Genomic DNA, 72,089 nt, shown 5'->3' with positions numbered 1-72,089 from the left:
TTCCATTCACAGATTCTTTTGATCGTGGCATCAGTAGTTGGTATTATTGTATACCGACTTTCGGTTTTCTTGGTATTTTCTGCAACGTTGCCACGGAACATCAATGGAACAGAGGCAATCCAGAAGTACTTGACGCCGCAAACGGCTACCACAGTTACAGCATCCATTCTTAGCTTCATAATCATCATGCTTCTTAACATGCTGTACGAGAGAGTAGCAATTATGATCACAGACTTTGGTAAGCTTGCCAATGTTGTACTGGTCTGGTTTCTTTTTCATTATTCATTTCCTGTTTCTGTTTTAAGATCAGAGGCAATTGTTCATTTTATTCAGTAAGTTTCCCAAAACCATTTTGTAACTCTGATGTTGCAGAGTGTACTAAAGTAATAATGCAGCTGCAGTTTCTGGTATAAAATAGGTTAACTATTTTTATATAATATTTTGCACGTTTTGGGGTTTTTTGTTTTGTAAATTAGGAAAACTCACTGTCAGGCTGATTCAGAATACTGATTTATTAAAGCCCTATATAGTTGGAAGTGCTTAAAAATATTTAAGGGTACACACTACAAAGATTTCCCTTGGACATCAGTATAAGCGATTCCTACTAACGCATACAATAGGGCTGTTACTGATCCTTGTATGAAGTAGAGGGCATAGTGCTCCGTCCAACACCACCCATTAACCAACCACCCACCACTTACCCAATAATACGCGGACAACAGAGTTATGGATGAAAACAGGCCACAGCTTTTATTACATAACACACAAACCATACTGTGTTAGCCTATATTTTGGAGAAAAACATATTTATAAACAACATTATCCATAAATAACATACACAAACAGCCAAGAGCTAACACAGAATAAATTAACTCCGTCCTTGCCGGCCCGGCTTCACTGCTTAAAACCACCAAGGTACTCACCTCCCCCCTCGTCCAACATCACCAAACAGCTCCCTGCGCTGCCATCTACCAGTGCTGACCACCAGCCGACTATAAGCTCGGTGGGCACGACCAAGGTCATAGACCTTACCACAAGAGGTTAGGGGAGGATTGAGACCCGCCTTCCGTCCTTACACCACCTTCCATATCCAGCCACACCAATTCCTGACCGGCAAGGACACGACACCCGCCTGCTGTGACAAAGAAAGAAAATGAGACAAAGAAAATGACAAAATACAAATACATTAGTGACAGCTAGCCGGCTATTAAAATGGCAATGACCCTGGACCTATAGGACACCCCTATATACACTCTGACATGCACGCCCCCACGCCAAACACCCACCAATCACTACTCACCAACCCCCACTCATACATGTGCCCTGTACATTAAGCTACGCTAATTCCCAGGGGCCTGTTCCTGAAACTGGATGTAACTTCACATTCTGGAATCACCTTTAAATGGTACGATGCATTGATTTCACAGCTGTCTCATAGAATGATGTTCCAAATAAAATACGATGTCCAGTAGCAAAATTCCCTTTCCTCCATAAAAAAAAATAAAGTATAACCAGAATGTAAAATGCAAAGGGAGTGGGCAGTTAGACTTCTGTTTCCAGCTATTACATAGTGGTTGCATAAAATTGCTTACATAAAAAGCCATTAGTAACCCTCTTGTCATTTTAAGAATGCAGTTGTGCTTAATCTAATGATAGCTTCAGTCATTCAACTCTGAACTACGCTTTTGTTTTTAGAATTACCACGGACAAAGACGGAGTATGAAAACAGTCTAACCACAAAGATGTTTCTGTTCCAGTTTGTCAACTACTATTCCTCTTGCTTCTACATTGCTTTTTTCAAGGGGAAATTTGTAGGCTACCCTGGAGACCCAGTTTATTGGTTTGGAAGATATCGTAATGAGGAGGTAAGTTGTCCGGTCTTGTTTATTTTTTTTTTTCTAAATCCTGAGATGTTAAACATCTAACATGTCTGTCACATTTTTAGTGTGATCCAGGCGGTTGCCTCCTGGAGCTTACAACACAACTCACCATCATAATGGGAGGCAAAGCCATCTGGAATAACATACAGGAAATACTTCTTCCGTAAGTCTGTAAAATAAAAATGCATTGGGAGATCTCCATGTATGCTTATGGTTAATTCATCAAACGTACTGGTATTATTAGAAGAAGCTAGAGGTCACCAGTACCTCTATAATTAAGACCTTTTATCTATTCATCCAAACTGAATAATTTCAAAGCATATACACTTCAAGTGTAATTAATGATAAGCGCTATGGTGAAATGAGGCTTTTTTTAGGCCAAAAAGCATGGTCGTGCTGATGGTGTTATCATGATGGACTTGCTTTAAATTTTCTTCCTGGCTATTTTTGGTACTGCAAATATTATACAAGCAGCCAACAGCAGAGCTCATTTTTCATTTTTTTTAATTAAAGATGTTTAATCCTTAATTACATGTTTGCCAACATATATTATGGATTCATACGTGTCAGCAGCAAAATGCATGGAATGTGCTAATGTTTTGACACTTTCACATTTTTACAGCTGGGTTAAGAATATTATTAGTCGATGTCGCTCACCAGGGACGGACAGCACTTGCAGCCCATTGGGAAGCTTGGATTATTTTATGAATACCTTGAGATGGGTGTGCATATTTAGTTTATTCATATTTTCTATGTAACATTGTGATAAAAGAAAAAAACTAAGGTTGATAGTTATCTTGTAGACAGCTTAGTATACCCAATTGGGACAGTCCCCATATGTTCCTTGGGAGATAACAAAATAATGAATGTAGTGGGTGCCAGGGATAGGTAGGGATTCTAAGTAAAATATTTCACTGTACTAAATGATATATATATCTCTACCTAACCCTGATGCCAACACACACTACATTCATATATTCTGAGTCTGATTAGAAAAAACAATTTTCCTATTTAGACCAATTTAGTTGCCCATATGCCAATATAATTTGGATAAATTGGATAATTTGCATTTTTCAGAAACTCCTGATATAACTTTTATACTTGGAGACATAGCTTTTTATTTTTTTTATTTTTTAAATCTGTATATTTTATTCTGTCCCCTTAAACTGCACAGATTAATATTTATTGAATTAAATTCCAGTTGGGCAAACACCGTTTATATTGTTAAAAAGGCTGAAAGTTTTGATAGGAGTAAATGACATTATATTCATGCAGACTTTTACATGGTTGATGTGTTTCAAGCAAGGTGACATCTCTATATTGTGATGTTTTCTTTTTGACAGTTATTCAGTTTGGATTTGTTACCTTGTTCGTTGCTTCATTTCCACTTGCACCACTCTTGGCACTTGTTAATAACCTATTGGAAATCCGAGTCGATGCGTGGAAAATCACCACCCAATGTAGACGAATGGTATCAGAAAAAGCACAGGATATTGGAGCATGGCAACCAATCATGCAAGGAATAGCGCTTTTGGCCGTGGTGACAAATGTAGGTGATTTTTACCCATGTTATTTTACTTTTGCGATTTATTATCATTAAACTCTTAAACTTTAAGTTCAAATGGTTCCTTATAACGAGTTAACATAAAATCATTATCCAAAGTAAACACATGCCTGTTCATGGCTACAAATACATATGTATGCTTATATAATTGTATATAATGTAAAGAGCAATACAATGATATATTGTTCTGGCCGTCCGATTTTCATGTTGTCATCTAATATTTAGGGAGAGTGGCAGTAGAAATGCAAGAAACAAATAATGCTAAGTTACTGACTTTAATATCTCAAAGCAATGTCTCTACTATTTACTGCCTTTTGTAAATATTAAGCAAAATCGACTAAGCACATCTGTAGGCCCCGGGTTGCTGATCATACTAAAAGCAGCGCTATTCGTATACGTGTGAAAAATGGTTAGCTGTAATTCAAAAACAAGAGTTGTTCTGTGCAAAGTACTGTAGTGGAAGCCGCAGAATCTGCAGTGCTCGGCTAATGATGAGTAATGGCACTGTCATACCAGTATTGACCAGGCTTTTATTTTTGCCTTGATAAAATAGATCAGCCTGTTCGTGACCCCAGGGGTGTATTGTAACAAATATTTTGGATCCCTATACTACAGCTCATCCACTTGCATTAATAATGTTTTTAATATGGCTTAATGGCATTATCTAGCAGTTTGCGGTAGTAAGCAGGGAAGCATGGCATTCCGTGGCACAGATCTCCTTTTTGTTCTTTGCACAGTCAGTTAGTGTGTGTGCATCTTCAGGGCACGGGGTTATAAAACATTTTACTAGTGCTCTGATTCTCCAGCAATGTAGGTAGAGGGATCAGTACAAGATGTGTGCTGATGGAAAGCAAGCTCCCTCAGTAAACTACAAGCTAAATAGATTACAGAGGCTGTAAAACAGATGGATCCTTGGGACTGCTGTTAGCTTCTGTTGTCCATATTGTTATGCCACTGTTTGGTGCTATGTCAGGCATTTCATAATAATCTCATTTACCCACATTCTTTGTAAATGTTGATGCAAAGTATGTTCATCGTAATAATCAAAATGCTATTCAGTTTTGGTTAGTGGTCCACAATGGTTAAGGTTAACCTGCAACAGTTACTTAATATGGGTGCCCAAGAAACTGCAGTGACGGTTTTACCTTCCGTGCTGTCATCAGCCCGACCTAGAGCAAAGCCGCTAGTGCCTCTTGTCTACATCTCCACCGCATTGAAAGGTGTATGGAGGCTGTGCTCAATAATGGGCCGTCCAGGTAGATCAATGGTCTGCACTGTTACCGAGCCATTGAGCAGCGGGATACCGGGCCTTATCTCCCAAGAGGACCATTTGCCCCTTCCTTGCCCCTGACTGATGCCCCCCCCTCCCCTGAGCTTTCAGGACAAGATCTAGGCCTAGTTGCCAGGATACATCACTAAGTGTCTGGAATTAACCCAGTATAATTATATAATATATATCAATGGCTGATTAAAAGTGCTGTTCCACAGCATTGATTTTATCCAGTATGTTCAGAAAACAAACCATGGCAGATCTCCCATTTTGTTTTTATCGCTAAAAGCTTAATCACATAATACCAACATAAACTTTTTAAGAAGCTTTTTCAGTTTCTGTGGCAGCAACCTATCAGTGTCTACTTTTGTATTATGACATGCATCCCTACCACAAGAGATGGAAGTAGCAAAATTTAATTGATTAAAAAGAATTTCAGGGAAGGGTTTGAGCATTATAATATGAGTGATGTTTATAATGCTGTATTTAGTTACACAATTGTAGATTTCAGCCATTTATATAAAAATTTAAAGATGATTAGATATTTTGTAAAGCTACAACTGCATTTTGTGTGGATGATCTAAATGTCATGTCTTTTATCGTAGGCTATGATCATTGCATTTACATCTGATATGATTCCTCGTTTGGTGTATTATTGGTCTTTCTCTGTGCCTCCTTATGGAGATCACAGTTCATACACAATGGAAGGATATATAAATAATACACTCTCAGTCTTCAACATAGCTGATTTCAAGAATGAGAGCAAACCTGTTCCGCTGCCTTGGTTTGGCGACAGAACAACATGCAGGCAAGTACTGAATTGACTCTATGCGCCTCCATCCCAACTCTTTGGATTTGCTAACAAAGGGTGTCTAGTAACATGTTTTAAAATATCTTATGTTTGTAAATGATGTGTATAATTTGTTCTTATTAATGTAGTACTTTGCTTTAATCTTTTATACAGTGCCGTGAAAAATGTATTTGCCCTTCATTTTTGTCAAATGTGACATGAGCTCCTGTGTTCTTTTTGGTCAGCAGTGGTTTTTGCCTTGTGACTCTCCCATGGATGCCATTTTTCACACCTTTTAATCAATCTTTCTTGTTGTGGTATCGCGACCTTAACTGAAGCAATTGAGGCCTGCAGTCCTTTACATGTTAGTCTGGGTCCTTTGGTGACCTCCTGGATGAGTCTTCACTCTTGGAGGGATTTTGGTAGGGCAGCTACTCTTGTGAAGGTTCTCCACTGTTCCAAGTTTTCTCCGTCTGCTGGTGTCTCAGAGCCTTAAAAATCTGGTACATAAAATCTCAGCAACAATAGAAGAAATCAGGAAAGGGGCAAATACTTTTTCACCGCACTGTACGCCTGTTTTGTAAAATGACATAGCTCAAACTATTCTGATGAAAATTACCATATGTAGCAAAAAAAGCTTTGCCATTGTTATCTGATTGAAATGTACATTAATAAGAGGTAAAATAATGCTGCAATATCCAAAATTGTTTTAATTGCAAGATGATTAGCCTTCAGATTACTCTGAACTCTATTGAACATAGAACCATGGCTACAGTTGCTTTTGCTGATTTCAGCATGGTCATACCAGGTTCACCATGTTTAAGGACAACCTGGCAAGGGTTGCAGTTGAAGTATATCACCATGCTTCCTTTCCTCAGCATACATTACACCCTAGAGCAGGCATGTCCAAACTTTTTTTTCGAAGAGTGCCAGATTTCATGAAGTGAACATGTGCGAGGGCCGACCATTTTGCCTGACATTCTTTGAACCATTAAAATTAAATGCAAATTAACTATTTTATGCAAAGTTTATTGAAAACGGCATATTTTTCATTTTGTGACTTGGATGACAAATCTAAATAGGTGTTAAATCACTCTGCCTTTAATATAAAAAAAACAGATCTATATTTGGGCAACTTATTTGTGGGGCCTTATCAGTCCGGAACGCGGGCCACAATTGGCCCTCGGGCCGGACTTTGGACATGCCTGCCCTAGAGTAAATGGACATTATTAAACTTGTGGGGGACATAAGTCTACATAATGCTAGGTGACCACCCAAGATATGGTGACCTAGTACACTTCCTTTTAGAAAATGAGCCCTGCTTACAATTCATATGTTATTTTTCTTTTCCAGATACCGTGATTTCAGATACCCTCCTGGCCACGAACATCAGTATGAGCACAGCATATATTACTGGCACGTTATTGCTGCCAAACTCTCATTCATCATTGTAATGGAGGTAATAAAATGTCCCAACTATGTAGTCCAGGATTTCATGCATGTTAAGGAGCTATTGATTATCAAAACCTGTTTTAAGGAGGGGCATGGAACAGCAGCTTTTCATTTTTATTTTGTTTCCATTCTCACCTCTTTAGTTTAAAGACCCTATCTTTTATAATAGAAATACAAATGGAGATGTCATAACTTCCTGTAGGATTATTGCATTTTAGAAACAGGTCTTTTTATTAAGTATTTTCCTTTTTTTTTCTTCTCCCCACAGCATATTGTCTATTTTGTGAAGTTCATTATATCATACATTATCCCTGACATTTCCAATGAGACCAGAGACAAAATCAAGAGAGAAAAATACCTCACACAGAAGCTGTTACACGAGAGACATTTGAAGATTGTGAAGAAACAGATGGGAAATTTAGCTGACAGGATTTTAAAAGACGGAGGAACTTCCATATTAAGTAAACTGGAGTAGACCTTCAATGGACGTGTCCCTTAGAACTGTGAAACAGTCTAAGATTGTAAAGTCCCCCACAGTGCAAAGCACTGTATCTTAAGTCCCATGAAGTGAACATGGACAAGGGAAAAAAGTGGCCATTTTGTCCCTACAGGAAGGACTTTTTTGTGTTCAAAATCAGAATCTGAAAAATTGCTCCTTGCACAAACAGCAGTTAATTATGCAATAATGTCCTGTGCCTTTCAATCCATATAGGAATATGCCATAACTTAATTTAATGCAATTATTTCCTGCCTTGTGCCAAATATAAAAACTTTTTATGTAAAATGGTAAATATCTTTTATTTTTTATGTGTTTGTACAGTTATGCCTGATCATCTGACAATATATTTTACATATGGTAATTTTTTTAAAAAACAATCTAGAAGAATGTTGAACTTCTAGCTGTTGAGTTTTATAATCTTTTGTCTTTGGCGCTGACAACTCTATATGAAGGGTCTGTGTTCCAGTTGAATTATTCAATAAACTGTTAAGTAGAGGTGAAATGAAACATTTAATCTTACTGAATTATGCATTGCAAAGGGCTTAACTTTATGAGTTTCTCCTACAGAAGGGTTGAAGGGAAAAAACACTTTCTAATAAATAATGTTGTGGACTGCAGGGGAGGCGTGCTCCAAGACGCCTGAATTGACTTGAAATCAAAAGGATTAAACATTGCACTGAGGGCCATTCCATTTATTGATCTTGCTGCGTATTTTGAATTTGCTGAAGTTTAAAATTCTCTATAATCGCTTTTTTTTTTTTTAAATCGCATTTTATTTACATTTTATTAAAATAACATTTTTAAAGAGATGGACAACATGCCCCTAACACCTACTCTAAAAAAGTTAATTGAATAAGAATATTAAAGTACTCAGCTTAATATGCATTCTTCCAAAATGAAAAAAGTACTTACCTGACCTAGATGTTGCAGCCCTGCTGCAGCAACTGCTCTCCTCCTCCATGATCTGACATTTGTTGCCACTGATTGGCTAAAATCAAATCTCTTTGCATATACCACATATTTCCTATTTGTGTGTTTTGGTTTTTTTGCCGTATGCACAATATTTTTTTGTGTGTTTACCTGACATCATCTTAAGCTGCTATTTTACATGTTTTAACATTGTATCACTTACCCAGAAAATACAAAATATGAAGAAAATTAGATGAGCAATTATAACATAAAGCACCCCCACAGCAGCTAGTGTAAAAGCTATTAAAATATGTTTAAAACCGATGAAAAATGTGCAATGTGCAAAACATGGTATTGAAGTTTAGGCTGGTTCTAAAGCTTTAAAGTTATACTGTCCTTGGTCTCATTACATTCAGGAGCAGTAAAACTTGTCTGCTGGAATCGAGCTTTGTATTCACCCATCCAGATACTGCCATCTAAAGTATTTTCTTGTCTAAATTTGCCAAATTTCCATATACCAAAGAAAAGACGTTTTATTTGTGAAACCAGTTAAATGATAAAACAGAACTGCTGTCGGGGCAATCCGTCCAATACCTTTTCATGAAGCATATATTCTAATGATTGATTTTATCAGAAGGATTAGCTTTGTAATGAGGCTGGTTTCTTGCAAATGGATGCATACCTTATATAAAATAGAGACAAATAATGATACAGGTAATCTATTAATATTTATCGAGCGGTCTTCTAATTTTCCATGTACTGAACTGAAATCAGTTATAATTGTGACTTGCTTAAAGAGAAAAATACCATGTTGATTTTTTTTAATGACCAACAGAACTCAAAAAGGATAATTTGTTTGACTTATATTGAATGCTTAATGCTTGTTTGACTTTATATTGAATTATATACATTAGTTCACTAGGATACAGGAGGGTTTACCCTAAAAGTTTGTGAAACCAGCTTTTATGTTATGGATTGGCACTACGGCTGCTGTAGAATGTACATCACATGATTTAATAACCGCATGTGAGTCCTATTTTGGTTCCAAGCCTTTATATCTCCCCTTTCTACTACCCTCTTTTTTTTTTTTTTTTTTTTTTTATTATTATATATAATACCTTAGAATGCACAGTACACAGCATTAACTTTTCTTGACTGCACCTCCCATGAGGTTGATCCAGCATCTACAATGATATTTAGCCAGATGTATTACTAGCTCAGCTTTGAGGGAATTGAAGTTATAGACCTGAGTTGTGATGGACTTCACTACACATTTTCTTTTTTGTTGTTGACTGCAGCTTCCATGATATATATAACGAGTCTTTACTGGATGAACACCGGAGGCATTGTTGACTAGGGTAGTTGTGGCTAATTTTTACCACCCCAGCTATTGCGAACTAAAGTCCCTATGTTGTTCAGGTACATGCTGGTCTGTTGATCATCATATGTATATAAAAAAGTCAAATAAGCATATAAATGTTTTTTTTTTCCTTTTGTCGTGCTGGTCATTTTGCTTTTTTTTTATTTATTTTTTTATTTTTTTTATTTTTCAGTTATCTGTTTAAGGGGACAGAAGTTTCCAATAGCACTAACTATAGTCCCTTTGAGTCCTGTGAATTTTTGCTTTTAAAATATTTTGTTTTGATTTATTAAATATTCATATAGCATTTCAGTGTCGTGAAGCAAAAACATTTCTCAGTTTATTTTAGTTTATTTACTGCAAAATGAACTGCACGTTATCACCCAAAGAGATAACATTTGCTTATCTTAACAAGAAATATAACATTCACCATGGCCAGACTTAAACTGGTAGAATGATTAAAATAAAGTGATTGCCACATTTAACCTGTTTTGTTTTTTAAATTGTAATTGCACATATAAGATCAAGCAATGAAAAACAGTCTATTTTTGTAGCAAATATGCATACGCCTATTTTAAGTTGCACTCATTTGAATCTTTAATTATAGAGGCCAGTTTGGCTTTATAGAAATATGAGAATTCAGTTAATCAAAGTCCTTCCCAGTTCTAAATTACACATTCTCTTTCCTATGTAATTACACACTTTTAAATCTGATTTCTGCCGCACAAAGTACAGTATATGACCTCACATTCTCACTGGAAAAAACCATACTATTAGGATAGGCATTGGCAGGTGGAGAATGAATTATGGTGCACTTAAAAATGTATACTTGTATATATTTTACTTTAACAAGATTTACAATTTTTTTGATGCTTTAAGACAATGTTATAAAAGGTTGGAAAAATATAAATATTAATGCAAAGCAAACTGCAGGTTGTGAGGTTATGAGCGGAATGCAGTACTTATTTAATCAAATAATTGAATGCCTTGCGATCAATAAATGTCATCTTTAAAGTTTCTGTAATGTGTATTTGATATATGCAGTGTCAAATGATAAACACAAATATATATATAATAATAATATGGGAAATGCAAGCATTATTGAAAATTCATTTAGGTTTTGATACAAGGTTTTTAGGTTTTAAGCTACAAATCAGCCAGCGCAAATTTTAATTACAAAAGTATGTTCCGTTCCACAAAGCTAACTTTTGGCATTCAATAGTCTTTCTATGTCACTAAAAATGGTGTTCCTTTCAATGTGCTGGAAATCATATTCGAGCTTCTACAAACTATTTTGAGTGTTTGTGGCTCTGTAAGCTTTTTTAAAAACTTATAGAAATCACCATTGAATGTTGTAATGTATTTCCACCCTTGATATGGGAATCATCTTATTATGGCATGTACTGTTATTTGCTATTTTATTATGTTGCCCTTTTGGATGCCATTAAAATGACAAGCTGAGCTGGGTCATGTGCACAGGTGTAGGGTGAAATGTTTGTAGGCTGTACCATTTTATCGTTGACTTTTGGAATTGTGCGTGTCGGCTGTTGGGAACTAGGAGGACTAAAGAGCTTGCCAAAACTGGAATACATTGGTACTTTTCTTTTGTAAGTCCAGATAGAGCAGACTTTTTACAGTTTTGAGGTTTCTATAGCAGTTGCACAATGCGTGTTTACCATCAATAACAGAAGACGTTTTGACATTTATGGAGATGTCACTGAAGGTACTGTTTGAATAGGTGCACAGATCAGGCCGGTTTTTAAATAGCCATGGTGGGGTGGGGTCAGGTCAGAGATCCTATATCCATACCCTTTCATGCGATTTAGGCTTTAAGATTGTTATAGGTAAGCCACTAAACCATAATCACTCTCACAGGTTTGACCTGGAGCCTCTGGGGGAAGCCCTGTTCCTCCTGGAAAGGGAGCCCTTCCGCTCCATTCTCACTAAATGCCACTTGCTCAGAAGAAGGAGAGCTCCAGTAGGCATTCGTATTGCTTATGGTATGTTTTACAAAATGTAAGATGTTCCTAATGCATGTATGTATATCAGATAACTTTGGAAAAGCAATATATATCGTTTAGCATTGCAGGGTGCAAAATCTGCCAGAAATAAATGTATTTATTCTATATGAAGTAAAGTTGTGAACGGCATTTTGTGACAGCTTGCATTAGTGTGACCACATCTGCCTTTTTTCCAGGATGCATATACACTTCACATGTTGCTGATGTGGGATCCTGCAGTTTGTTGGATATATAAGTGCACAGAAATGGAATTGATTACTTAGTTATAAATTAGACACGGCGGGAGAGCACTCTAGATAAACGGCACATGGGGTCATCCTAGGAGGCATACATCTTTGTATAACTGTTTTGTTACCACGATGTGTACATCTTATACTAAGAGAAAATTCTGAAGGTTATGTTATAATGTCTTTATATGTATCCATTGTTAATGTTCATAATGTCCATAATCAGAGATTTTTTTTGCACATTTTGCAATAAAATGTTTTATATTACATTATTTCTTCTAGCATCATTACTTCGTGATTACCAGTTTTAAAGTTTAAGTAGCAGTAATATTTTGGCACATAGATAAATGGTTTAAATGCTATTGAAAACTATAAACGTTGGCAATGTACAACATTCAACACATTTCTGCTGACTGGCCCATTCCACTAGTTGCTGTAAAAATATTATATTTAAAACCAAGCACACTGTTCACTAATACCCAGTGAGCGTTTGCGTAGTAAGTATCCTCTTGAACGCTCACTGCATTGCTGGACTGGAGTTTAGCACCGCTGCTCTACATTGATCATTTTGATCAATTATCATTTTTAATCACTTGTAAATACAGTAAGTAAATGTAAATATGCATGGAATAGACCTAAGGACTGAATAGTTATCTGCTCTCAAATTCTGTGTCTGTCTCTTTCTGTCTTTTTGTTTGCATTTTACTTTTTGACAACTTTTATTTTCTTTGCAGAAAAAAATGTACATTGTAAGACACTCAAAGAAGCCCCGATACACATTCAGCGACATACCCTATCACTTATTAGGATCAGTGCCTTGTTGGTATGAGGCCTCTCAAAGAGCGGTGATGACCAGTTGAGGCGCTATTGAGAACACAATTTAACATCCCATCGCAAACGCTGACCCATAACAGATATGTCTGCCACCAAAACCAAACCTATAATGAGCTTTAACAAACTATAAAATCTAGATTGGTCGTGTGTGAATATTGGGGTGCTATGTCAAAGTGCAGTGCTTAATCCCCCAGGTGCAATTTAGGTGTCTTAAGCTTTTCCCAAGCACCAGTTGCGAACCATACCATTCTGTATGCTGGAAAATTATCTTTACAAAATAATGACTGACAGAGTGCACCCAGCCCCATGGTAAACAGAAAACGCAGCTTGCCCTTAAACAGAGCTATTGTGGGGCCGTCCGGATGGTTTTCCGCGTGACCGTCGTTATCTACTCCACACTAGTACCGGCTCTCCCAGGGATCTTGTTTAACCCTAAAACTGCCATCTGGGGTAAGATGCAGATCACAAATGCATGCCCTTTTAAGATATATTTTAAGCCTCTTCCAGAATTAACTAAACTGCACGACCATAGACCATGCACAACATCACCTCAAGCTGACCCCATTTTGCGCACTTGCTATCTGGTTGAACACCCTATTTATAGAGACTCATTGGGGAGAGCAATGGTGCGCAATTTTAGATGTCATTTCTGCATGCGACCGTCAGTAACATCTGTTAGTCCTCAAAAAAGCTTTCCGTATAACCTCTGGTTCTATGTTGGTAAATGTGCAGGCCCCGGTAGTTCAAGAGGATCTAACAGAGCTTATTAAGCATGTGGCCAGTGTGTGGGGTAGCCTGGATACATTTATCTAAATCTTATTCCAATCAGCTGGTGTAAAATGATGTATTACTGACCTTACGCATCTCTTCTCAAAAAATGCGAGCAGGTATACCATGCTGGAATTATGGGTTGTGGGAAAAAAGTAGATAATATCTCCTGGACATCATGATTGGAAGGGAGTCCAGGCCATTTGCTTTGAGCTGTGTTCTAGTGTTACAGTATAGGCTCCTTATTAAGCCCAAAAACTTAGCCCCAAAGAATCTATTTCAGTATTCGAATCAAGTGCTGTAAGGACTTCTGCCTGTTTCTGGCCCATACGTTTATGTGCAGGGCTACCTGCACCCCCAGCACCAAGTGTTTGCCCTTCAAATCCTGGTTGATGCGGGGTCAGCCATCTGTGAAGCCTATTTGCCATTATTTTAGTTTAACATCTTGGTTTTGTTTCTTGAAATACCCAACATACATATAGTACATTTTACTGTGTACTATAGTTTATCTTTTCACGATCTGCTAAACAATTGCATTTTTTTTTTTTTGCGTTTATTTTTATCTTTAGTCAAATGGATATTATTTTTACACTGCTAAGGAAACGCCAGGCGATAAATAGCTGCACAATTTGCTTCAATACAATCCATTTAAAATGGTGTAACTGAAATGTTTTGCACTCAGCCACTAGGTGGAGCAAAATGACATATAAATATGTCCAAAGTCTAACAGGCTTTTTTTTTTTTTTACACACATAAAGAATATTTATTGCCAAATAAATAACCATTATTCTCAGAAAAAATGTTTCCTAAGAAATGATTTTAAACAAAAAACAAATACTCATTGTCCAATAATATAGCTAACCCCAGTGATATACATATAAGACAGGCTTATGTTAATTTATATGCCATTACACAGGCTTACTTTAGTATTCTGATCTGAAATATGTAGTATATGGGAAGAAAATGGCACATCAACTAAAAAAGTAGAAAATACATATTTTGTCTTCAGGTTGTGCTGATATTCAAAATCAGTATATTATTAATGTTGACATGGCCAAGCATTAGGAGCTGTCCAACAGCTGTGGTTCCTGGTAACTACCCATGAAAACAAAGTCTCAGATGTGTCTACCATGCTTTCACACCATGGCTAAGATGTAGCAGAAAGTACTAAACATATAGGAAGAGGTTTGCTATGTGATAAAGCACACTTTCTTGCCTAAAATAAATATTCCATGTGGTTTGTGATTTATTTTCTCCCATTTGTTCATTCCTTCAATTATGAGAAAGACTATAACATGTTCCCTATATAAATTAATCCGATGTATTAAATGCATTTCTAAATCCAGCAGCAACCAAATTAAGTGTCCATTCAGTCATCCCACTGGTTCATTTACTCACTCACCAATAAACTTATTGTTAATTATTATTTTGAAAGAAAACATTTTTGTCTTTGCATGGGTAAATATCAAATATCCAAGTTAGAGTTTTATTTTTGTATTTGTTTTTGCTTTGCTTCCTAGTTATTTATTGGGAGAAAATATACTGGCCCATAAATGTCAGGGAACAGGCATGGCAACTAGTGCTATGGTGCAAGTACATTTGTAAATGTGTGGAAAAGACTAGCTAAGGCCTAGGCAACAGGGATGTGGACTGGAGACTAGGCATGTTTTAGAATTGTGACTACTCGTAGGAGACACACGGGGCTTGATTTAATGAGCCGTCTAAAATCCAGACTAATGAAAAATAAAATAAACACTACAACCATACTTACTCCTAAGGAATTCTACTCCTGGGTCACATAGCTAACTAATAAGCGCTAACTGCTCCACCTCGCAGACACATGTTTAGCGAACATAACACTTAAGTTTCTTATAGCAAATGGTATTGTCAATTTAAGATCACATCTGTCTAAAAAGATCAAAGCAAACCTCTGGGCATCCAATTGTGATCAAAGTTATTGAGTAATTAGGTTCAATATGTGTAAACCACATATAAAAATGTCTCCAGATACAAACTAAAAATGATACAACAATTACATATATATTTAGAACCCAAAATATATATAACAATCATATTTGTTACAACTGTTTTGTACACTTGTGTGAGTTGTAGTTTAAATGTGTTTATACATGACTGCATTAAAAGGGTCTCTTAAGTAAAAAGCAGACATTAAGTTTAAAAAACATAATTTAATATATTTCACAATGCAACCTGGGTGCCTAGTGTTGGAAATGCAGTTTGGAAAGCTAATATTCATTTGGTTTGGTTTTGTACTTAGTAGTTTATATAGGTCTGGGTCACTCTAAATGTAATTTATTTTGAACATTAAATTAATTGAGCATTGCGAAGGTTAGAAAAGATTATTTAAAAAGTTTTGTTTTTGTAAATAAAATAAATCTTGGCTATGCTTGTACTACATACAATACATGAATCTATATTTGATTGGCACATATTAAATCTTGCCTAGCAAAAAAGGGTACATTTGTCTATATATAAAAGTGTCCTTAAGACTCTATGCTTGCATTTTGTGAGGTTGCTTTAGCATTTAACTCACCTCGAGTCTCCAGGTAGAGCACTAATTTTCTGTGTCTCTAAATTAATTTATTCTTCTTTCTCTGGGCACCAGGCCCGGACTGGGACAAAAAATAGGCCCGGGCATTTAAGACTGAGCAGTTTAGACCTACAAATATCTAAAATTTACTTTCTGTCCATCTAGAAAATCTGAGAAGTATCAATTTAAGATGTGCTAACATTATGCACATCCCATTGAATCACTTAGGTGAGGTTGTTTCAATTGATTTCTGGGTAGCTTTTTTAATACTTAATTTAACAAGTGCTAAGATTACCTTAGAACACCAAATAGGCATTTCATACTTCTGTTACAGCCAATTGATGTTTACACGAGCCCACTGTCTCTTGGCTGGTGCCCAAGTTGTGCCCCATTTAAGTACATATTCAATTCGTTAAACACAGTTCTGTATGTTATTTTACAAGATCTGAATTATCATCCGCAGTATATTTATTAATCAACTTGATTGGAAGAATGCATTCATTCTGTGGTTACTTTGGATTTTTCTTCATATATATATATTTATATACTTACAAGTAGAAAATAATTTTAAAAAATTGATCTGTCACCTTCGCTCAAAATTGCCAGCATCAAAAAAAAAAAAAACGTGAAATAGTTTACATAACTAGTTTTCTGATAGAACGTACAGTTTCAGTTATAGTTTTAAGAAAACAAGGTGTATCTCCTGAAATTCATGTCACACACTGTAGGGGGCAGCTTGTCAGCAGGTGCACAGTGATTGGCTGAGACAGCATGTGTATCAGCCAATTAGCTGAAAGTAGACACCAACTGAGTAGCGAGTACAGAGCTATCTTTAATGCTAAGCAAGAGAAGCAGATGCCCTGTGCCCAGGCTTACCTTGGAGAACCACAGCAGTTGTCCTTCAGTCCCTATGAACAGATGTGGTGTAATTTTCGCCCTGACACAAGCACAACATCAGCGTACGCATAGAAATATTAACTATATTTGCATAGCGTGACTGATTAGTCTGCAGCTGAGAGGTAGTTAGAAAAATTACGCTGGCTAATATGTCAAGTGTATCAATTTTCACCATTTTCACAATGGAAATTATTTGAATCTAATCAATGTGTTCTTGAAACATCTGCTTTTAAGTTGATCATCCCACATCTGGAGCAGAAATAATGCAACACGTTATAGGCTGGATCAGCCACAGTTCTTGGTGAAAAACTTTAATATCGTTATTGAACTTTCCATCCAGTTGTATTATACTGTCTCCAATACACTGTGGACCATTGAGAACTGCCAAGAGAACATTTTTGATTCAGAGCCTCCATACATATGTATCAGTGATTTAAAGTCTCAGAACGGCGAATTGGAGTATTTTCTGGAGCAGTAAAGGAGAGACTGTTATATCTCTCATGTATAATATACCACATTTTATTTCAGGAAATACTGTGATATGTCATCCGACACATAATCATGGTTGGTGCCATAGAAACTGAAGTGGCTTCTTAAAAGTTTTGTCTTTGCGTGATTAAACCTTCAGAGAAAAGAATTAAAAAATTTCATAAGGAGTATTTGCCTAACAGGCTGATGTGCTCAATAAACATTTTGTCTAATTGAAACAGTACCAAATTTATTTTTAAGCGTGTGAAATGTGACATTATTTTGCAACAATTTAATTTCCTTCTTCTTGTACTCAAATAATAAACAGACACAATCTAAACATATCTCCTACACTGCAAATATCTGTCCATATTGTAATACTAAGAACGTTACAGCATCATAAGCAGTATTGCCTCTCCTTTTCCGACTTCCCTATTTGACTGTGGTGGACAGCATGTGACTGCTCCAAAATAAACACTGAGGTCTTTTCATAATTCAAATTTGGGTTATTCAGTAGGTTGCCTTTTGTTCATATACGTGAAGCTTTCTATAGTCATTGTTCTCCAGCCCTCAATAAAATGGGAAACATTGTGTTGTATTTGCAAGTCTTATCAAGTCCCTGATTCTCTAATATATTTACACAAAAAATGTTTACAATACAAAGTGCACTTTGACCTTTATCTTTGTCAGAGGTTATGTAGGCATTATTAACCTACTGACTGCCAGATGGGTTACATAGACCCCAATTAATAAAAGTGAAAACTGAACGCTCAAATGTTAATATTTTCCAATAAATTGTCAATTCACCCCTTTTGAGGCTATGTACTTAAGCTTTTGCACCATGACATGGCAGCTGTATAGCTGCCCCGGACCAGCGAAAAGGTCCTTACAAAATAATTACTGAAAAAGGATCAAATTATTTCTCCCCGCCAGCAGGCAGTCCACATTTATACGTGGCAGTGGTGCTAGTTTAACTGTACCTATTTAAGACTTGTATGACATTTCTCAACATTATGCATTGGAGCAGTCACGTTGTGTTGACCAGTTTTGCCTAACTTAACCTGCTTGGAACACATTTTCATTTGGTACTTTACTTTAATGGAAACCTGAATTTTGATGAATAAATTACCTGGGTAACTCCTGCCCAGTATAGTACCACTCTTAACTTTTACTGAGCACCAGTAATTGGTTGAGACAGGTGAACACATTACACCAATATAGACATTAACCAAAGTGTACAAGTCTTAACTAGACAAACATGAAGCTGACCCCTAGACAACTAAATGCAGCACCTTGGGATATAAGGAATAATACATAATAAATTGGAGTTGTAGTTTCTCCAATGATTTTCTATCCAAGTTCAGAGAATGAGAATGAGCGGGGCCTGGTCATTGAGGACCATTATGACCTCTTCTGTGCATCCCCCACTTGGGGAGGCTTACTTTGCACCCCTGGCAGCAGGGGCGTAACTAGAAACCTCAGGGCCCCGGTGCGAGAATCTGTTAAGGCCCCCCCCAACCCATCTATCCCTTTCTCACTATCTCCCCTCTCCCTCCCTACCCCCCTTCTCACGATCTACCCTCTCCCTCCCTACCCCCCTTCTCACGATCTACCCTCGTTTTCAGCAACCGCTCGGCACCCCTTGGGCCCCCCTGAGTGGCAGAACTCCAGGGCCCGGTCGCGGCACCAGAACTCCTTCCCCAAATTGAGGACATTTTCTGGGATGCAGACATCACCCCCATCCAACCCTTCCAATACACCATATTTGAGAACAGGTAGATATCTTCAGGTGTTCTATATAAAAGGTGAAATCAATTGCCAGCCTTGTGAATACTAGAGAGTGAAAATGTCCTTCCTGACTTATAGTCTTTTACAGTGGACAGCTTAAAAAGTGCTTGTTTTTTTGCAAACTTAAGCTAAATTCCAGCTATTGATATGGATCCAATAACATTATTTCCACAAATGGTTTGTAGTCGGCATAATATAAGGTCCCACTGCTTACTTCTGTCATTTCACGGAGGTATGACCTGTGCAGGATCACCATCTTGTCCTGTGATAAGACATGGCAGAGTAGTGTGGTTATCCACATTCCCATTGATAAGCCTCTTAGTTCTTGTTGTCATAGTCAGCAGCTTCTTTTAAAAGAAAGATCTTTTAACTCATGCTATACTGAAAAGTGTAGCATAGTGTATTGCATTTATAATGTATACTATAACCACATGCCCATACATTTGTTGAATATGTAGAAGGGCAAGCTGGTGGCCGAAATACTTTGAAACAAGGTGTCATTGGACTTGTCTGTCCTGTGTTCACATTTATACAGAGGTAGTAACATTCCCATTACAGTGAAACACATTTCATTAGTCCATTGACATCATTCAGCCATAAAGTCCCCCTTTATGAGCGACAGTCCCTTTTTGGGGACTTTAATGCCTGATACTGCTCTTTCCTTGCCTGATAGAAGTCACACCTGTATATATATGAACACATACAAACAATAGGGAACGAGTATACCTTAACCCTTTGTGTTTCAGGGGGAAGGACACCTTTTTCCCCATCGGAGGCCTGGACATTTTTTTTTTCTACAGTTAAATTTAGATGGGAAAAACCCTAACTTATTTCCTCCCCAATTCTCTATATAAGGTTAACTACATAGTAAAGAAACAAATAATAAATTAAATAGGTTCTTAAAAATCCCACGCACAACCCAATATATGTGGTTTTACATACATTACTGCACGCAATGCCCATATGGGTGACAGTACACAATATTTGGATAGGCACACAAAAGAAAAGGTTAAATTCTGTAATTAACATGCACAATATAGGCTGAGAATAAACTTTTCTACGATTATGACACCTCTGCTTCATCTGATTTTTGTGCAACACTTCTCATCATCCACCTCCTTTTATCATCATTCCATCTGTGGGTGATGGGAGTTGCAGTTTACAAAAGCAACACATGCTCTGTAGTGCTCACATGGAAGTCAATTAGGATCAGGGATAATCTGGAACATGTCAGCTCCTTAAAAACCAAATTTAATTAAAAATAAATATGAACACGACTTATAAAAATAAATATGAACAGCATGGCAACTCAATAAAAAATTACAGGATAGACAGGCTGGCTAGACCTCTGAGATCACTTATTTGGAGTAACAGCCTGTGTTGTGTTGTTCTTAATTGACATTTAAAAATGAGGAGCCAAACTTTTAATGGAAGGTTATTATTACCTGTAAATAATAGAGGTGTGTTTTGATTGACAGGAGACGTATCCAATCATTTTGTAATGGCTCTAATAAAATGGCTATTTTAAATATTCTTCAGGCTAGCTATGTTATATTTTCTCCTGACACAGCCAGCTTTTTGGTGAATCTCTGTTTTTTTAGTTTTTTGGGTTTTTTTTGGGAAGGTAATAATAGTACAATAATTGTAACTTTTTCTGTGTCCCTCTTTCTTCTGTAACTATTTTTTAATACATATCTCAAATTATAGCCTGTGATTTCTTTAAGGTCGAAGGATAACTGATTTTTAGGCAACTGAGTAGGTGTGCTTGGTTGAGATGGTTTTGCTGCGGAAAAAAAATGGCTTACCACAAATATACACATTTGCCCTTGATAGTTTAGACTTGAAATTTTTGATTTTAAATAAATTTTTAGTAAAGTCTTAGTTGAAAATTGTTTTGAGAAACACAGTCTCGGGACTTTGTAGAACACTATAATGTCGATTTCAGTGGTTTCATCTGTCATACAACAACTGCACACCGTAAAAGGTTATTAAGGTGTATCAAATGTATCATGTAGCATAATTAAAACTATATAAATCAACTGTTTTTATGTTTATAGGGTAATAAACCAGTGGCGTAACAAAGGCCCTGCAGCTCTTATGGTGCAGGAATGCAGGGCATGTCATAGTGGCCCCTACATGGTGCAAAAATGGGATCTTTGAAACTGACCCTAAACTCCTGTTAATGAGATATGTAATATGTTAATGGTGACCATCCACAGAGTGATTGTTAACATACCACTGGCTCATATTTTGAGCAAAATTGTGTTAATTTGCACATAAATCAGCACTAATTTCACACATTCAATAACTTCTTCTGAAGCACAGCCATCTGAATCCATCCAAAGCAAGATACATAGATGAAAAGGGACCCCAGTTCTCTAGTTGCCTCCATTCAACCCAGGAGGCAAGCCCAAAGCTAGAGGTCCAATAATATGGTGTCCCAAAACATTTATCGAATAATGGCATGGACAAATAATGTTTTATGCTCATAATCTGGTTCTTTCCAATACATATTTGCCAAAATAATCTGTGTAACAGAAGTGCAGAAAGAATACAAACCACTCTGGTGACTATATGTGGAACTGAAAGTAAAACAGTTTAAGTTGCATCATTTAACTTTTTACACATACATACTTTCACATTAAAATGCCAATATAAAAAAATCATATAGGTACTCTAAGTGCCACACACCTCATAGACTGCAGCAGCCAAGTACACAATAAGAAGTCAGTTATATAGTAAATCACATGTGGATAGTGCTGGGCAACAAAGAGATATTTCATGCAAACAAGTTTACATCTCTATTTGTGTATCCCACGTGTTGGTTAATCAGCCTCCTGCTAGGTAAGTAATTGTTATCATTTTTCACAAAGTCACAGTTGAGATGTTGGCTGCGTACAGGTTTAAAGCACTTTTTCACAAGGACATCAGTGAGGAAGACCGAAGCGATACAAGTTCGGTTTCCACCAGACTAGACATCTGCCCTCTTTATCAGAGCCTGTATGTTTACTGCATTATTGTTACGTTTGCTTTTGCATTAGTAATCTGTACAAAGTCAATAATGATTTTCATAGAGTCCTCTTTTCCCTTCAACATTCAGGACTGCCTTCAGGTACATTCGACTGGCACAATTTTACGGGGCCCAGGCCATAAATTGATGACTGTTAAAGCAATGGCGGGATGTATTGAACAAAATTCTGGGGGATCTTTCTGGAATGTAGTACCTGCTAACACGGTATACTACCTCAATGCCCAATGCATTACAATAAGGAGATGGCCTGTGCTAACACTGACTACTATACTGGTATGATTTATAATAATAATAGTTAGCCAGGCTATGTTAGGTGTTGGTTTCTAGCCCACACTGTTTTTGCCATCCTATAGACAAGAAGGGGTTACTTCAATTATATGAATTGTGTATTTAATTTCCAGGTTATCTAACTACGTAACAATGCACTATTCCAGCATAAGGATTGCGTGCTTAATGACCCGTGTGATGTTTTATAATCTTTGCATTGGCAGAGGGATTTCCCCACCAGTACACAAGAGATCAGTCTCCCTGTCTCCAGGAGCTAGAATCATAGGGTTTGGGCTAATAGGTTAGGTGTAATGGCCCTTGGTGTGAGCACCGGTTACACTTAAAGCTGAACCCCCCCCAAATTCACAGAAAAAGAGTTCCCCAAAACCCACCCATGCAGGCTGATCAGTGGTACTGCGCACAGCAGTGAATGGCTATAGAGCCATGCTTGATCCTCTCATTGTGATCAGCTGCAGTGGGTACTGAGAGAAACCGAGTTTCTCCCTTTTCAAGAAAGAAAAAAATGGTTACATAAAACTGAAACCCAGTGATGGCACCAAGACATCATAAGGGGCACCATCTTACAAGAGGGATCCCAAAGGTCTATAAAAGACACCAAAAGAATCTTTAGTCAAAAAGTAAAATATAATAATTAAAAAGAAACTCTTCCATGTCCATCAACTCAAATGTAAATAATAACAAAAAATGGTGTATAATTACAGGTAGTGCTATTCTAGTTTTGTCATACCCTGACAAATGTATTGAAAGAAGCACCATTTGTTTGTGCTATATAAGGGATAATACTGCTACTACTACTACTACTACTACTACTACTAATAATAATAATAATATATCAATAACAATTTAACAATAATATTAATATATTAATATTAATATATACATACATACATTCAACAGGGTATCAGTGAAAGCTCTATATAAATTGTGGGTACGAAAACATAAAAATCTTTGGTCACTGTGGTGGGAAATGACCTGGTCATAAAGGGGTTAAAATACACCTTATTGAATAATTAATTAAGCAATATAAATGTGATATTCATATCCGTTATGTTAAATGTTATTTCTAGCAATGAAAAGCTTGCGGTGATAACCTCCTAATTCTAAAACCAGAAAAGAGGTTGTGAAGAGAACCGGTGTGTCCCAAAGATAGTGTATATTAGTTAACTAAGTATCTTATAAGTACTTCCCTTTGTATTCTCACAGCTGCCGCCTTAAAACACCTCTCTCCAGGTGTTGTAAAGTGTAGGATCAATTTCAATCAGGGGCGCTTATGTAAGAAAAACAAAGAAAGAAAAAGAACAATAGTGTAGACTGTTCGGACAATCCAGTGTTAATTATGTTGGTTGCACTCACAATAGTGATGAAAGTGTGCACGTATCTCTCATTTCCCTTTCATAACCGGATTAAATGTCACTAGAGAAAAGGAACGGGCACAAGCAATAATGTGATACTGTTTACGCTTGTTTATAAATAAAATAACAAATGGTTGCACTCACGGAATCCAATGCACATAAAATTACGTGAAAGTCTGTGCTCAGAAAGGGGGGGGGTGAAGGAGCCCCACAGTGTCCAGGATCTCTCCTCCAGAAGTCGTGGATATTCAGATCCAATCCCCCAAAAGCTGTGATGCGGCACAGGAACCTCTTTCAAACTTGTCCCAACAGTCTACACTATTGTTGTTTTCCTTTTTTTGTTTTTCTTACATGAGAGCCCCTAATGGAAATTGATTAATTCTGAAATCAGCAAGTCACCAGGCAGCCTCTTTTGTGGAATAATATTACATCTTTATTTTTGTCAGTAAAATGAAGTCATTATGACCAACAACGCTAAGGCTAAGAAAATGTTGAAAAGAAGGGACTTCTGAAGACCAGAAAACTGCTAAACCATTTAAAATAATCCTGATCTGTATCAGCTCACTGTTTTTTGCTTTCATGGCCAGAACCTGTCCTTAGTTATGGTAGCTTGAGTGGTTTAACAAACACAGCAAACTTCTGAATTTGCTTTACTTTGCCTCCCCCCTCTGAACTGGAGTTAAAGGGAGGTAAAGGAGATGCCATGCTGAATGAGAAACCAGTGAGATCAGGTTTCACCATCCTTACACACTTTTTTTTTTGGTTTGAATGATTTCCCCTTTGTTCTTTGAAGCATGGCTCCATGTTTGCATTGTGTAACCAACTTTGTTTTCAATTTAGGCTAGAGACATGATGAGATAAAAAGGACTAGATATAGTATAGTAACCCTTCACAGATAGATAGTGCCAGTGAATGTTACAGCTAACGTTTTCCTTCCAGGCACACCAGCAAGATCAACAGCAGACACCTGCTAAGTGTAACTGCTGCTGTGTACTACCCACCATTCCATAGATTCAAACTCCCATAGGTAAACTTAACAAATAACGGCAACAACTCAACCTGTGGAGAAATGTGAGTCTTTGTAATGAAGCATTGATTACTGCTTAACTATATTAAGGACTAGGAGCAGGTCCAGAGCCTGACCTTCGGCAGGGCCATTCACACACATTCAGACGTTCACACTGACACACATATCTATACACGCATGCTAATATACACGCACACAGACACTCACGCTAACACACAAGCATTACACAATAAAATACCCCCCCCACACCAACATACCCAGATACACACACTAACATACCCAAAGACACACACTTTCACTAACATACCCAGCCAGGCACATGTTCACACGCTTAAATACCCACAAACGCTAAAATACCCAGACAAAGACACATGGTCACAAACTGGCATACCAATAAACCGAGACACACAGTAACATACCCAGACAGACACATATACATACCGAGACACACATACACAAGCAAATCACTTACCACGTGAAGTCTCAGCCCAGTTTTACCCATAAAACTATACATATAAATATATTTAGGTATTTGTCCTGATTTCAGAAACATATACCTTGTATTTTTTACTTGGTAGTTACAAGGCTAAAAATGAAAAATCTGCTTCGCCGTTTTCCAGAATTGTTTATATATTTTTATGTGATATGCTTGGAGTGAAGCCCTAATAGCAACAATAAATGCTGAACAAAAGTATATATTTTTTGAAAGTTGACAACTCAACGTATTTTACTAGGGTCATTTTAACATTTTTTAATCAATCAATTTACCTCCAGTCTGTTCCAAACATTACACATTGCAGTATTTCAGAAACAACTCTTGATATTGGAACATGTGCATTTCAGTTTTGTTTTTTTTTTGTCAAACATGGATCACTTTACTGGCTGAATTTCACACATTTCAATTTAACCCCATTAAACTATGTAACTTTCAAACCCAGACAGCCCACAGCATTTTTCAATTGATCTATGGACATTTATGATGCCATATCCTCACCAACTGATATATTTCTTAACCCCTTAATGACAAAGCCCGTACATGTACAGGCTTAAAATGCATTGTTTTCAATGGGTTTAGGGACAGCCCATTGTCCTTAAAGGGTTAAATATACATTGGTGAGGATATTGGTCAATTAAAAAAAAAATCCATAATTGGAGCACCAAACTAACTTGTTGCACTTTATCTGGTCTCTCCCCCAAGTACTTGGCTCAGTATGTATCATTGGATACAGTAGCATTCGGTCATTTTCTATGTGTGTATTGATTTTGCCTAAGTCACGGGGAAAACGGGTGGATGGATGAAAAAACATAGTTATTAAAATGTAATTGTTTTGTGTAAATGTTTGAAAACAGATCACACTGCAGAGCCCAGGCTGGCGGGGACAATCACCACAATACAAACTGGTGTCTGTCTGTTTCCCCTGTTATGCACATATCCTACATTTTTGTGTGGTTTGAGGGGTATTTAAAGGGAGAGTGGCCACGCACTGTGCTTTCTGGTGTGGTTTCTTCAACGTGTGTGCTTAAAATTTCTAAAACCAGATGAAGCTGGTATTTCAGAAAAGAAAATGTGTCTCTTTGAAAACCAGGAAAGAGTTGTGCATTGTCATATACATTAAGTATATTTTTATACTAGGCACTGCATGTGGGTGTAATTAAATATGGCTGTAGGCATTGATCTGAGAGGTCAACATCCACATGTGCTTGTTGTACTCTTTCACACAAACACTGGCACTGTTGACTGTTGTCATCAGGCAGATGTTTTTTTTTTTTTCGGTCTTTTAATTTTAATGCCAGCAGTTCCTGTTGGCATAGGAAATTGCTTTTACCTCTTTTGAGGTGTGAATCTTTTAATGTTTTTTTGGAAACCCTCTGCTTTTTAGTCATATTGTTCTGCAGGCCAACTTTTCAAAAACATTATTTTTTAAATAAGGAAACTTGTATAATAATTGTCCGTATAGAAGGGATAAACCAGGTCTCACTCAATTTTGCCATTGACCCCATATATTCAGGCCCACCTGGTGGAGCTAGGTTGCTGCCCCTACCCTTGTAAATGTGGAAGGCCTAGGTGTATCTGGTGGCACTTTTGCCAAACCTAGACCTCTTTGCAGGGGCATACTGCCCTTGCATTTAACTAGGGTTTCATCAACTGAAATATTTTTATCTGGGGTATATATTGCAGCAAACTTTGAAAATAAGTAACAAGCATGCAAATTTTCAAAATCATATCAAAATTGGGGTGAAGGGTTGGTAAACCCTTTGTATTATCATTGAAGTGCAAAAATCTAAGCAGAATTAAATATTTGTACCTGCTCATGCCATTTTTTAAAACTGTAATGAAAAATACCAGATTTTTCATCCAGTATGATTTGGTGGCGGAATTTTTTGCCATGCCCACATGAATTGTTAGTGCCTAAAACATTCTCAACTCAATTGTATCAGTTGGATTCCAGAATGGATGTTTTCTTGGGTTAGCTGCCAGGAACTGGGCAGCATACAAGTTAATCTGTTAGTCTCCCCAAAAAGATCATATTCTGAAAATAACTGCATGGAAATCATAGGGGTAAATTCTGTCACATTTATCCTGATTCCAGGGTTGGAACTGACAATGGGATTTCAGGGACATACCCCGATGGGATTTGGGCTTAGCTGCTTTTTTTCCCTCCATCACAAGTTCAACGTCTCTGTCCTTGAAACCACAAAGATGTGTGCATCGCTACCTGTTGATTCTTCACAGTGTCGTTAATAAGAGTACATATAGCAGCTTTCTTTTAAAGCTGTTTTTTTTTAGTTAATGTATCTCAGTGTGATAAAACTGCATTGAATACATACATTCACACACACACATTTATAAACATATATAGATGGTTAACACTATCAAAGTGGATACATGGCAATATTGTTTCAACTCAATTCACAGTAATTGTATTGTTACAATTACGTTTGGGTGTGATTTATTGCTCTCACTTTTTTCTTTCTGTTTTGTTTTATTAGCACTTATAGGAGGGGTTTATTGTGATTTGAGCACGTATTCCCATTACTTTATTATTCTTTTGTGTCACCTCTAATTATTTTGTTGGTATTATTTGACATAAATGCATAATTCAAAGCAAAGGGATCACATATTAAGTACATAGTGAATTTGGCATACAGGCTGAAAAATGTGAATGGAAGAAATAACACTCCTCACCTAATACACTTTTGTGAGGAATCACTTAACCAAAGTTCAAAGAGTTAATACATCATACCTCTCCAAATTAGATCATGTCACATTGCCTATTTACCCCCAAACTATTGCTGACAGACCTCAGCACTGATCTTGAATGATCCAAATCTACTCTTTGTTTTGTAAGCCAGAACAGTTTACCTGCTCAGAAAACATAGTCAGCCTCCTGATCTCATTTCTGCCTGGACCACTGTATTCACTTTAAAGTTAGCAAGTTTTCCTATGCATGTCAAATGTGATGAGTATGTGTGTGTATGGGGTGTTTTAAAAGTGGAATTTGGGGGTTACGCAGTGGCTGGGACCCAGGCAAAACCATGCACGCCTTCCTCACATCCTGGGACTCCATATGGTAAAGGCACGCGGCAACATGTAGTGAACCCCATGGAGGCTGTCCCGTATAAGCACAACCTCCATAGTGTTAGCTGGAAAGATCTCTCATTTGACAGCCTGCACTCCCCTGCAGGTACCAAGACTCCATGACATACATGGATGCATCCTTGGTCCTCAAGGACCAATTTTTGTGGTCCTACATCAACATTCATGAAGAGGTTAAATCACACTACGGCTGGATTTACAAATAGCAAGTTTTCTTGCTGATATTATGAATAACACATAATTATTCATTTTTTTTTTACTTTGAGGTTTATTCACTAATGTGAGAGCTGTTTTCAACTGTCTCACTTAATTATTCATTATGAATGGCCAACATGGGGAAGTTCCTCAAGCAAGAACGGTTGAGTCGGCACTGCATAAAGTATAGAATAATAGATGAGGAGGCATTGAAGAAGGTTCACTGAGTTTACTATACATTATACTGGGCCAGCCATGCTGTTCCTGCAGCAGGAGATCATTGGGGTTGGACCTTCATAACTTATGGTGAAGAAGTTAAAGCCACAATTGTCTCTTAACCCTCACGTGTGAAATATGTTCATGTTGCCCCGTCGAGGTATGGACTCCACTATACCTGTGGTATCTGGCACCAGGATATTAACAGCAAATCATTTAAGTCATGTAAGTTGCGAGGTGGGGCCTCAATGGATCGGACTTGTTTGTCCAGCATATCCGATAGAGGCTCAACTGGATTGAGATCTGTGGAATTTGGAGGCCAAGCAAACACCTTGAACTCGTTGTTGTGTTGCTTAAACCATTCCCGAACAATTTTTGCTTTGTGGGAGGGCATATTATCCTGCTGAAAGAGACCAATGCCATCAAGGAATACATGAAAGGTGTACATGGTCTATAACAATACTGAAGTAGGTAGTGCGTGTCAAAGTAACAGCCACATGAATGGCAGGACCCAAGGTTTCCCTGCAGAACATTGCCCACTGTCTCCACTGGCTTGCCTTTTCCCCATAGTGCTTCCTGGTGCCATGCGTTCTTTACGTAAGCGACGCACGAGCACTAGGCCATCCATGTAATGTTAAAGAACATGATTCATCAGACCAGGCCACCTTCTTCTATTGCTCTGTGGTCCAGTTTGTATGCTTACATTCCCATTCTAAGTGCACCATCAGCTCAGTATTGCTGTCCAGAGAAGTCTAGTCAGAAGTGGTCTTTATGGAAGACATGTGGCTAAAAAGCCATATCTTCAACATGGAAACAAGGCCACTTACCTATTCACGAAAACACAGTAACTGGAGTGTAGAAAAATGGCAGCAGGGGCTCTGGCCAAACAAGTCAAATTTTGAAATCCTTGGCTATGGCAGAAGTTTGTTCCCCGAGTGGCTGGAAGGTACAGGAATGAGTGCAGGCAAAAGTGTAGCATGATGGAGGTTCCTTGCAAGTTGGGATGTCATATCTGCAAATGTAGTTGGGGATTTGGTCACAATTAATGGTATCCTCAATGCTGAGAAGTGCAAATATTGATCTGTCATGCAATACCATCAGGCAGGAATCTGATTGGCCCCAAATTAATTATGCTGTACGGCACAACCCCATAAAGCCAAAGTCATTAAGAACTACGTAAAGAAGAACAAGGAGTCATGGATGGCCCCATCGGAGCTCTGATCTCAACATCAATGAGTTTGGGACTACATGAAGAGAGAGAAGCAATTGAGGCTGCCTAAATGCACAGAGGAACAGTGGTTACTTCTCCAAGATGTTTGGAACAGCCTACCTGCTGAGCTCCTTAAAAACTGTGTGCAATTGTACTTAGAAAAATTGATACTGTTAAGAAGGCAAAGGGTGGTCCCACCCAATACTGATTTTAATTAGATTTTTTTTCTGTTCAGTCATTTTACTTTTTGTCAAATTATAAAAAATAAACTATTGACATCTATTTTTGGAACCATTCTGACTTTACAGCATTTTTCACAAAGTGTTTACCACTAATGGCCTAGGGCAACAATTCGGGGGGGAGGCTCCAAAGATTTTGAGCGAAAAACTTTACAATTAAACCGTGCATGTTTAACTTTCTTCTGCTTTAATGTACAGAAAAGATGTGTGTTCAAACTTAATATAAAGGGGTTGTCCACAGACACATACATACTTATTTCTACACAGCAGCGTTCGTTTAACAGAAGGCTGGCAGAAGAGTTGTGGTTTCCAGTCGCTGACCCGAGTTACATTTTACTTTACCGAGGGGGTGGTATATGAGTGGAACATCCTCCCATCAGACGTGGTAGAAGGTAATAGAATGAGCGAGCTTAAACACGCATGGGATAGGCATATCGTCACTCTAAGATGAGACTAAGGACTGATTAACCCCTTTGTGGCCGGGCAAATTGTGTACGCTTTGACAGTGGCTGTTTCTGCAGTGTTTGTGTTTAGTTGTAATTTTCTTCTCTCTCATTTACTGCACACACAAATTTTAAATTATATATATATATTTAAAGGACAATAGTGGCTTTCTTAAGGGCATAGCAATTGAAAGGGACTCCTTAGATATCAAATGATGGCTGGAGGGTCCCTTTAAATTAACATGCTTGCTACCAAAGGTTTGGGATTGTTAGAAAGTGTACACAGCAACCACACCGAGCCCGATAACTCCCTCAAATACGGACACTACGCGTCAACTGGGATCTCTGTTTATGGAAATAACCCCGCCAAAAAAAGTTAAGTAAGGCTTCTTCGTATCTACATTGCCACAGGGTCCAGTAAACATACGCCAGGAAACCGAACCCGCACGTGTGAAATACGTTGGCCCTGTGTTTGCATTAAGTAGATAAAACTTCAACAGAAAACTCCCAGCGCAGTGACGTCTACGTTCAAAAAAAATAAAGTTCAGGTTTTGCATTTTGCCACGATCCCTAAGGTAGTCCTCAACGGTCGGTTTCATGTTGTCGCTGTCTGCTTCGCTTACCAGCACTTGCGTCACTTTGCACACCGTCCCTACGCTGCTCAGAGCAGCTTCACTTCTATCTCCTATTGTTCCCTGCCGCGCGCGCGTTGCGGACCTGGAAGCCTGCGCGAGCACGGTGCCCCTAGCCAGGCTCCCGGGCGCGAGCACGCTGCCTTCCCTCTGCCTCGCCGGGGTGGTACGCGCGCGGCAGGTTCCAGGAGCGCGCGAAGCTCGCTGCGAGGTGCAGGCCTTTTTGTAGTTCTCGCGGCCGGCGCAAAGGGGTCGCTGTTCTGCGCTTTCTGTCCCCCTCACCAGCAGCAGGAGCAGCAGTGGCCGCCGCTGCGGCCTGAGATCTTTTTGTCTGTGAGGTAGAGTGAGGAGCGGTGAATTCCGCGGCCGCTGTAGTCGGCAGTCCCCTGCGCGGGTACATCAGCGAAAGGGCCCCGGGAGGGGGGAAATCCGGAACGGACTGCCACCGCCATCACGGACGTTAGCACCCACGGACCGGGGCCGCCGGCATAAGGCAGTTACACAAAGGGAGATAGGGAGCCCGTAGCGGCCCGGCACCAACATGCTCCGTGTCAGACAGGAACCGGCCGGCTGCCCGTGCTGAAGGTGGCGGAGACAGACAAACGAGGAGCAGCTTGCCAACCCCGGCCAGGCCGTCGCTGCTCGCCACCGCCAATCCACTTGTCGACGCTCTCTGTTTTCCCCCCCTTTCTTGTGTTCGTTGCTGTTTCCCGCGGCCTCCTCTACCTGAACTTTTCCCATCTCTTGGTGTACTGGGCTTGCCGGACCCCCGTGTCCTCCCAGCACCTCCTGTGCGGTCCATGAGCGGGCTGCCTGCTCTCCTGAGAGCCAAGGAGCGGGAGGCCGACACCCCCTGGCCTCAGAGCTGCTCCCTGTAAATAAGTGTGGGTATCCGGAGATCTCCACACCGATATCACTAATCGGTTATCTGAGGACAGCCCCGGGATCAGCTCTGTCCTCTGTGGACCTGAATCACCAAACATGTCTAACTCGACGGTCAAGTGTGAACCGAATCACCGGAGGAAGGGGCTGGCTTTTCTGGACGAGCTGCGGCAGTTCCACGAGAGTAGAGGGTGAGCTGAGCTGGGAGAAAGCTGCACATGCACCGGGACTCTATCACATGGGGGAGGGGAGCTGGACCTCACCGTGTTATTATACGGAGGGGGGTGGAATCCCGCTCACGCACGGTCTACACTCATTCTGTAGGGGTTAATCCACGCACACAAGCCTGTTGATCTAAGGGTCCTGCATATACTTTGCCCTGGAGTTGTGAACGGGTCCTAAAAGAAATAGCATAACACATACGCTCTATTAATTATTTGGCTGGTGATGCCAAACAGATAAGCACCAAAATGTCCCTCCCCCAAAGGAATATGTCCTACACACATAATGCCTGATCTTATTTACATCATTAGTGTGAGGGGAATCCCAGGATGCAACTATGAAAACACTTATTACATTGACATGGATACCTTGCCTGTATCCTCTCATGCTATAACCAGCTAGGATGTAACCATTGTAGCCCTGTGGCATGTAAATAGTTTTGGGGTGGGAATAAACTGGGCCCCATGCACAGACCCCTGATTCCTTTCAAAACTTTTTCATCCCCGCCCTTTAGAGATGCATTTAATCCATACATGGCACCTATATAGGCCTTTTACCATCTGCCTTTGGTGGCTGTCCCATTTGTGCAAGAAATTTACATGCAGACCCCCCCCCCATTTTTTGTTTAGTAGGAAAAATAAACATTAACTCACACTTACCTTTGGTTTGCCAATGTACATCCAGTTCTCTGTAGTGTAACTATTTTCATTATGATTTTACTCTGACATTTGTTCTGTTTTGTTCCTTGTTCAATGATCAATTCTTTTCTATATCCCATATGGGATCACGCCATATACGGATGTTTTATGTATGGTAGCGCATATTTCCGGCCAAGGAACCATATCTGTCAACAGTTACTGTTGGTTAACTTTATTGCTTAGGTCCTGGTCAGTCTTTAAGGTACTCTTTACCAAAGCCTAGCATATAATGTCCTCCAAGGATATGCAAAACCTGGGGAGCATGGCCTTTTACCATCAACTCTTGGCAGGGAACTCCAAGGGTTTAGCAGGTCCTCTTTGTACTGCAGCCAAAGCATTATGTTATATATATAGGTCATCTGAGAGGTGTTATGGAGGATGGAATGGCCTTAATATATTTCGTTTTAGCCACTTCTTTCTTCTTCACATTGCTCCCCAGCTTCAGGTAGTATGTTGAGTAACCTAAAGTACAGAAATGAACAAATATACTCGGGCACATCCAGCTAAGTGTAACATCCATAGCATTCCATGTGCTTCAAGTACTTCCACTGGCATTCTTCTAGAGGAGGTCCTGCTGAAATCCACATTCTGCCCATTACAGCACATCTGTAACCCCCATGTGCCTGGTCACTACTAAAAACACTGGGTAAGGCTTCCAAACTAAATGCTATGACGTCAGGACAATCATTTAGTATGTCACATTAAGGGGACACTAAGTCCTTTATATGTATAAGAAAAGTAACAGTTAATGTTGTTGGTTTTAATTCTTTAACCCCTTTATAAGGTCCGTAACTGTGTCTGAACAGGTGTTTGCTTTGGCTGTGTAAGGGTGACAGCAGCAGCAGGCCTTTACCCTCTCTTTATGTCGGGTGTCTCAGCAGGTCACGCTTCAGGAAACTACCCGCCGTTGGGGGCAGAGAGCTCGACCTGCACTCCCTCTACACGAGAGTCACCACTTTGGGAGGATTTGCCAAGGTGAGGGGCACATAGTTGTTCTTATTTGTGGCGCATTGTGGGCTGAAGCCATGCCCTGTACCCGTTTGGATGTTGTCTGCCTTCATGTATTCGCACAAATACCGCTACAGGTTAGAAGTCTGTTTACATATAGCTTCCCGGTAAAAGCCAGTGTATGATCCTTAGCTGCGTGTGTGAAGCGTGGTGCACCACTGACCCTAATGCGTGAAAAAATGCCTGGGAAATACTCCATCGGCTAGCTGCGTGTGCCTGCTCTCCAGCCTAGGGCTGGAATCATGGAAAGGCCCCGGATTTGGGGCCTTGTCATACAGTCGAAGTTTCGACGGGCCCGCTAGTTTTGGATGAGGATAGCTGCAGCCCTGATGAATGCTGCTACCGGGGGGCCGTCCTGTGTGTGTTCGTGGTGTGACGATCAGGTGTAAATGGGGTACTAAGGACCCCCGATCCGTATCCGCCCTCCCCTGCCTTCCTCCTGCACGGCCCGGCGCACAGAGCTCTCATACTGAGCACTTTCTCAGCAAGTCAAAATTAGCGGGGAAAGCCTTCACATCGGTGATCGTCCTAAAAGCTCGAAGCCTGCCCGGGCGGCCTCGCACTAACCCCTCCCTGCCATGTTTCCCGAGCACAGTGGGGGAGATGACATAAACAGCTCAGGCTGGCATCAATAGCCATCTTGTGTCTCAGTCGTTAGGGAGAAAATAAAGGTACGAAGAAAAGAATAATAAAAGGCGACGGCGATTACTGTTACAGTAACGTTAGCCGGGCGGGAGAGCGCTCCGTGTACTGCCCCCTCCCCCCGGCGCTTCAGGGCTTCCCTCCCTATCCCTGCACTTCACTCGGCTTCAGAGAGGCACCGGGGACAGGGCGAGCGCTGTCATCTATAGGGATACGGCTTTATGTTATAGGGATACGGCCTTATGAGATTGGAGTATTGTGTGTTTAGATTGTACAGAGCCATATGCACAGTCACAGCACTGCTGCTGCTTGTTACTCTTTGAAAGGTGCGATAATTGTACGTGTTTGTCTCTAAGGTATCCGAAAAGAACCAGTGGGCTGAGATAGCGGAGGATTTTAACTTCCCGAGAGGTTGTGCAAACGCTGCGTTCGCTTTGAAACAGTATTATTTACGGTAAGTGGCAGCATTTTCAATATGATAAATGGGTCAGTATTCCTCCTTAAGTAAAGTCATTTCTTTATACAATAGAGTGCAGCGAAGCCCCTGTTTGTTTGGTAGCCTTTTTATAGTTAATTTAATGCTTCATGATTAATGTTCGCTTTTGCTACTTGTTTTAAAGACTGTATATTACAAATTGTGTAGAAAACGGTATACTGTGTTGTACATAGTGTGTGTGTGTGTGTGTGTGTATATATAGCACATTTGGATGGAACATATAATTGTATTTGTATACAATATGCACGTTTGCTTATCTTTCGCCGAAATTGCTTTGCCTACAAAACTGAAGTTGATTTTATTCAATACTGTATGAGACAAGTGTGCCGTTTGGTTGAAAAGCCTAAAAAAAAGAAATGCCAAAACTTTAAGGTCTATAATGTCAGCAAGGGGATTGTCTGAGTCATTCCTCGAACACTTTTGGGTTTAGGAATCTGTTTTGTCGAATGATTTTATGCTAGTTTCATGAAATTTTACTGGAGTGTGTTTTCTGCATTGATTTCTCTTCTGCGATGTCCGTGTGAAGTTCAGTCCTGGATCACTTAGTGTGTTTATGATGTGAGTTATCCGCACGGTGTTTTTAGAACGCCGCTATTACTGGCTGGGGAAGCTCTGGAATTGCTTACACTCTCTCGCTATTGGCTGCTCTAGATTGACTAAACATGTGAGGTCGTAGCATTTCTAGAACTACGTGAACAGACTGTTTCATAAAACTTTAACGGCTTCATGTCTTACTTTAGCAGCTGAATTCTCTCCTGTTTTTGAAGATTTAAATTATTTTCCTAAACATTTTGCATCGCAAGAGCGCATACTGTGCTTGTATTATGTTGGCACCATCAAAAAATAATTAGGTACTTTTTTTAGTTCATTGGCCCAACGATACAAAATAACTTTATTTTGTTAAACAGGTTTTTCCTACCGTATGGAATCTCTGTATCATTGTTTTTAGTAAATCAGAACATGCTCTCATATCACTATTTTAGTGAAGCTTAAGATCACAGTGATAAGGCTCAGGTAATAAATATGAAGATGGGAAATTTAGTATTTTTTTGTTTTTTTTGCTGTAGGACAGAACAGTGGATTGATGCTGTATAAAGGTTGGCAAAACGGCCAAGAGTACCATTTCTTTAAATTTTTTGTCATGGTTTAGATCAGGGCTTGACAAATTTGTTTTGAATCTAGGAGCCAGCTAAAAAAGTTAGGAGCCAGGATTTTTTTTAAACTAACAAGGTTTTCAATGACAAAAATTAATGATGTCCCAAGAGAATCCCCCACTCCCTTAAATATAGGCCCGTTGGACGCCCCTGACCTAGGTGCCAGGACAAAATTCTCAGTCGTCATGGCCATTGGCGAGCCCTGGTTTAGATACTGTTTTTCACATACAGTTTGCTATAAATGAATCTGCTCTCGTTCTTAATCATTCAGCGTATTCAGATGTAATGATAATATATATTGAAAAGGAGCACCATCTTTGTGGCCACTTTCGCTTTAAACACCATGTGGCCTCTGAAGATTGTGGATGTGTCATCATATCCATGTTCTTTTTTGCATGCCTTTTGGAGGTGCTGGCCCTCAGCATTACTGGCTCCTGAACAGGGCCGGCCCTACCATGGAGCAGAGTGGGGCAATTGCTCGGGGCGGCACTTTGCCGTCCCGAGGCCTTTATCTTTTTTAAAGCGGAAGAGCGAGAGGGCGCCGAGTGATTTTCGCATACCAAGTTGTCAGTACCCGGTCGGCGCCCCTCTCTCTCCTCTGCGAGCCGTCTAGTTCGGTCTCGGTGCCGGCTTGTAATGCTGAGCGCCGGAAGATGACGTCATTTCCGGTGCTCAGCATTACAAGCCGGCACCAAGACCAAGCAGGGAGACTCACCGCAGGACTGCTGAAAGGTAAGTACAATGGGGGGGAGGTAGATGGAGGGAGAGTAAGGGTAGATAATAGGAAAGGAGGGAGAGTAAGGGTAGATAATTGGGAGGGGGGGGCCGGCATTTTAAACTTCGCCCCAGGCGGCATTATGACTTGGGCCGGCCCTGCTCCTAAAGTGATGTTACTGCTGAGTTCCAACTCTGTGGGCAAAACATTAGGAAGGTGCATGCAGACATTGCGGCTTGACTGTTGAGAGGGAGATGCTGGGTGAATAACTAAGTGGCATTACTTGGTGGAACCTAGCTTGATTGACCCTGAAGAGAGTGCTTTGGGCATGATTGCCCTTTAGAAATGTAATAAGAAATATTCAAGAAGATCTTTTCTAAATTCATCAGACTAATACATACATACATGGCAGACGCTCACAAAAGAGCAAAATCATTTTAGTATCAAAGGATATATTTTATCTACCAAGAACGCATAATGAACATTTTTTGTTGTAATCTCAAAATGTTATTGCAGTTATTCTGTTTTTAGATCGGGTATATACTAAATGTTATATCCTGTCTGCTCTTTGTACAGCGCCGCAGAGTCTGATGGCGCTATATAAAACAATAAATAATACTCTATGAAAGCCTTCTGCACTCAATTTACACAAGTGTAAATAGGTCTGGTAAATCAGTTACTCTTCTGCCAGTTATGATGGCCAGATTCTGATTCTCACCGAGTATTCATTTCCTCGTGTGCTTGGAGATCCTCTGTTGTACAAAATAATAAAATCACTAAGCTGTGCACCCATTTCTTAGCAGTGAGTTAAGCAAGAAACAAATGGCACACTTGGTGTCACGGTCAGGACTACTTGCCAAGCCGTGACTGTGTGGAGGGCGTGGGCATGAAGGGGTTAATAGCACCAGGCCTCTGGATTTACTAACTTGACCCCTTAACAAGGCATAAGCTATACCAAATTAACCCCCAAATCCTGCCTGTATCCCCCCAGGTAGTCTGCCACCACTCACGATTTTGATACCGGATTCGTGAGAGATCCGAATTAGAACATCTATCGCTATATATATATACCGTATTGGCTCGAATATAGGCCGCACTTTTTTCCCCCACTTTAAGTTTTTAAAGTGGGGGTGCGGCCTATATTCGGGGTCTAGCGCCCGACGCCCGGGACATGCAGTCCCGGGCGCCGGGCAGGCAGCGGGGTTAAGATACACATCCCCCGCAGCGGTGCAGGGGACCCGTATCCTACTGTCTGATACGCTCAGACAGCCTCCCCTGCCAGCACTTCCCATGGGGGGGGGTGGGGGTGCCGGCACGGGAGGTTATCTAAGCGTTTTACCTCTGCCCACCCCCGACTTACCGGAGCAGACTCCCGGGTGTCTTGCGGGGCCGGCGGGAGACATCTACGCAATACGCGCATGCAACTTCCGGTACCGGTACCGGAAGTTGCATACGCGTATTGCGTAGATGTCCCTCGCCGGCCCCGCAAGACACCCGGGAGTCTGCTCCGGTAAGTCGAGGAGGGGGGGGGCAGAGGAGGACAGCGGTAGCGTATCGCGGGGAGGGAGGACAGCGGCAGCGTATCGCGGGGAGGGAGGACAGCGGCAGCGTATCGCGGGGAGGGAGGACAGCGGCAGCGTATCGCGGGGAGGGAGACCAGCGGCAGCGTATCGCGGGGAGGGAGGACAGCGGCAGCGTATCTCGGGGAGGGAGGACAGCGGCAGCGTATCGCGGGGAGGGAGGCCAGCGGCAGCGTATCGCGGGGAGGGAGGACAGCGGCAGCGTATCGCGGGGAGGGAGGACAGCGGCAGCGTATCGCTGGGAGGGAGGACAGCGGCAGCGGATCTCGGGGAGGGAGGACAGCGGCAGCGTATCTCGGGGAGGGAGGACAGCGGCAGCGTATCTCGGGGAGGGAGGACAGCGGCAGCGTATCTCGGGGAGGGAGGACAGCGGCAGCGTATCGCTGGGAGGGAGGACAGCGGCAGCGTATCTCGGGGAGGGAGGACAGCGGCAGCGTATCTCGGGGAGGGAGGACAGAGTGGCAGCATGTTTTTTTTGGTGCTTTTTTAAAGAAAAAAAACTTTTTCTTTAAAAAAGCACCAAACTTTTAGGGTGCGGCCTATATATGGGGGCGGCCTATATCCGAGCCAATACGGTATATCAACCCACCCCGGGCAAACAACATATATATATATCCTGTAGAACTCAATATCAATACGGTAACGTGTTATCCTCTCTTAGGGTTCGTGGATATCAATACTAGAGCCCAAAGACAGACTTAGATTTTGAATATTTTAATAACAAAAAGACAAAGATTACACAGTGCCAGAATTACAAAAAACAAGACATACAAAATAAAAATAAAACGGCAAACGGTTCTTAAAAACAATGGGACTTAAACACAGGACCCTCACTCACGAGTTTCTCCAATAAGCAGGCCTGTGGGAACTCCTTAAGTCCAGACGGTTCTTACGATGTTGTTCCGATCAGAGTATATCATGGAGTTCTGCTTTGAGGTCGCTGCATTGTCCCTAAATCAGACTTTTGCAAGCAAACGCCCCTCTGACCACATGACTGATTATATGACACCATCCCCAAGAATCGGGTCCCATCTTTGATGTGCCAATAAGTTATGGTGGGGTAAAGGTGATGGAAACCCCTCCACTTAAACAAAGAAACTAACCACCTCTGCTGGGTTACCCTTCCATGCATCCACTACGTTATGAGTTAATCATGACACTTGGTTATTAATGTCTTAGTAGTTTTATTTAAATTCTGCTACCTATTCCTGGAAATGTGCATTGTGAATACATGTACTTTACCTTGAATACTGGTCAATAAGTATTAGAAGCGAGTGCAACGCTGTAATAATTTCATGCAAGTACAATAGTATTGCGGATTGTGTGTTTCCAAGGACTTGGCCGTGTTTCACTGAGTGTTGGTAAAACGTGCACGCCTGGGTTTGCACCTGAGTGTTGCTCCTAAATCTGTTAAGTTTGTTAGCAGCCTTGTTGCTGCATGGAAATTGCACATTAACAAGATAAAGTATATTTGTCGTTTAAAAAAACATAGAGGTAGAGAACTTAATTTTGTAATAGCCAATCACTTCTCCCATTTATAGATCAGAACACTCTACCTGATATCTGTATGTCTTCAGGACTCCTATATAGCAACTACCATAAACATTGAGCTCCATGCTGGCATTCGCATTTCACCACAGTAGAAATATATATTCCTGTGGATTTGCTGGTGATTCGGCTAGGAAAGTGTATCGATAAGTTATCCTGCCTAGGGCATACCACAAACACGTTTGAAGGTTATCCCTATATGTTCTTAGTCTAGTTGGAGTTCTTGCTATAATGTAACGTTTCTTACTCAAAATCTGTTCTGTTTTACTGGAAATTAAAAGCATTTGATTTGTAGCTGTATGTCTAAGTGTATAAATCATTTTGGGTTTGCTACACAATAATTCACGTTTTCTTCGACATGTGGAAGACTTCCCTTGAAACAGTTTTTCAAGGATTTGTGACTGTTATTTCAGAATTAATCAAGAGCCATGCAAACATTGTCCCTGATTAACAGTTTACTCCCTAGTTAGTGTTTCTGGCAAGCATGGAAATATAGTTTTCAAAATGGGACTTATAGACCCCAAAGTCTCGGGCATTTAGGTTTTCAAGCATAGCAATAAGCACATGTAAACAGTAACAAACCTAGTGCATCAGACGCCCAGGGCTGATCGTTTTTAGCACCCCTGTATGGAACAAATTATTTTAGTAACTTACAGCGTAGTGTGACGTGACTCCCCCAGCGTTAGAAACCTTGCAGTATAGAATCTTCTAGGCGGCATTTCTTTTAATCCATCATGACCAGGCATAGGCACGGACATGGTCCGTGGCAGCCTTTTTAAGTTACTTTTTTAAGTTACTGGATTCAGTGAAGGACACTATCTATCTTTCAATTTAAAACAGTACTAAATAACTCCTCCAGGTTTAAAATGGGTTAAAATGAATCATTCTATTCCCTTTAGGGCGAAAACAAAAGTGGTAATGGATAGACCGCCAAGCATACACTCTTGCCCATACACATGCTCACACACATTCATGCTTGCCCATACATATAAACATCCTAGCATACACTTGCTCTTTCATACATACTTTCCTATCTCTCTTCAGTTTCAGTGCTCCCCCGTGCAGCTTCAGCAGAGAGTGTCTAGATATGACATCATATCCTGGTGCTCAGCTTCAATAGGTGGCGCACACAGAGAGCACTGACACAGGTCTCTAGGAACAAACCTTGCACTCTCTCAATTTTGAGCCATGTAGAACTAGATCCATGATCTCCCAACTGTCTCTGCTCCTCCAGTGGCTGATAGTTCTGTCCACTGCTGGTGTCAACTGTCCGGATGATGGACACCTTGTCGACCCTGGTTGTGACTGCGGCTCCATGGCGGCAGGCACCTGGAGTGGACAAACTGAGGATTTGAGGAAAATACACATGCTAAATGCATTGTGTGTATGAAATCTGATATTCAGCAGTGAGGAATTACAGCTGAATGACAGTGGATGGAATATAGTGGTATGACATGAGATTGGATTAATGTGATAGGCCATTTGGTTCCGATGTGTCACTTGTTTAATGGGTTTAAACTGGTATAATTGCATGTTTACAACAATAGGCCTTTATTTGTGTCCAGAAAATTTGGGTAGCATGACAAATGTTCTATTTTGTTATTTATTTTTATATTTAAGTCCTATTCAGCAACTTTAAACTGAAAGCTATGTGTTTAAACACCAAATGAAAGAGTAGAATAGCTGATTGGCCTCTGAAGTGCTGCCAGTGGATATGTGAAGATTTGGAGTCTTAAACTTGGTACGTCCAGACACTGTATAATGATTTCCAACTATATGCCTTGGCTCAGGTAACCGCTCTTTCATGGCCAGGCAACCAGCAAGTTTTTGTTTTGATTATAGATTAATTTGGCAAGCTAGCTAATCGTATGAAGTCATATCATTGTGCTCAAAACGTACTCAACAACCCGTTCAGCTAGAAGTTTTGTTTTCTATCTTTGGGCTTCTCCAATTGAAGGCATTAATAAATCTGGATTAAAGGGACATTTATAGTTTCTACAATCTCACATTTAATTGGCGATCCATAATGCGAAATAATTTGTCGTTTAATCTGCATCCCGAATAACCTCCTAAAGTGTCATCAAATTAAAGGAATAGGCATTTTCTAGAACAATTCACCTAGACATATTCTGCTGGCACGGAGAAGGCTAGAGGGAACCAATATTTACATTTTTTTAAAAACATGCCTAAATATAAACCGCCCAAATAAATGTGGAAACGGTAAAAGAAAAGTTCACTTTGTGAAGAACAGAATAGTTGAGGAGTTAACAGTGGCTGGACAAAATCCAGGTAGTCATCACTGTTTTATATTGGTATTACATTATACCTTGCTGCCAAGTTCTACATAGTTGGATTAATGACTGCTTTCGTGTGCTACGCAATTTATAGAGTCAGCATAAGCATTCAACTCGCAAAATCTTTGCTGATGGTATATACAGTACTTCAGATTATGGATTCTAGTTGGATATTTCAACAGCATACAACAGGCTTGGTTGATGAAGCCACCCATTCAGGCAGCTGTAAGTCTTGTGGTTTCTTTATATTGTGTATTATGCACGTAGTGTGTATACAATAATATTCGCGTGAGCTGTTTATACATAGCAGAGAAGTATATGTTTCTGGGTCTTTTGTTGCTCCTCTGTCTCCTTGTTATCAGAAAGATGCATGGACGTCACTCCTGATCCTTTACCACCCAGGTGTATAATTTTGCACCTACGTTACACCTTTGTCTCTCTCCAGTGAAGTCACTTGAATTCAGGGGAAGGGATGATTCCCCCCCCCCCCGAGTGTATCGCCTTCCAGATTTACCGCTTTCTTTAAACGTTGTGGAGCACATATTGTGCTTTGTAGTGACCGCAATCATTTTGTCTTATATCATAGAACCTGTACATAATATATGTGTGTTAAACCCGCTATGAATGTTGTCTGTTGTATTTCTCCAAAGTAAAGTGATATATAATACGTTCAAACAACCAACCTGCAGCAGTTATCCATTGAAGCAGGGAATCGTGCCAATGTTTTCCAGTATTGTCAGTCTGCTGTTGTAGCTATTAATAATATAGTAAAAAAAGGAAGGCAGGTCCAGCACACTATTGTAAGGTAATTTTATTCAAAAACATTAATATACAATATATATAGTGTGTGTGTGTATATGTATGTATGTATGTATATATATATATATATATATATATATATATATATATATATATATATATATATATATATATATATATATATATATATATATACAAATTAGTTTTAAAAGGCCTTCTACCCAAAGCCGCTTTTACCCAAATCTCCACAAAATTAAGTGGTTTTCCCCTTTATTGCTCAAACTTGTTTTTATTTACTTATTAAGTTGATTTATCATGAGTTGAGGTATGTGCTATCCCACCCCCCTTTCTCGCCTTGATTTCCATTGAGTATCATTTTTGTTGGTGTCATTAACACTATAAAATGAATTCATGTAGCAAGTGTGTGTAGTAGATTTCTGGTCTGGAAAATAGTCACTGTTTCTAGTGCTGTATTTGCTTGATTATAAGATGACCCCCCCCAATCTGATAATTTAGGGAAAAAAAGAAAAAGCCTGAAATATAAGATGACCCTATAGGAAAAAAGTTTTACTAGTAAATATTAATTATTATTTAATAAAAAGATATGATTGAGAAAAATATTTTTGTTTTCTTTTTATTTGCCAACCTGCCCCCAGTTATGCACATCTGCCCCCAGGCTTGCCACTCTGCCTCCCTGATATACTGTTTACCCTCCTATATGCCACTCTGCCCCATGATATGCCTTTTAACCCCCTATATGCCACTCTGCCTCCAGAAATGCCTTATACCTCTGTATGCCACTGTGGCATATAGGGGGTTACAAGACATATCATGGGACAGAGTGGCAATCCCACGGGATTACGCAATGACGCTGTGTCACCCCGCTAGACCCCGCCTCCTCCATAAAATTAAAGAGGTAAGTCTGCCAGATCCGCCGATGACTTTGGGATGGCACAGTGCCGCCGGGGTCCCATGGGCAGGCCGCTCTTTCTTCTGGAGGGTCGTCTGTCACAGAGAGATCAATGATTTCCTCAACCGGCTCTGCTTCTCCGGCAGTGGGTGGGCTATCCCGGCACACGTAGACAATCTCCGCTGCTGCCGGCAGTTTCGCCGGTGCTCGGTGATAGAAGCCCCGGTGGAAGTGCCAGCTGCAGCAGCTGAGGTTACCAGACAGGAGGATCCAGGTCCCCTGCAGCGCTGCGGGGGATCTGGATCTGCATTTGCTCTGAAAGAAACTGTCTTATAATTGAGCAAATACGGTATATGTACATATGATATGCCCTGGTTTAGCACACTAATTAAGTTTTTCTGCCAAACCAGACCTCATTTACATCTTATAAGGTGATATTTGGGTGTATATATTAAATCAAAAGCTGCAGGATATTTAAAAGCAGTTTGTTTGCCACATTGCAGCTGGTCGGGGTGGGTTTGTGTGGCATATATAAGAACACAGCTGTACCTGAGAAGCGAGGGATTTCTAAGACGGGAAACATATTTATATGTTAGCCTTGCCACAAGTCTTGGCCTCCCTAAGGTGCTGTGGACTATACAGGACTGTATAGTCTCCAAATCCGTTACCCAGATGGACGCATTTAAAAACCACTTGCAACAATGTATGTTACTAAAAGTTGTGACAATGAAAGGCTTCATTTGCTGTCAGATTATTTTTTGGTGATTAGATTTGTTGGCACCCCAGTGTGCTCAGAAGTTGTTGATGGGCATGTGTTTATAGAGGTATACACTGCCACCCGCTGCCCCGTATTACTGGCCGTCTTTGGGTAAATTTGCAGAATAAGTTACATTTTGTTTCATTGATCTTTCGCCCGGCCCATCGTTTGAACTTTAGGACCTTGTCCATGGAACCTTTATCCTGCAAATACCAACAGATTACATGAGAATCTTAGGCGTCCACTTACTAAAATCGGAGCATTAAAATGTTTTTTTCTTCATAGGCTCTATTTATCCATAAATTATCAGGTTTTTTTGTTTTTTACGTTTTACTATAAATATAAGAATGTGTTTGTGAACTAAATGGCAGAGACAGATGTTATTGTAAAACAAAGACCTGGCACGGGTTGCTGAAATCGCTCTAGTCTTGTAACAGATGCATGAAGCTCAGTCCTGACCTGGAATAAATTGCTGTCTTTGTGCAAATAAAGTATTTTAAATGTTGCTAGAATCTTGCCGCCCCCCCAAATATAAATCACCAGATACGTTTTAATCGCGTATAAATATGCGTATATTACACTCTCTTTTTAGAAAGTGAAAAGTTCACTTAGTGGGGCACCTCCCGTTCCTTTGTTTTCTGTTTTGTGTGTTTCATATTTCTTTCTTTATTTTGCCCCGTGGTTTTGTTCCCTCTGCTGGGCTTAACTGATACCATCCAGCATCTGCAGTCTGGCAGCCCCTGCACAGCGTGCATAAAAACACAGGATTTCCTGCTTTCTAACCGTATCTTTCCACAGTCAAGCATCACACGCCACTGCTGCCACTACTGCAGATATAACACATATAATATAATATATATACACACAACAACACATGACCTATTACACCGTGTCCTGATTTATTCTACAAAATGCATTAACTTCGTACTGAAGTGTGAAAGCTCTCCAAGGTCGTGTGTCCAGTTGTACTCTGTGGTTTCTGTGGCAGACATTCTAAACTCCTAAATTAGCTCGTGTTCAAATAAATATGACAGTTTTTATGTATCAAAGCCTACTTGTTTAGAAACTCACAATAACATCCTACTTATAGTCTCTGGGTTACACCTAATATAGTATATTCTTGCTTGGTGCTTCATTATCTGTGAACAAAGCTTAAAGGAGACTGATGTCATTATAGCATTCAATACTTTTTCTCTCACAGAACAAACGAGTCCCCAAGTAACAGAAATATCAAGAAATTACATACTGTTTGAATTCTATGATAAATACGTTGGCAGCAAAATTCCAGCATTATGAGGTTTATCTATTGAAGAACGAGTTGCTGGGAGAGGAAATATTTTATCTTCCTAAATCATCTATGTTACACAAGGCCGCTTTGGCACTTTTTACTTGGGAAATTTAAGATTTAGCCCTTCGCAAGTCGTGGTTAATGATATACGTAAAAATCTTCCTTTTACCACCACTGTTTAGAGAATAAAGCCCAATAAGTGCATAGAGGGTTTTGGTACTTTCTATTTCTTGAAATAAAGATTTTTAATAAACATAATATAATTGTTATATTATGTTATTTTCTTCTAAATATGTTTTTGCGTCTTTGGTGTCAGGTCTGTCGCATTTGGGCTTCTGTGTTGTTGGATGGTTTTTTTTTGTTTTTTTTTTAGTGAGTGATTTTTCTTGTGGACAAAAGCAAAATTGAATGAGAGTTAACAGCTATTTGGCTGCATTCTTAATTATTCTGTAGCGTTAACCAAACGCATAATTTCTGGGTGGCTGAGTCATCAGTGAGTGAATGACGGTCTCGTCTGATTATTGGTGCCTAGTGTCTCAAGGGAAGTATTAATCAGACGTAATCCTAAGAAATCTTGACTGATGTCACTAGTGATTGCAACCGAACTTGGTCTTGCTCTGTTGCTATTTGGGAACATAATTGAGGAATCTCTAGCGGTTCCTTTCCAAAAAGTAACTTGGCAGCAGATGACCTCTTTCATCGGAGATATGCATGACATAGATGAATTCTTTACTTATCGTTCACTTGCGTATCATAGCTTTAACACTACCAAAACAAACATGTGCTACAGCAACTAATTCCTTGCTAGGAGAGTTATACTCTACAATCTTAAGTGTATTTTCCAATTTATAATGGAATGGAATTGAATTTGAATGTGTGCGTGATATACACATTATATAGTATTACCCTAACCAACCTTTAATACATGGTTTTTAATGCAAGAATTTTTAAAAGCACACAATTTGACTTTTGTGGAGGAAAAGCCTATGTAAATAGCATTTACGATGTAAGATGAAAACACATTCATTATGGAGCTAAAAATGGTTTGGTAACTTTCAAACACATGATGGTTTGTAGATTCCATCCCAACTATAGCCTGTATTATGTTCCTAAAAGAGAGTATGAAAACTCATTTTTGAACAATTTTAGTAAATTTGTGGGGTTTTTTGTCCGTATCTAGTTATTTGGAGAAATATGAGAAAGTGCATCATTTTGGAGAGGATGATGACGAAGTCCAACCTGGAAACCCCAAACCGCAGCAACCAGCGGGTGCAATACCATGTTCCTACAACTATCAGCAGCACATTGTACCAGGTAACAACAGAGCTATGCAGAAATGTTTTTTTAATGCTTTTTTGTAGAACTACATTGTATCGTTCTGCATGGACTGACTTGAAACAACCACACAGAATGATGGGTCCAGACTTTTGTTTTGTCACAAGGGATACATTTCTTGACCTACAGCAGGACAACGTGAAACAAAGTGAAATGTGTATTTGAATGCAGCATGTGGTACTCCACACAAGCCATTTGTAACTAACCACCAACCAGACTCGGTGATAGTTCAATCTTTAGCTGGGGAAATAGACCTGGAGTGACATCTGAGGTTACAGATGCTAGGTTTTTTTTCTTGTTCTTGCTTAGGTATGGGAAAAGCAAGGGTTACTTTTAGGGGTAATCTATTTTAGTGGGCATATATTAGGTATTCGGAAATGGACAGTGCAGAATTTGGACTATTTCTGTTCACACTGTTCCATGTAGTCACATATATGCTTCTACTGCTGCTTATTTAATTTGCCAAAAGAAAATGTGTACAGAGCTGTTTGACCCTGACTGCGCTCACATGTAAAATTTGGTGACAATTGTGATCATTTATGAGTCGTCTTTTTTTTTTTTTTTTTTCTTTTCTTCAATTACAGATTATCTACGACAAAGTTACGGGCTTACTATGGACTTCAACACACCAAATGATTACAACAAACTGGTGCTTTCACTTTTATCTGGACTCCCGAATGAAGTGGACTTTGCAATTAATGTGTGCACACTTCTGTCCAATGAAAGCAAGCATGTAATGCAGCTCGAGAAGGACCCCAAGATAATCACTTTGCTGCTGGCTAATGCTGGGGTGTTTGATGACAGTGAGTATAGTTTTACAAAAAACTTGCACATGTTCAACAATATACCTACTGTATTTGCTCGATTATAAGACGACCCTGATTATAAGACGACCCCCCAAAATCAAAATATTAATTTAGGAAAAAACAAAAAGCCGGAATATAAGACGACCCTTTAGGAAAAAAATATTTACTAGTAAATATTAATTCATGTAAACTATTTTTTCATATTTAATAAAAGCTATGATTGAGAAAAATATATATTTTTTTATTTGCCAACCTGCCCCCCCCCGTTATGCACATCTGCCCCAGATATAATGCCTTATACCCCCCCTATTTGTCACTCTGCCCTATGATTGTGCCTTTTAACCCTCTATATGCCACTCTGCCTCCAGAAATGCCTTATACCCTCCTAAATGCCACTGTGCCCCATGATATGCCTTTTAACCCCCTATATGCCCCTCTGCCCCATGATATGCCTTATACCCCTATATGCCACTCTGACATATAGGGGGTTAAAAGGCATATCATGGGGTTGAGAACTCTGGGGTTGAGAAGTCTGTGCCAATGCCCTATATATGAGCCGGGCCACTCCGGTATTTGAAATGCTTATGCTTTTACGTTAAATCTTTCCATGTGAAGATTTTTGGGAAGATACAGCGTTAATTTTAGAACCTGCTCATAATAAACTTTATTTTTTACTTTATTTTATTCTTTTAGGACTTTTGTCCTTTTACATTTTGCTGGAACTGGATGGTTCATCTGATGCAATATTTTTTTTACTAATCACATAGTAGAGCCAGAGTTCTCAAGAGGCCCTGGAGACCCTCTAGCGAACATTTCCAACTCTGTTATTTTTTTTAAAGGACACCGCCATCTTGCGAGTGTCAAAATCACTGGCAGTGGCGGTTGTGACCGTTTTCTGGAACGGTCACGATGTTTTGTGTATATAGTATATATATGGATAAATGTAATCAATTTGTTGCCACATGTAAATATATGTGAAATTCAGTCCTACCCCAAGAGGCTGCGTGTGCCAGTGCCTGTGTTGTTTTCTGTTTATTTTTTGTAATATGGAGGGGGTTTTTCCTTGGGGCTGGATGTGACTGCCTGCCAGTGCTTGGCCTGTTTTACTCTGGTGGATGAGTTCTTTTTTTAATATGGGGATTCAGTAGGTCTGCCAGTGCCTTCTCTGTGCCCTATTCTGCCTCGGCTAATTCCACTAAATTTCCTCCCTTACACTTAAGTGTCCGATGTGGCTGGATACGTGCCAGTGTCTACCTACTTCCATTGCCCTGCTACTACCGCAGCTGCTGCCATATCCCCTTCTTTACTCTGAGGGATCAATGAATCAATGCATGGAGAAATTGAGTCCTGTAACATGCTACTGGATGTGTGTATCAGAAGCTGCTCCCTCACAGTGTCCCTTCTCTTGCTCTGCCCAGGAACACAGCAGAGTCACGTGATTTGACGTCACTTCCCGTGACTCCGCTGGGTTCCTGGGCAGAACAAGAGAAGAGACACTGTGAGTGAGTAACACGAAGGCAGCCTTGTGGGACTGGGCTGGAAATCTGCAGTTCAGGTAAGGAGGTAGGCGGGATTGACCACGTATGTGGCGGGAGCGGGCGGGATTGACCACATGTGGCGGGAGCGGGCGGGATTGACCACATATGTGGCGGGAGCGGGCGGGATTGACCACATATGTGGCGGGAGCGGGCGGGATTGACCACATATGTGGCGGGAGCAGGCGGATTGGTCACATGTGGCGGGAGCGGGTGGGATTGACCACATATGTGGCGGGAGTGGGCGGGATTGGGCAAGATTAGGCACACACATTGCGTGAGCAGGCAGGATCGGACAAAAAATCAGCGGGAGCAGGATTAGAAAAGCAGTCCCCCGCAGGGCTCTACCCTGAACTTTGTGCAAGGGGAATGGCTGGGAAACAACATTTGTTGCCCAAAAACGAATGTGGCAAAAAACTAAAGGAAAATGTCATGTGCACCTTCTAATATCTGCCTGTAAATGTCAAGGACCGGTGAACATCCTTGGCATAGAGATGCTTCTGAAATTGAAACGTAAATATATTTTGAGGGTTTTTTTTTTTTGGAGTTGTCGCATACAAAAGTTTGAGGTTTTATTTACTTTTGCTTTTAAAGATATACAGGCTTTCTGCCTAAAGGACCTGTGGGCAACAAAATGTCTTTGCTCATCCTGCCTTCATGTCTGTATGAAATATAGCAAATCGTTTCAGAATTCTCGCGCACATTTCTGTTCATGTTATACTAATGTTACCCAATATTTTTATTTCTTTTATTTCTTTTTTTTTGGTTTTTACATAGAATATAAAACAAGCTAAAAATGTTAATTGTAATCCTTGTACCACTGAATGCTTCTAAAAAAAACTTTTGTTTTTTTACCTTTTGTTAGCTCTAGGATCTTTTTCTGCGGTGTTTGGTGACGAGTGGAAGGAGAAAACAGATAGAGATTTCATACAGGTAATTTTTAAAATTATTTTTCCCCAAAATAATGCTTTTGGAGAGTGAACACAGAATTAGAATACGCATTGTCTGTCGTAATGATTTTATAGTAATCCTTTTAAAACAGACCTCTGGAAGTTTTCCAAGTTGTTTACAAACATATTGTATATTGAAACTGTGCTGCTGCTTAATACATCAGAGCTGATGGATACAATCAATCCTCTTTAACTCCCGCTTAACAGCACAGATGAATTTTGAATCCATATGTATATGCTTAATTTGGCAATTCCTGTGGCGCCCATTTATTACAATTAACTGCCGCTTTATTTAGATTTAAATGATTTATGAGTCATCTCCTTTTGGATGCTTGAAATACTTTATAGCTTTTACAAATATAATTTTACTGCAGGTAGAAACCGCTGGCCAGCTAGTTACCAAACCTGTACTTGGCTAGTGTTTTTTTAAAAATTTTACATTTGCTTTCTTAGCCCATGATCTTGATGCTTGCATTCACCCAAAACCACAGCGTTAATCCAATTTAAGATTATTCTCTCTCAATATGTATATTTCCCACAGTTTTTATTCTCTCATCTATGTGGCACGGATTAGTTTTAATACTTTACAGTGTTCTGCTGTTAATATGTTCTCACCTCATTCCAAATTACAATTAACATTGTACCTGTGTTGTTAACTTGAAAGCTATTAGAGAAGGATTGGCCAGTAAATGTAGAAAGAAAGGAAAAGTCTATGCGTGTTTATTTACAATGAATTGAATCAAGTGTTACCACGTTCTATAACTCAGGACAAGCGATAGAGGAGAAAAATAGATTTAAAAAATATATAATCCGATATTGTACATTATTTTTCATAAATATAACATACAAGCACATTAACAAAAGGTTAATGATTATGATTATATCAACTTCAAATTGACATTCTGCTTTAAAATAAATACCTTTTGAATTTTATTGGACTGTTAACGACAAAGCAAAATTCTTGGCATAGTGTATTCCTGTTAGGGTTCTAGGACAGTTTCTGTATTCAGCATGAAGCTCCTATATTTAAAGCTCCCATTAGTGGCTCCAAGGGGTAACTGCTAGCCACCGACACCTTCTGAAAACCGAAATGCATTAAACAGCGTTTAGTGCTCATTGCTTCAAATATGAATCGGTACAGGATGGGCCTATGCACCTTGCAACCTTCATGCGTTCCTGTGATGCCTGATCTTGTGTGCTAAAGCTATTTAAGGAGACAAGTGGAGTTTGAATGATACCTTTATTGGCTAACTGAGTAAATATAGATTGCAAGCTTTCCAGACCTCTCAGGTCCCTTCATCAGGCATGTTATATAACAAGGCAAGGTTCTTTGATCAGTCAATAGTGTTAAAATCAGAGGTGGATTGGAGTCATAAAAGGAGGTGTCAGGAGGTATTCACAACTCTAATGGGGTCAGGTTGTGTGCATGTCTGGTTTGTTAATCTACAAAGTGATAATGAGATACAAATTCCCTATCCCGGTTGAGGCCAGCATTTAAAGAGTTAAATTTAAGTATTAATTTAACCTCCCATATTTTTCTATCCCTCTGAGTTTTGAACAGTCCCATCAATACAGTCAGTCTGATGTCTCTGTCCATTTTGGCAAAAATGTTCTCCCACTGGTGTCTCTGCTCTCTTGTTGATGTTGAATCTGTGTGAATTAAACCTTTTATGCAATGGCTGGCCTGTTTCACCCACGTAGAGGGCTGTTGGACACTTTGCACACATAATAAGGTAAACCACATTAGAAGATTTGCAGGAGAAGGCACCATTGATCTTATTTAAAAAAGTAGCCTGTTTGGGTACTTTTCTACAGGCACCTCTGTGGTCAGGGGACCAGCGTCCCGTAGAAACATCACCACATTTTGCCGCTGTATACAAACAGATTTTTTTTCTTCCAGTTTTGGAAGGATATCGTGGATGACAGTGAAATACGTGACCTCATATACGACAAAAGTAGATCTCAAGGTAAGTTCTCTTTAGTATTCCCACTGATATTGTGTTATCTTTACTGGGGTCTCTTAAAGGACACAGTACTATTGCCCTTTTTATTGTCAGTGCCCCACAGAATACTTCTTTACCTTTAGTTATTGCCGTTCGAGATGGGGGAGGGGTGTAATAAACACACATACACACTACCGTCCAAAGGTTTGGGGTCACTTAGAAACTTAACTGTTTTTGAAAGAAAAGCTATTTTGTTTGTTAAATAACGTGAAATGGAAGAATTACGACACAGACATTGTTAATGTTATAAAAGATGGAAACGGCAGATTTTGATAGAATAGCTTCATAGCCCTATAGAGGCCCTTTATCAGCAACCATCACTCTTGTGTTCCAATGGCACGTTGTGTTCGCGAATCCAAGTTTAAGTTTAAAAGGCTAATTGAGCATTAAAAAAACATTTTGCAATTGTTACACAGCTAGAAATGTCCTTGTTTTCCATGAAAATAACTGTGACCCCAGACGTTTGAGCAATATTGTGTATGTATTGTATATGTGTGTGAAGGTGTAGGGTGCCAAGTTCACGATGGCAGAAGTTGTGTGGGAGATTTCCACAAGGGGATAGGTGGTTGTGTGTATATTGTAGTATCAGTCTGTGTGTGTGTGTATATTGTAGTGTCAGTCCGTGTGTGTGTGTATATTGTAGTGTGTGTGTAAATGTGTAGTGCTGGAGCCAGTCTGTGAGTGTGTGTGTACAGTATAGTTCTGGAGTCTGTATGTGTATAGTGTAGTGTTAGTCAATATGTGTGTATGTATAGTGCTGGAGTCTGAGTGTGTGTACTATATTGTCAGTCTGTGTGTGTGAATGTATGTGTATACTATAGTGTTAGTTGATTTGTGTATATGTATAGGGCTGGAGTCAGTCTTTGAGTGTATACCTGTATTCTGCACGGTCAGCGTGTGTATGTGTGAATATATAGTGCCACAGTCTGCATGTCTACTGTATTGTAGCCAAAACTGCAACCAAACATATACCAAAAGTGAACGTGTGCAAAGATTGTGTGTGTATATCACAAATCCTTCCTTAGAAAACCGCAGACCCCCACTGATGCACTTCTCCCAAATGCCAAAACCGAAAGGGGATAGCGCAGGGACAGATGGGTAGGAACGCACCCGATATATGAGAGGATAAAACTCTACCCTGGATAGAGTTCTTTCTTTAATAAATACTTAAGTAAAAGACACAAAAATATCACATGCATCCCCAGCTAAAGTATACACTTAGAGGAGCCACACTGATAAAAGTGTATAGCGTAGAGAGGATATTGAATTGATTTGTTTGTATTGGACATCTGGATTTATCTTGCCGTCATTTTATTGATATGAAGCATTTGACTTTTTTACTGAGGTGTCCTAAAACCACAAACAGATTAATGTTCCTCTGTGTTGGCCCTCATGGTCTTTCCAATGTATTAGACTCAAAAGGCTTTTACATTTTCGTGTATACAATATAGTTCTTTATTTTCTTGTGTGGACCACTAATTATTCTGTTGATCCCTGTGTTGCTTGCAGAATGCTAAAATCTAATGCTTAATGTTTCTCCCGTCTTCAGAAGGTACATCGCAAGAGTCCTTATGGGACTCCCTTTTTCACCCTCCAAGGAAACTGGGCATTAATGACATTGAAGGCCAACGTGTTCTCCAAATAGCTGTCATTTTACGAAATCTTTCCTTTGAAGAAAGCAATGTGAAGCTTTTGGCAGCTAATCGTACCTGTCTCCGATTCCTATTACTATCGGCTCACAGTCATTTTATTTCCCTACGGCAATTGGGACTTGATACATTGGGAAATATTGCAGCAGAGGTATGAGAGCAACTTGATGAATTAAACCTAAATCCTATTTTCTTGTTTAGTTTATTCATTTCTCGAGTGTTTTTGTAGTGCAAGCAATACGAATTTCCCAATAAGGAATAACAAAACCTATCCACTGAAAAGAATATGCATGCGATTGCTGAAAGTAATGCAACGGAGCACTAGGCTACTTGGTGGCGGTGGATGTTTGTACCAGCCGAACATGTCTGAAGTTATGGGAATTAATATGCTTTCCGTATACATTAATTAATCATATACTGCATGACAAATCACAATTGATATGCATTTTACAATCTATGATTAATGTATCAGCAGGATAGTCGTGTTTATCAGGGGAACATCAATCCCTCCAACAACACATGCCATTTTATTTTCCTTTTGTTTCTGCTTTAAATATATTTTAAAGATTCCAATAATTATTTAAATGAGAAGTTTCATTTTTTAACTCCGGCAACCAAGAAATTCCTTCGCTGATCTGCACGCCATAAAATGCATTGGGTTCCATGCAAAATCTAGTTAGACTGAACTTCTCCTTTATCGGTTGCAACGTAGCCGTTGCTGCTAAGATCAGACATGGCAGCCGCCTATCTGGGCAAAGTTGTGCATTATTTAAAAACATTACAAAGTACTTTTGAATGTCCTAATTTCCTTTAATGTATTTAGACGGTATATATGTTTATGCTAACTGATTGCTTTGTGCTTCCAATTGCAGCTTCAGTTAGATCCTGTCGACTTCAAAACCACTCACCTTATGTTCCATACTATTACTAAATGCCTAATGTCAAGGGATAGGTTCTTAAAAATGAGGGGTAAGCATTGTAATTTTTTTTTCTCATTATTTCATCACCCCTTAATCTTTTTGTGTCCTAAAACTGATTATTTCATTCTTCATTGCAGGCATGGAGATTTTAGGAAACCTGTGTAAAGCTGATGACAATGGGGTTCTTATTTGTGAGTACGTGGATCAAGATAGCTACAAGGAAATAATCTGTCATCTGACTTTACCGGATGTGCTTCTTGTAATCGCTACACTTGAGGTGTTGTATATGCTCACTGAGCTGGGAGAAGTGGCCTGTGTGAAAATCGCAAATGTAGAGAGGAGTATAGGTGAGTGCGTCATTGTTACTTAATAAACCAGGTGGTGTTTAATACATTCAGGATGTTTAATTACCTTTTAAATTACTTAAACTGCACTTATCTGCTATCCTATCTCTGGTGTTACCTACACAAAAACTTTAGAAATGGAAAGTACTCATTTTGATCCACCTTTGATATTCATGCATCCATACACACCGTATATATGCAGAACCAAAAGTACAGCCAAGAGGACTTGTGTTTCATTTGAAATAACTTCAATATTGTGTAGGGAAAAAACAAAAGATGATTGCACATGACTTGAAATGTTTGTTCTTGACACTTTTGTAAATACAGGACTATGTGACTCCATATTGATGATTCTAACCTGCTCTTTATTGTATGGCTTTATCATTTAGATACTCTTGTATATCTGATATCTATGGACATTAATATGTTTGGAGCTGATGCATTAACAGCAGTGAAGCTTATTGAACATCAAAGCTCAAACCACCAAGTTGTTTCCGAAATCCGGCCTCAAACAGTGGAACACGTTCCTGCGGCAGTTAATGCAAGTCCTGCTCCCGGTAAGCGAGATCAACAAACTTCATTAGCTGTCCATACTTTAATATTATCACTTCACGTTTCTGATACCAGTTTATAGCAACATGGAACTGCTTTCACCATATTTCTTAAGCTACACAGTATGACCTTAGATTTTTTTTTTAACCTTTTCAATTGGCAAGAATCTTGTACATATGTAAGAGTAGAAGTGTTGCTTATGGATAAAATTATCTAAAAACCTCATTTGATATCCTTAGCTTCGCGTCCGGTTCAGGCACACACTGTTCCGCCACCTGGAATTGTAGAGATAGACAGTGAAAAGTTTGGTTGTCAGTGGTAAGTAAAACTTTTACAATTTGTGGAAATTAACATGAATTGGTGATTTTCTTTTAATGTGCATAAATGTGTTGTCTATAAATTTTTGTCATATTTAATTTTTTTGGTGTGTTCGACAACTGTTTTAACCCTTTTGTGCCTTCACGTTCTTGTTTCCTTTGCCATTTATACCCATGATCTATCTATCTTTCTTTCAGTTAGTTTGTGGGAGTATTAACCGTTTAAGGCGTCAAATTATCTAACACTGATCTATGCTGTTACTTTATACTACTTTTTAACTTCACACTTTGCTATGTATATTTTATATGGCTCCTCGCGTATAGAAGAGTAATGCAGTAACCCTTCCTAATACATTGTGTTATGCTCTGTTTGAGCACGGCAGTGTCGTGGTCAAAAAAAAAATTCAACTGATGATTTTCAACTCCAGGAAAATGCATGTTGGCTGTTCTTTGGGCATTATATCATAAATGGCCTTTTTGAATATTAGTCTTGTAAAACCTGTTTTTGGTGTTTGATAGGGCAGTTCACTTTCCAAATTGTATATCAAGCGTTTTGTCCCATTTGTAAGTGTTTTCCTTTGTATGCTACCTTACAGGTTAAATGCATATTTTGAGGTGAGTCCTGATTGCTCTTTCTCCCGGTCCGAAATGTATTCGGAATACCTCTCTACCTGCAGCAAGTTAGCAAGAGGCGGAATCCTAACTTCCTCTGGATTTTACAAATGTCTTAGGTATGATTTCTGCCTTAGTTTCTTTTTTTTTAATTTATTTGTATTTTTCAAAATATTGCAAAGGAAACAAAAAGTAAGAACAATGGATTGTATGAAAAAATCAAAAGGGCACAAATATGAGCGATCAGGAAGGTCCAAAAATTTAACCAGTTTACCGTTATGAAACCGCTGTAGGCATCTGCGAATACTGATATCTATTAAAGCTTTAAATTCCGCTAACTGTAGACCCAGGATGGGATGCACAGTTTCCCAATCCGCGTAAATTTATGCGCCAACTTGTCCCAAGTTGTAATAGAGTGGAGAATGCTTAGGGCATGTAGGTTTATCAGCGGGCTGTAAACTTTCGGGATCCATATGTAAAATCTGAGAGGGTTGGTTGGGAGTAATCTGTGTTCCAAGTTCACCCATCTTTTTATTCCATTGGTAACATGCCACTGTTGTAATAGCAGTAATTGAGCGGCAATATGATAGAGGAGGAGGTTGAGTAAACCCAGACCCCAGAAATAGTCTTATTTGATCAGAGGAATGGGTAATGCCTTAGTTTATTAAAAAACAATATTTGTTAGTCAGGGAAAACCGTGTTGTAATGGCATATTGTTTTTTATTATAGTTATATAGTTTTGTGTGCAAGAGATTATATTTTTTTGTATTATATTATGATTTACTTTAGTTCATTTTTTTATTTAATGTTGCTTTTTATGCGTACTTCCATATTGATATTATAATGTGTGGCTTTGTTTTGTAAACTCTTTTTTGTAGGTCTGTTTTTCCAAACCACTCGATAAAGAGAGTAGAGGATCCAAATAACAATGGTCAAGCTCATATCCACGTGGCTGGAGTCAAAAGGAGGGCCTTACCACTTCCTATTCAAATGTACTATCAGCAGCAGCCAGCTCCAGGCGTCACAGATGCTGCTCTGTCAAATTCTGCAGGTCTTTATAAACTTTTTTTCTACCATATTGTTCTTAATATTAGTAGTCTTAGTGGTACCTATGCATTAACAGGTGATAATTTGGTTATTGGGTGAAATGCAGTAGACTGTAAAATACTGATATTTCACAATTTATTTTACGGTAGTTTGTATAGTCTTGCACTCTCAAAGTTCCATGAGAATCTAGTAATCTAACAACTTTGTTTGCCTACTTATTTGCATTTCTATAATAGTTATAAAGACATTTATTGAGTTAGTTTAACCAGTTACTACAACCTTATCCAAGTAGACTAGGGACTGCCAGCTAGTAGACTTAATTAGCATCCAGTTTGCTAACGTTTTTGTTTGTTTGCAGCAAACCATTTCCAGAGAGTCTCAATAACCAACCAAGCACCTAATCTGACCGCAACACAGATGTCTTTTCCCATTCAAGGCGTCCACAGTGTAGCACAAACAATTTGTCGGATTCCACAAAATCCTTTGAGTCAAGCTCAACAGCAGCATCAAAACTCCACAGTGACTGTAATACATAACAAAACTCCAATTTCGTGTGAAGTTGTTAAAGCTGCTGTAATACAGGGCTGTGTTCAGCATTCAGGCGTTCCTGTTAGTATAGCTTTGGCAGGATCGTCCCAAGCGCCTTTAGTCCAAAATCACAGCGTTGCGGGCCAGCAATCTTCTGTTACTGTAGTAGGATCTCAGGCATTATTTCACCATCCATCTGTTATTCAACAACAATCTCCATTGCATACTGTCGTACCAGGCCAGATAACATCGGGCACTCCTGTAGCAGTGATCCAGCAAGCTGTACCCCAAGGCCACATATTTGGTAGGGTGCAAAACATGCCACCAGGTACATCAGCAATTACACAAGGGCAGCAGTTAATTACCACATCCTCACAAACTGTCCAGGTCTCATCTCAGCAATCTCAAGCTTCAAACCAGCAAAATGATACTGTAATCATAACACCCCAACAGTACGTAACAACGTCTTCATCTAACATTGTATCGGCGACTACCGTGCAGAGTTTCCAAGTTGCAGCTGGACAGGTAGTTACCATAGCAGGAGTCCAAAATCCCCAAACGTCTAGAATTGGTTTTCAGAACATTGCTCCTAAACCCCTTTGTTCTCAGCAAGTATCTTCAACAATGGTTCAACAGCCTATCCAGCAACAGCCCCAGCAGAGTGTTGTGATTGTCAGTCAGACATCCCAGCATGGTCAGGCATATGCACCAGCCATTCACCAAATTGTGCTTGCTAATCCAGCCGCTATTCAAGCTTCACAAACTGTTCAGTTAACAGGTCAGACGAGCATGTCCCCATCTTCTTCTACAATAACACCTACAAATAACCAGCTCCCACCAATTATGACCTCTCCTCCTACAACTCCAGTTCCCCAAGGACCTCCTCCTACTGTTAGCCAAATGCTTTCTGTAAAGAGACAACAGTTGTCACCAGCATCTCCCCAGCAACAGCAGGCACAAGCTCAACAACAGGCACAAGTACAAGCTCAGCAACAGCAACCACCCCAGCAGGTGCAATTACAGGTACAGCAGCAGCAGCAGCAGACTCCCAGTGGAGGAGTTGGACATGCCACTCCAGGTGAATCAAGCCTCATTAAACAGCTGCTTTTACCAAAACGAGGACCTTCAACACCAGGTGGAAAACTTATACTTCCTGCTCCACAAATACCTCCCCCAAATAATACACCATCACCTAGTCCCCAGGTTGTTTACCAAGTGGCAAATAATCAGACCCCTTCGCTTGGCGTCCAAGGACAGCCACCAGCTCCACAAATCCTTGTAGGACAACAGAACATGCAGTTAGTCCAGGGTGCAATGTCTAACCAGAATTCAGTGCAGACCGTTCCAATCTCAAATTTACAGATCTTGCCTGGCCAGTTAATTTCTAATTCCCCGGCAACCATTTTCCAAGGAACAACAGGCAATCAAGTTACCATAACAGTTGTGCCAAACACAAGTTTTGCTACTGCAACCGTAAGCCAGGGTAATACAACTCAGATTATTGCACCGGTGAGCGGGACGCAAACAGGAGTTGGCCTTCAGGTACAGAGCCTACCTGCTGCTCTTTCCCAGCCAGGTAGCCAATTACCAGGATCTGCTGCTTCTTCCCCATTTAAAGGTGATAAAATAATTTGCCAAAAGGAAGAAGAAGCAAAGGAAGCCACAGGTTTGCACGTACATGAACGTAAAATTGAAGTGATGGAAAATCCTTCCTGTCCAAAAGCTTCTGCAAACACCAGCAATGGTGACACCAATGACAATGACGCCCAAACGGGAAATCTTTTAAATGGTAAAAAATATGACTCCAGTCTACCTCCTTCAAACTCAGGGAAAACTCAGAATGAGGCCAGTCAGGGTCTCCTGGTCACAAATGGGTCATCTGTGGAACAGGGGGAAAACGGAGCTCCCGGGAAACAGTGCTCTGAGCCGACTGATGTGCAGGATACAAAAAATGACTTAAAAAGGCCACAAGTTAATGGGATTTGTGATTTAGACAGCTCTCATATGAGCAAAAACATTCCAAATCACAAAGCTTCCAACCATGTGGGAAATGGTGAAATCTCTCCAATGGGGCAACAAGAACTTCTTCTGAATTCTTCACAAGTAACTGCCAAAGGCGATCAAGTTGAAAAACTTTCTAATGGACCTATATTACCCAACAGTGTGTCACATTTTGCAAGCAACATTAACGATGCTTCTAGTCTAGCTATTCAGATACATTGTGGCAAACCTACAGACTTGCCTAATGGACCCGTGCTTTCAAGTTTGAATTCAGATGTGCCTCAGCAGCGACCATCCGTAGTTGTCTCCACACAATCTACAGCTCCTGTTTTACCAGGACATCAAGTTATAGCTTTGTCCCACACAGGACCTAGAGTTTCTCCGTCTGTCCCTCCAGCGGATGTTCGATCTAATGGCACGGCAGACTGCAAACCCGCTAAGAGACCAGCAGATGAGAATGGCAGGGAATCGGTCCCAGTCATTCCAAATAAAGTGGGTGTGAGGATAGTTACAATTAGCGATCCTAACAATGCGGGCTGCAGTGCTACAATGGTTGCTGTTCCAGCAGGAGTTGATCCAAGCACTGTGGCTAAAGTAGCAATAGAGAGCGCTGTTCACCAAAAGCAGCAGCAGCAGCAGCACCCACAATCCTTTGTACAGACTATGGTTGCGCAGGTGAGTTTACATTTTTTTTGTGTGTTCGAATAAGCCGACACTTATTTTCTTCCGTTTTATTAATGGGCACTATATAATATATCCTGTAATGGTTAATGTTGTAAGAAAATGTTGATTGTCATAAGGTTTGTATTAAGTAACCCGAGTGTATGGCTGATTTTACAATAGATCGCGGTAAACCAGTCCAGGTGAAGGGCTCAGCTGTCCCAATGCATAGAGAATGGTGTCAAAGAAATCGCCCAACATTATGTATACACTATACAGGGCCGGCAAAGCCCTTGCTGCAGGAGAAGTTTGCAGGTGTTGTGCTTCATACAGTGTAGTGAAGTCAGGGGTATCAGATGTTCCTGCAAGCCGGTGAATACCCCCCCGGTCTCTCAGCATGCAAAACCTTTTTTTTTTTTTTTTTTTTTTTTAATGTGAAGGGTGCACTTGGGCACAAAATATGAAATACTTGATATTCGTACTCCTTATTTAACGCTGACCTGCTATTTTTGTCTTCTGTAATGGAAAGTTTGTGTTTAAATGTTTCTATTGGAAAATGCTGACGCAGAACAGAAGTGTACAACTCACAGGGGAGAGAATGACCTTACCGTAGAGAAGATAGGCTAGTAATAATTGTGTGTACTTCAATTCTACGATGCCTAGGCTTTCTTTTAGTTTAGTACGGTGTTTGGGCATTGGATTTTGTACATTTTGAGGAGCAATGTCCTTCGATGCCGCGATATAGCCGTTTCTGTTCTTCCTAGGCAGATAGTAAATTCAGACATAGTCCGCGTTTGGACCAGATACAAAGAACTGTTGCCCCGCCATGTGCAATGCCTTGTAGGGTTGGGAGCGATTCCAGCAGAAAGTATCGTGCGATGTATGAATGCGGTGTATATAACAATTGATGAAAATACACGATTCCCGGCTAGACCAGATAGTGACTGCTCGTTGTATTATTGCAGACATTACTAGACTGCTCAGTACATGTGTATTCTTGTGCCATACAAGCCTGTATTGTCTCCGTAGTTATCACCGCTGTTATTTTAATGTTAACATGTGTAACTGATACATGGTGGAAGTGTATTGTGTACCTTTCTAAGTTTCAGCTTTGTTGCCTTCTGACGTTTGCTGAAAAGTATTTTTGCTTATTTTGTTCTCAATAAAGGCACTTTTGTTGTGGCCGATAATAATGAAATGAGAGATGGTATTGCAGCCAGAAACAGGCAATTCTCCAGTTGTGATTAGATGTTACGTGTTTTTTATTTTTCCGTCCCAGTCTACAAATCTGAGTGTAAACTCGCTGTATTACCTTCGGGTGCGCAGTCTCTTCATCGCGGATTAACTGTTTGTAGTTTGGCCGCTATCTTTGTGCAGTACTTCGCCTACTTGATGCGTTATGTCGTCTTGTTTAGTTTGTGTTTAGTCTACTCTGTTTTTTTAAGTTATATATTTTTTTACTCCAGCGCTTCTCTATCACACAAACTGGTAAAATGGTAACTATCTTACAAAATCCTTTGTGGTAATTTGAGGTTTCTCTGAGAAACTTCACAGTGTTGCAGCTGAATGGTAGATGGTTTTGAGAAGGAATTGCTTATTTACTATACTGATTTAATTGAATGACCTACTTGTTGATTCTTGTGTCTCAAACCATATGTTGTCAGCCTGTATTGTGAAGGTGCGACATTTTGGTCCTGCTTGACGAGGGGAACTGGCCTCGGATAAATGTTCTGCAGTGAATATCCTGTGGAAGGAGGTGGATTTGCTCGCAGAGTTTTTGCACCCAAAGTCTCAAGGCTGATGTTTTGAAATCCATCATCATCTGATGCTGATTGAAAGAGAACCAGCTCAGCCCCTTTAATCCAAACATTACTGCCTTTAGTCCTGCATTTGTTGTGCAAGATAAAAGAGATATACATATTCTTTCAGCTAAACTGTGAAGTTGATGACTTCTGGGTTTTGAGATCAGGCATGATGCATAGGGTTTCAGAAGGCCCATCATACGCATAGGGTTTCAGGACATCTTCAGAAAGGCCCCGTGTGTCCTTGAGTTTGCCTTCACTGAGAATCTTCACCAGCGTTTTAGCTACTTCACTGATCAGGATTCAAATTGCACGATAATGAAATAAGAAAAGAGTTCAACACCAACCACCTAACTACATAGATTGATCCAGACCCATGTGCTAGTGATGTTCATTTCTAATTGCGTGCTAGTAATTTAGGTCGATGTCTTTAGCCACGTTGCAGATATTAAGAACATGGTGTTGCGCAGCTAATTACACTTAATTCTTTTTTTTTTTGAGATGGGAACACAATTTTTTTACGCACTTAAAGGGTTTAAAAAAAATTTACTTAAATTATGATTGAAAGTAAATGTTCAGTCTTTCAGCTGGTTCTCTTGATCTAACTTGATCTGAACCCTAGTTTAATCTGTGTAAAAAGTCTAATATATAACACTTTGTTCTTTGTTTCCTTTGGATAATACGATTTACAAATGCGTATTCACCATGTGCTGATTATTCCTCCCCTTCCAGAGTACACCTGTGACAACACTACCAGCACTGCAAGTACAAGGCCACCTAGTCAGCTCTCAGCCCTCGTCATACCCTTCAACGACCGCCAGTCCCCACACGGAGCAAATGAAAAAACCGGGACAGAACTTTATGTGTTTATGGCAGTCATGCAAGAGGTAAATCCTTCTATTCTCTCCATACTGTGTCTGCAAACGCAGAAACTGGAACAGAAACTCATCTTTATTCTGCATTTTCTTTTTATAAGGTGGTTTGAAACTCCATCCCAGGTTTTCTACCATGCAGCAACAGAGCATGGGGGTAAAGATGTGTACCCCGGGCAGTGTCTGTGGGAAGGCTGCGAACCTTTTCAGCGCCAGAGGTTTTCTTTCATTACCCACTTACAAGTAAGTCCGCTCATTTGTTTAGTCAGTAGGTCAAATAAAATCACATGCAGTTTTGAGTGTTTGTTGGAAAATACCTATTTTTGTCTTTTTATAGGACAAGCACTGTTCGAGAGATGCTTTGCTAGCAGGTCTAAAACTGGAGGAGCAAGGACAGGCTGGGAATCAAAAAACTTCCAATAAGTAAGATAATAAAGCATTGTTTAAATGAAGTACAAACATGTTCATCTTCATGTAGTATGAAACTCTCCCTTGAGAGCTTTTTTTCTGGGTTTCCTATTGTAAATAACGTTTTTATAGTTTCCATAATGACCCACGGATTGATTAGGTGATAGAGGGGTCGCAGCAATGTAGTAAACTTCATTAGCAATCCTTGTATTAAATTGTTGAGGCCACCAAAGTTCATGTAAAATGAACCTATCATGTTGACAGTTGTTTTTCAAAGTAATGATGCTATACTGTAGAGTGTATGGGTTTTACAGAAACTTCTGAAAAGACAATTCTGTTCCTTAAACTCGTTTAACTTACAGGTAACTCTCTTGCCTTTTAGCCCTACGTCATATGGTTGGCCCAAAACATTGTTTTGCCGTAAACCCTGTAAACCCCTCTGAAATTGTTCTGTCCTGTTATGTAGTGCATGAATATCTTATCAAACTATGAATATATAATAGTATACTTTATTTACCAATACGATGTATACTTGTAGACAACCTGCTGCAGGTGCTTCATCCACTCCCAGAGCACAGAAGGCTATTGTGAACCATCCGAGTGCGGCCCTTATGGCATTGAGACGGGGATCAAGAAATCTGGTCTTCAGAGACTTTACGGTAAGTGGACCTTACAGAAGAACCAAAGGGTTCAACTAATGTAATCAATAAGCGCAGTGAACATATTTAAGGCTCTTTGCACATTGCAAAAGTGAATCGGGAACATCATAGACTTTTTTTTTTTAATGCATTTGCGTTGAAAGTTCCATTAATATTGCAGCAAACTTCAGAGGATTGCCCTTGGCTTCAGCAACAACCTGGTGCTAGTGTTCTGAAAAGCATGTTACCATATCGGTCGTTTGCTGTTAACCTAACTGGGGAAATGGGGTTGTACGGTTCTGCTAATCTACACCTTGTCTTAGTTTTGTTTTTTCCTTTTTTTCTGCTTTATTTTCCTGAAGGATGAAAAAGAGGGACCAATCACAAAACACATACGATTAACAGCTGCCTTAATATTAAAAAATGTTGCAAAACACTCAGAATGTGGTCGCAGGTAAGTGGCTGTAATGGTGCATCAAATGTCAAATAGAAATAATTCAATGACGCACATAAGTAAGCATTATTGATTTGGATTTCTGTAAATGGATAAATTGATTTTTTATTTGCATTGCTTTTTTTTTTCTAGTTCTATATCCTTTATATATAATTCTTTATTATGTTTAGCATGAATGCCATTTGAATGCATGCCTTTCAGCTTAGGTTTGTAAGTGCCATTGTATATATTCTGTAATTACTCGGTCCGTATGCATAAAGGTCATTTTGTTTTTTTTCCTTCCCTAGATCGTTAAAAAGACATGAAAACCAATTATCAGTTCTAGCCCTTAGTAATATGGAAGCTTCCTCCACACTTGCCAAATGCCTTTATGAACTCAATATTACAGCTCACAGTAAAGAACAAGAATCAGACTGTGAAATGCTGCAGTGAAAAGAATGCCCGTTGTACACCGGGGACTGTGTAGTCACACAACATTTCAAATACTGTTACCGAGGAAAGCACTAAGTCTTAATGGGACAGAAATCCTAGATTGCATTACTCTATCCTCTCCCACCATGCTTAGAGGAAACGTCACATTGTGATCACCGAATGAATCCCTCTGTTCTCTGTAAAAAAACAAAAAAAAATAAAATAAAAAAAATATAAATAGAAAAAATACATTAAAAAAAGGACAAAAAAAACAAACTGCCACAGGATTTTCAACCAGCAGTCTACGGGATATCTGTCGCAGTCTATCAGTCCTGAAGGGAACTGGTGTGTTCAGAATTCAGTACCATCCACATTGGAATAAACATGGAAACGTTGTAAAACCTACATGAGCAGAATAAATAGAAGCATTAAAATATTTTTATCTATATCCAAATGGAGCACATTTTTATATTTACGGAACTCTTTAAGCTGGTTTGGATAAAAATGTCAGCACATCTGTAACCCCCAGCATTGGTGGGTGCCACCAATTTCTCGCTATGGATTGCGTGTTTTGTTTAGAATTCAGTAGCTTGGTTTTCTTACTTGAGCCAATATATTTTCACGTATTTATTATCATAAAATTTACCAGTCTGAATAGATCTTGTAAATATTGTGAATAGAACACGATTCATGCCACTGCAGCCACTGGAAGAAATGCATTCTGTGGTGTTCTAGAAGCGTTCTAGCTAGGTTCAATTTTTTTTTTTTTTTTAAAAAAGACTTTCCTGTCAATTGTAACTAATTGTGATATATTCTGCGCAGTGGATGAATGTTCTTTAAATTTGTGTAAATAATTCTGGAAAGGTACCGATGCTGTAAAGTCAAAACAGTTTTGTGGAACTGTGATATTTCTCCCCCCACTTTTTTCTTTTTTTTTTATTTTATTTGTATTATACACCTTGTAGAACTCATTTTGCTGGCTGAAAGAGTATGAAATAATATATCACATGTCATTTTTGTAGAAGAAAAACTATTTGAAGGTATTTTTGTTTTTTTTCCCCCTCCTCCAACATATATCCACTGTAAACGTTTGTCATAGTGCAAGCTCAGAGCTTGTACAGAATTTTTTGTATTTGTAAATTGGTTTAAATACATGGATTTTTATACAGGTTTTCTCCTGTGTTATATTTGCATTAAGTGCAGGTATGATATTTTCTTCACTACTTTTTCTATCTTAATATATATAGTGTGGGATTTTATTGTATTATCTTCCATTCTTAATACTGTACCACATTCCTGCTCAGACCCTGCTCACGTCCTTAAATTTGTTTCTCCTCTCCCCCCCTTTCACCTCGGCGTGAAGTGTATCCATTTATAACTGCCTGTTGTATTAGCATCCAACAATGTGGAAAAACTCCCAGCCACCATTTCTGCTGTGTCCGTAGGATGTGCAGTAAAGATATAGACCTAACAGTTTATGTTATAGAATGGCTTTATTTACTTTGGTGACTGTTTATAGTTTTTAAATAAAAGACTGAACATTTCCTGGTCTCTTATTTTAAAGACGTACATCTGATTGATGGAAAAAAGTAGGAAATTGACTGTTTACTTATAGTACTAATTATATTCCTGTTTAAGATTTATTTATTAAAGTTTGTGTAGTTTATAAATATATGAAGATTTTTTAAATATACACAAAAAAATATACTATTGCTGTTGTCCTTAGGATAAGCAGCATATAACATGCTTTGTTTAGTATAGCTGGTACGAAGAAAAGGCAAATTGGAACAGAACCGTACATTTTAAGTGTACTTACAGTAAATCGTATATGATTTCAATTAAATCTTAAACCAAATGTGTTCTGTCAGGTTTTTATGCATTCCATCATGTTTTATCAGTTTACTTAGAAAGAAGTCATTGCACCATCCTTTCATCTTTTGTAGTGTTGTGGCTGGATTATGATTGAGGAGCTTGAAACCCTGCTTTGTTGTACCAGCATTTACCAAGATATATACACTATATGATCAAAAGTATGTGGACAGCTGTCCATCTTGGCTATGTGAGCTTGTTGGACGTCCCATTCCAAAATCATGAGTATTAATATGGGTTGTCCCCTTTGCTGTTGGAAAGGCTTTACATGAGACTCTGGAGTGTTTCTGTGGGAATCTTTGCCCATTCATCCAGTAGAGCATTTGTCCAAAAAGTCTTGGTATACTTAAGCATTAAGATTTCCCTTAACTGGAAGTAAGGGGTCTCTAGCCCAACCCCTGAAAAATAGCCCCATACCGTTATCCCTCCTCCACCAAACATTACAGTTGGCGCAATGCAGTCAGACAGATAACAACATTATCCTGGCATCCTCCAAACCCAGACTCGCTCCAGAGTCCAGTGACGGCATCCTTTACCACCGACGCTTGGCATCCTACTTGGTGATGTGAGGCTTGCATGCAGCTGCTTGACTGTGGAAACCCATTGCATAACGCTCCTGCCGCACAGTTGTGTGCTGATATGAATGCCAGTGGAAGTGTGAAAAACTTACCTAGATGTAAGGGACTTCATCCAACCCCTGAATTCCCTACCCTATTTTGTCAGACTTTCTCCGTTGTGCATTTCAAAAACCCATTGTTTAAAAAAAAAAAAAACAAAAACAAAAAAACCTTCTTAACACTCAGCCAGCATCTTGATCAAGCCATCTGAATGATCAACATCTACAAAGCATCCTGACTCAACTCTTCTCTATCCAAGCAGTCTTCTCCTACTGTTTCTCTTCCCCCCAACCACTGACTAGATTGTAAGTTTGCAAGAGCCTCTTATAAGAGGACTGAAAATGTGTTTCCTACTCCAGACCTAACGGAGGGTGGTAATAGTGGATTCCTACTAGACGTGGGCGCTGATGGAAAGTTTGTGTTCTGTTCGGAAACACCATTTGTCTGTCCAGGCTGCCATGGAAACAAGAAATAAACATGTAGAAGTAGAATTAAAATAACGAGAGTCTCCTCTTTGTTTAGTTAAAACGGTGGCTTTGACAACGAACAAATGAGCAAAGATTTTTGTATTGTGCACATTTGTTGCATTTGTTCGTTTGTTATTTGGATGAATGGACCAAACGGTAAAATTCAGGATGAAAAATCCCCCCTAGCTACAGCAAGCTGATTCGCATAACAACCAGGTGAGTAACATCACTAGTGCAGACGGGGACAAAAAGGCTAGACAAGATGTGATGGTAGGGAATTCAATTATAAAGCAGATAAATAGGGTAAAATGCCACAAACATCCTGAGTGATGAGCAGTATGCCGTCTCCCAGGTCCTCAGGTTCTGCATGTTATGGACTTTGCAGACGTTGCATTAAACTTGTTAGTAAGACTAAAAGAAAAAGGAAACCACTGTGGTACTCTGCAAATGTGGCAAATATTTCAAAAGAGAATAAGGTAGCTTCTAGGAACTATAAACAGATTCAAAATCATGATGATGCGAGCAAATAAAAAGGTAAGCTTAGAGGGGCAAAACATGTTATTAGATGCACCAAACACAGAGGAGATAATTTGCAAGTTTAACAACAGTGATACAACTTTGTTAGATATATAATTGAAAGAAGAAAACTTTAACCAGAACTAAAAACAAATGAAGGGAGTTACAAAAAAAAAAAAGAGGATAAAATAGATATAAATGTATAATCCCCCTAGGGGGTGTAAATATACATACTCGTTTGGACCAACGTGAAGTATTCTGGATATTTAGCTTGGGCACTAGATCTCCCAATAGGCTTAATACTCAATATGTATCATGTAACACAGGCATTTAACTTTTTTTTTTTCTTTGCTGTCTCTGCAAGTTTTTAAAAGGCTTCTATGCCATCTATTATTATTTTAGCTTTTATTTATATAGCACCAACAATTTATGCAGCGCTTAATACAATACATATATTCAAGGGGTATGACAAGACGAGAATTGACAGATTAAGACAAACCAACACATTAGGTGGAGAGAGCCCTGCTCGTAAGATTACAATCCTGAGGGAATGGGGTGATAAACATAAGGCACAGAAAGGGTGAGAGGTAGTGTGGTGGTTGTATCAGTGACAAGGAAGTTCTAGCAGCTAAGATGGTTTGCTTCTCTGAAGAAGTGGGTTTTGAGATGTGTCTTGAATGTTGGGAGGGAGGGTGAATGCTGAAGGTTCGGTGGAAGTAGATTCCAGAGTTATGGGGCAGCCCGAGTGAAATCTTGTAGACGGGAAAAGGAAGAGGTGATAAGTGAGGAGGAGAGCCTTTGCCCATGGGAGGAACGTAGGGATCAAGTAGGAGAGTATTTGCTTATGAGGGCAGAAATGTATGGAGGAGCAGTGTGATAGAGGGCCTTATATGTTAGTACCAGGATTTTAAATTTAATTCTAAAGGTAATTTGGAGCCAGTGTAGGGTTTCACAGAGCAGGGAAGCAGAAGAGGAGCGGCGTGCAAGGAAGATAAGCCTAGCAGCAGCATTTAGGACAGACTGTAGAGGAGATAGTCGAGACAGTGGAATGCCAACCAGAAGAGTGTTGCAGTAGTCAAGACGGGAAATAAGTGAATGAACCAGAGTTTTGTGGATTCTTGTGTGAGGAATGGGCAGATGTGAGAGATGTTTTTTAGGTGCAAGTGGCAGGATCTGGCGAGGGACTGAATATGAGGGATGAAGGAAAGGTTAGAGTCAAGGATGACCCCAAGGCCTGGTTAGTAGGAGAGATAGTCTGTTGTTAATGAGACAAGTGGAGATGGAAGGAGGGAAGATACTGAGTTTAGTTTTAGAAAGATTAAGTTTCAGGTAGCGTTGTGACATCCATAAAGAAATAGCAGACAAGCAATTGGCTATAAGGGACAAGAGAGATGGCGAGAGATCAGGAGAACACAGATTTTGGTATCATCTGCGTATAAATGATACCGGGGGCCAAATGAGTTGTTTAGTTTGCCAAGAGATGAAGTATAAAGAGAGAACAACAGAGGGCCAAGGACTGAACCTTGGGGGACACCAACCGAAAGTGGAAGGGGTGATGATGTCTTGCCAGAGAAGCTGACAGAGAAGGAACGGTTAGACAGAAATGAGGAGATCCAGGAGAGAACTGTATTTCGAATGCCTATAGAAGCAAGTGAGTCAAGAAGAAGGTGGTGATCAACAGTATCAAAAGCAGCGAGATACTAATAGTATTAGAATGGAGAAGGGACCATTTGCTTTGGCAGAGAGGAAGTCATTGGAGACTTTTGTTAGAGCAGTTTCAGGGTGAAGGGTTTTGAAACCAGACTGTAGTGGGTCAAAGAGGGAATTAGAGGAGAGGAAGTAAGTAAGGCGATTGTACACAATCCGTTCAAGCAGCTTAGAGGTAAAAGGAAGCAGAGAGATAGGGCGGTTGTTAATCAGATGGGATCTGAGGAAGGATGTTTTAGAATGGGTGTGATTGGTGCATGCTTGAAGGCTGTTGGTACAGTTCCAGATGATAGAGAAAGATTAAATAGACTTTGTAAGGTGTTATGGGATGGGGTCAAGAGGACAGGTTGTTGGGTGAGAGGATGAAAGAAGAGTGGCTATTCTTTGGTTGTAGGGGAAAAGGCTGTTAGTATGGGATGAGTGGAGAGAGTGGCGGTGTTTGGTGTAGGAGGGGTTGTAAAGAAGATCGGTCTTGTAACATAGTTCATAAGGTTGAAAAAAGACCAAAGTCCATCAAGTTCAACCTATATACATATTGTGTCCCTACCGTGTTGATCCAGAGGAAGGCAAAAAACCCTTATGAAGCAGATGCCAATTGCCCCATACC

The 72,089-nt window shown here is 39.7% G+C and overlaps 2 protein-coding genes across 3 annotated transcripts in view; both read left to right on the top strand.

The window, feature by feature from the left end:
* The window catches only part of ANO6 (anoctamin 6), a 40,699-nt gene extending 33,188 nt beyond the window's left edge, over window positions 1-7,511 (top strand). Inside the window, 9 exon segments of the mRNA XM_053464117.1 lie at window positions 13-238; window positions 1,696-1,865; window positions 1,946-2,043; window positions 2,503-2,546; window positions 2,549-2,602; window positions 3,224-3,429; window positions 5,320-5,522; window positions 6,858-6,963; window positions 7,225-7,511. Coding sequence (XP_053320092.1) covers window positions 13-238; window positions 1,696-1,865; window positions 1,946-2,043; window positions 2,503-2,546; window positions 2,549-2,602; window positions 3,224-3,429; window positions 5,320-5,522; window positions 6,858-6,963; window positions 7,225-7,431 — 1,314 coding nt within the window. The 3' untranslated portion in view covers window positions 7,432-7,511.
* Window positions 7,512-31,793: 24,282 nt separating this feature from the next.
* On the top strand, window positions 31,794-68,161 carry ARID2 (AT-rich interaction domain 2). Of its 2 annotated transcripts, none has more exons than XM_053462298.1 (21): window positions 31,794-32,582; window positions 34,193-34,286; window positions 35,318-35,415; window positions 47,643-47,776; window positions 48,382-48,600; window positions 51,004-51,071; window positions 52,989-53,055; window positions 54,641-54,891; window positions 55,613-55,709; window positions 55,798-56,007; window positions 56,394-56,561; window positions 56,796-56,874; window positions 57,470-57,604; window positions 58,364-58,536; window positions 58,891-61,736; window positions 64,256-64,410; window positions 64,500-64,638; window positions 64,733-64,818; window positions 65,342-65,462; window positions 65,804-65,895; window positions 66,183-68,161. In XM_053462298.1, the coding sequence occupies exons 1-21, from the start codon at window positions 32,491-32,493 to the stop codon at window positions 66,325-66,327; spliced, it is 5,469 nt and encodes a 1,822-aa protein (XP_053318273.1). In that variant the 5' UTR covers window positions 31,794-32,490; the 3' UTR covers window positions 66,328-68,161. The 2 variants fall into 2 exon arrangements, with proteins under 2 accessions (XP_053318273.1, XP_053318272.1); XM_053462297.1 differs by having other exon boundaries at window positions 34,190-34,286.
* Window positions 68,162-72,089: the final 3,928 nt, after the last annotated feature.

This window comes from Spea bombifrons, chromosome 4, assembly GCF_027358695.1.
Source record: "Spea bombifrons isolate aSpeBom1 chromosome 4, aSpeBom1.2.pri, whole genome shotgun sequence".
NCBI lineage: Eukaryota > Metazoa > Chordata > Amphibia > Anura > Pelobatidae > Spea > Spea bombifrons.
The sequence above is the reverse complement of the archived record's forward strand: the minus strand, read 5'-3'. Positions and strand labels throughout refer to the sequence as shown.

What these genes read in the sequence shown, in the direction of transcription:
- ARID2 (XM_053462297.1), top strand. Translation starts at nt 32,491, where the DNA reads ATGTCTAACTCGACGGTCAAGTGTGAACCGAATCACCGGAGGAAGGGG. An exon ending in TAATGCAAGTCCTGCTCCCG is followed by an intron (nt 56,562 to 56,795) that starts GTAAGCGAGATC and finishes TGATATCCTTAG; the next exon opens with CTTCGCGTCCGGTTCAGGCA. An exon ending in CTTTCATTACCCACTTACAA is followed by an intron (nt 64,639 to 64,732) that starts GTAAGTCCGCTC and finishes GTCTTTTTATAG; the next exon opens with GACAAGCACTGTTCGAGAGA.